Source organism: Nymphaea colorata, chromosome 10, assembly GCF_008831285.2.
Source record: "Nymphaea colorata isolate Beijing-Zhang1983 chromosome 10, ASM883128v2, whole genome shotgun sequence".
NCBI lineage: Eukaryota > Viridiplantae > Streptophyta > Magnoliopsida > Nymphaeales > Nymphaeaceae > Nymphaea > Nymphaea colorata.
In genome coordinates this window covers 11,057,505-11,129,593 of record NC_045147.1, presented here as the reverse complement: position 1 = coordinate 11,129,593, position 72,089 = coordinate 11,057,505, and the positions used below count along the sequence as shown (strand labels likewise).

General features: G+C 39.6%; 4 protein-coding genes and 1 long non-coding RNA gene across 8 annotated transcripts in view; 3 read left to right on the top strand and 2 right to left on the bottom strand.

Annotated features, from left to right (window-relative positions):
* Positions 1-378: 378 nt before the first annotated feature.
* On the top strand, positions 379-9,869 carry LOC116263243 (uncharacterized). Of its 2 annotated transcripts, none has more exons than XR_004174617.1 (4): positions 379-1,389; positions 6,465-6,652; positions 9,427-9,459; positions 9,553-9,869. It is a non-coding gene; the product is annotated as an uncharacterized LOC116263243 (long non-coding RNA). The 2 variants fall into 2 exon arrangements; XR_004174616.1 differs by having other exon boundaries at positions 6,465-6,712.
* Positions 9,870-11,329: 1,460 nt separating this feature from the next.
* Positions 11,330-15,092, top strand: LOC116262534 (uncharacterized). The gene has a single exon (XM_031641986.2). The coding sequence runs from the start codon at positions 12,288-12,290 to the stop codon at positions 14,673-14,675; it is 2,388 nt and encodes a 795-aa protein (XP_031497846.1). The 5' UTR covers positions 11,330-12,287; the 3' UTR covers positions 14,676-15,092.
* Positions 15,093-51,169: 36,077 nt separating this feature from the next.
* On the bottom strand, positions 51,170-62,753 carry LOC116263109 (uncharacterized). 2 transcript variants are annotated; one of them, XM_031642704.2, is made up of 10 exons: positions 62,292-62,748; positions 62,082-62,187; positions 60,077-60,137; positions 59,529-59,824; positions 56,027-56,166; positions 55,302-55,376; positions 53,856-53,946; positions 52,804-53,007; positions 51,959-52,003; positions 51,170-51,556 (listed from the first exon to the last, which is right to left on the bottom strand). In XM_031642704.2, the coding sequence occupies exons 1-10, from the start codon at positions 62,535-62,537 to the stop codon at positions 51,471-51,473; spliced, it is 1,350 nt and encodes a 449-aa protein (XP_031498564.1). In that variant the 5' UTR covers positions 62,538-62,748; the 3' UTR covers positions 51,170-51,470. The 2 variants fall into 2 exon arrangements, 1 of the variants encoding a protein (XP_031498564.1); XR_004174567.2 differs by lacking the exons at positions 51,170-51,556; positions 51,959-52,003 and adding an exon at positions 54,951-55,114 and having other exon boundaries at positions 52,977-53,007; positions 62,292-62,753.
* Positions 62,754-63,320: 567 nt separating this feature from the next.
* LOC116261676 (deoxyribodipyrimidine photo-lyase) lies at positions 63,321-69,481 on the bottom strand. Of its 2 annotated transcripts, none has more exons than XM_031640454.2 (9): positions 68,627-69,477; positions 68,155-68,498; positions 67,829-68,069; positions 67,152-67,309; positions 67,020-67,056; positions 66,688-66,746; positions 65,981-66,062; positions 65,787-65,858; positions 63,321-64,049 (listed from the first exon to the last, which is right to left on the bottom strand). In XM_031640454.2, exons 1-9 carry the CDS (start codon positions 69,221-69,223, stop codon positions 63,873-63,875), a joined length of 1,767 nt encoding a protein of 588 aa, XP_031496314.1. In that variant the 5' UTR covers positions 69,224-69,477; the 3' UTR covers positions 63,321-63,872. The 2 variants fall into 2 exon arrangements, with proteins under 2 accessions (XP_031496314.1, XP_031496315.1); XM_031640455.2 differs by lacking the exon at positions 63,321-64,049 and adding an exon at positions 64,056-65,649 and having other exon boundaries at positions 68,627-69,481.
* A 2,427-nt stretch (positions 69,482-71,908) lies between these two features.
* LOC116261675 (SNARE-interacting protein KEULE-like) overlaps positions 71,909-72,089 on the top strand; it is a 21,739-nt gene continuing 21,558 nt past the window's right edge. The window contains exon 1 of the mRNA XM_031640453.2: positions 71,909-72,089. This exon is cut by the window's right edge and continues 486 nt beyond it. The gene's annotated coding sequence lies outside the window, so the exon portion shown is untranslated.

The window sequence follows — 72,089 nt, the reverse complement described above, 5'->3', positions numbered from 1 at the left end:
TTTGACAGTTGAAATAAAGGTGTTCATGAATTTACTCTAATTTTTTAAGCAGATTCGTAAATCATTCGTAATATGTGATTTACCAAACAATTGATCACATATAATACCATATTGTCACTTAAATTTTTTGGCCTGTGAAAGTAGAGCGCTATGGATACTCGGGTTTACCGTTGAACTCAATGGTCGACTCTTTCAAGCCCCACATGGCTCCATGTAAGAAGGCCTTTTTGTCCTTTTACATGGTGGTTTTTGTCATTTTTCCTCATTTTGTTCTTATAAGGGGTACGTTTTATCATCAGGGACATTTTAGTCATTGCAGAATGTGTGCCGAGTATTCAATCTTCGCCGCGGAGGGTCGTCGTGCATCCGACCCTAGCACTCATCTGTGACGCGCCTTTTCTCAGAGAGGCTTGACTTCTGTCAAGAGTCGTTGCGCCCCTTTCTTCTCCGTTTTCTCTTTGCCCCCGTTTTTCTTTCTCCCCGCGCGCCTCTGCTCCCTCTGGAGTAAATCAGTTATGCTCTCCGACGCTACCCATATTCTTAACATATCTCTCGCTCTCCTAACGGTGGAGGCCCAGCGTCGCCCGTGGTCAACTCCGACCCTTATTTCCTATATTAAAATCTCTCTCAATCGTTATCTCCTGCACCTCTCCTCTCATGGAGCTCTTTCATTGTTCAGAAGAACAACATTTTGAAGCTTTTAGGCGGAGCCTGTTATCCGATTGTCGTGGTTGGCACCGATTGTCGTGGTTGGCAACAGCTGCTATCATTTGCTCTCGCCAATGGAGGAGTATTATTAGTTCAACATGTCAATATTCTTCCCATTCGGGAAGATTTGCGTCTTCTTATTTTTTGGGATTTTTGTTTAGACGAAGCCTCCTGATTGGCAAGATTTTATGGGCAGTAGAACCCTTCTTCTCATCAGTTCAACCATAAGCTTTATCGAGGAAAACCATGCCGCCGCTGCGACTTATGGCCCCGCCTTGCTCCAAAATCGAAGCTAATATCTTCTTTTAGACAAGCTCTTGTACTGTATGTCGGACTCATCATACGGCGTTTCTCCTTGTCAACTGGTTGAAATTAATGCTGCTACTTTATGATGGTGGAAAAATGTTAGGTCCTAGGGGAGGGCGATGGAGCGAGGAAAAAGCCTCCATTATGGTTCTAGGAGACATAATCAGTGCTAAACTAGGTGATATGATTCCTGCTGATGCCCGTCATAGGAGGCCAAATGTTGATGGAACTGGAGAGGGAATGTGTACAAGTGTATAGGAGGAATGTGGCCGAGGTAAACCATGTTAAGGCAAGATTGCACCGGTCCCTAGCAGCTAAAGAGACTGAACTTGCGACACTTGTGGCAGTGGTTGGAGATCTCAATCTTTGTTTCCGGTGAGGACCTTCATTCCTGTATATGTTCATTTTCTGCATTGTTTATAGTGGCATCTCTTATAATTTTCGGCTACTAAAACACAGTTCATTTTCAACAAACTTAGATATGTTTTCTGTTTCTGAAAATCGAGAAATTAGATATTTGCCTGTTTCTCTTTTCATGATGTTAACGGCGGGATGTGAATTTCATGACCAAAAACCTGAGAACTAGCTGCTACATTGTAGTCCTAATTTGTAGAAAGGATTTATACAATATTAATCAACAATCTAAAATTTTGTGCATTATTACAATTCCTATCTAGCTTCTCAGAAGATACATGATGCAAGAGTAGATTCTTCTGTGTGGACTTTGGAGACATAGTCAGTGAAAGTGTACCTACCCAAGCCTACATGAGATGGGAAATACACATGGCATGAACATCAGAAATGACACATTGGTTGGTCTTGCTTAATCTATTGAGAAGCTGAAAATGGAAAAGAAATCACATATTGCAGTTCTGGTAGTCAAATATGGTTTCACGATGACATATGTTTTATTCAAGTGTAATTGGTTTGATGTTCTTATGTCACACAATGGGGCATAAAAAAAGATGAGGGGAACTTCACATTTGTAAATATGTTTCACTTGTATGGATGAACAATCTTTTAATTAGCATCACAAGCACAACAAGCATTCTATGTAATTTCATTGATTCAAATTCGATAGTGGTCATCAAGATAGTCCTTAGGGCCTTTCCATATGTGCAATGACTTACCTGTGGAAGAAGACCAAGTGAGTGTTGTTGATACCAATATGTATTTGATATTAATTTATGCAATGTCCTTTTGAATGATGACATAATTGAGGATGATGAAGATGCCTGGGTTTGAACAGACATTTCTGCAACTACAGTTGAAAATTTTCTTTGCAATGAATAATTTAAAGAAGTCGAAAATATTGAATGATTCCATCAATACCTTGTTAAATAGATACTTAATATATTGTCAATATGATAACTGTTCTTATCACGTAGCTAAGTTTTTGTTTGCATATTTGTCTTATTTATATATTTTTCTTTTCGATGTCCCTTATATGATTAATTTTTATCAAGTTGCTTGCTTGGATGCCTGGTAAATGGAAGCCACAATTATGTTTATTGCAGAAACGAACCATGGATGTTCTTCTTTTATTAGTCTGTACAATTATAATTGAGGCTAGTAAATTATCAATAGATGTTATTGTGTGTTATATATATAATTATATATAGAGCACAGCACAAGCAAGAAAAACATGGACCAAATCGTGTCTTAAAAGTGATGAAGTTTTTTGATGATCAGAGATTACAACTGGCCAACCTATTGGTGAGAATGGTAAACACATTGTCCAAGCATATGGAGTTCCTTATATGAGATGGTCACTTAGCACCTTTTATGTATAAAAATTGAAAGCATATGCCAAGAAGCTACAAACGAGGCATACAACATTGTGTAAAAGTACATCTTTATGATTTGGTGGATATAACCAATGAATTTTCGTTTTATAAAAACTGTTTCTGAATATTTAATATGTATAAAAAAGTTCAAGGTTTATAAGTATACTAAGAGGTGGATGTTCAAAATTGTTGGAAAGCATTTTTTTCAGTATACCTGGTTCTGTCTCAAGTGCTATTACTAAGTAGACCCATCAAACTGGACTTTTTTTCTGTATACCTGATTCTGTCAAAAATATTACTGCTTTTCAAAAAGTGAACTTTTTTACTTGTGAAGAAAACAGATTTTGTTACTAACATGGTTTTCAACCTATTCTTCAAAATTTGATGCATTCTCTTGAAATCCTTCTGTAATTTTGTTTATTTTCTTTTATTTTATTAACTTAGGTTTGACATCTACTTCTACCTTGGACTTGATGAAGTGAAAGCAATCACATATGTTAGACAGAAGTAGAGAGATGGAAGAATTTTAGAACAGCATAATGTTAGTGATTTAGATGTCATAACTAAGTTTGAAGTTCCTGCAATGAGATATATCCTGATTCTTTGGTTGATTACGACTTTATATTAAGGTTTTATGACCCAGTGACTCCAGAGTTGGAGTGAATTGAGTTGTGATTGCTAGGTCAACTCGATGATTCAGATTTGTATTGAAAACTTTATTTTTCACATAAAGTGCATTCACTTTTGTAAAGCAAGTATTTCTTTTTAATCCATTTTAACATTGACATGATATACAAATTACAAAGTATGTATAAGGATATACATAAATCATTGTTATATGTTTGATACAATTTCATCTTTAGGATATGTATGTGCATCTTCGTATAATATAGTGACATTCTTAGTGTGTGTGTGTGTGTCCCGGTGTATATACAAATTTTAATATCTTTACATAGTTCATCTGTGTAACATGCGCACTCACATGATACATGGTATGATACCATTTACATGGTTCACTTGTGTAACATATACAAGGTATACATGAATGGCTTGATTAAACCAGCCTGTGACTCAGCTGACTTGGTCGAAACTCAGATGACTCGGCCTGGTCATTTCATGAGTTGGTTGGTTCTTGCTGATTTTTGGGTTTTCCATTCTTTCATCAGGTTGAGACCAAGTCAACGAGTCATCTTAGTCAATTTCAATAACTCTATTTTTGATGGTTGGTGGCGGTTGGATGTGTCCCAGTGACTATTACATTAAAATTTTATATTTGTGAATCCACAGTAAGCAACTATCAAGTGTTTAGCAAGTGAAGAAATGAAAAAGAAAATGTCTTGCATAGAAGTCGACACATTAAAATATAAGCACAGTAACGAGAAGGATAAGGTCAACAGTGGATGTGTTAGAGGAGATCACAGGAATGTCATGAATCAGGGAGAACACTGAAAGATCTCTTGAGATGGTTTAAATAATTTGCAGCTGAGCTTGTTTAAGACCAAATTAGAAGGTTGTCCTGTGCAAATAGAAATAAAGAATGAAGAAGCATAATGAGGACCTAGACAAGCACTAAATTGGTGAGATGAAAATTCACAAGGATTATAACTGGACATGAGACAACGTATAAATGATGCTTTCAGATAAGAAACAGTGTTATCAGAATGTGGGTTCATGCTAATGATTCAAATAAAAAACGAGTTAGGGAAGGAGGTGGAGAATCGGAGCTGCCTATTTTTATGTGGATCATAAATTAAAAAGCTTAACCAAGAGAATAGAGAAGTGAAGAAATGAGAAAGAAAATGTCTCGCATAGAAGTCGACACATTAAAATATTTGCACAGTAACGAGAAGGATAAGGTCAACAGTGGATGTGTTAGAGGAGATCTCAATTCTCAGGGATGTCATGAATCAGGGGAAACACTGAAAGATCTCTTGAGATGGTTTAAATAATTTACAGCTGAACTTGTTTAAGACCAAATTAGAAGGTTGTCCTATGCAAATAGAAAAAAAAGAATGAAGAAGCATAATGAGGACCTAGACAAACATAAAATGGTGAGATGAAAATTCACAAGAATTATAGCTGGACATGAGACGACACATTAATGATGCTTTCAGATAAGAAATAGCGCTGTCAGAATGTGGGTTCATGCTAATGTTTCAAATAAAAAATGAGGTAGGGAAGGAGGTGGAGATTCGGAGCTGCCTATTTTTATGTGGATCATGAATTGAAAAGAGAATAGAGATGGATTATGTACTTATGAATTATGATTAAGCCATTGGTTTATAGAGAATCTCGTTGAGAAACATGCCGTTTGAAATTCAACCCTGACTGCATGCTATGTTACATAGGTACGGGTACCGGTGCCGGTGCGGGTACGGGTACTGACCATTTTCAAAAAACTTGAGTGCGGGGGTACAGCCGTATATATATATATAAACAATAAGAAATACTTAGAAAATATGTATCAAAATAAAAAATATACATCAACATAAACAAATAAATAACATAGAAAATATATATAAACGGCTCTTGGAGCAGTGTGTTTAAGAAACCTATGAAAAACTTTAAACATATGGACAACCAAGCAGGCCCCTAGTCAAATATGAACATCAATCGAATTTTCACATCTAAAGAATAGAATAAAAAGTAAGGTGGAAAAAATTAAATCAAAGTAAAATTAAGCAGTTTGGATCTATAGGTACTCAAGTGTCAAAGTATCCATTTTGGGTACAAGTACGGCGACACGGGTACGTAGACCTTACTGAAGTACCCATGTGACTTAGACTGCATGCCAGTTGGTAATAGTTCTGTGAAAGTGGAATCTAATAGTTAAAAAAGCTATTTATGCTGGAACTGCACAAAGAGGTGCCTTTTCTATAACATCATGGTGAGCTGCTAAGCATTATCGCAAATACCGTTTTTGGGAAAATATCGGCAAGTTTTTTCTTGGGTATATTTTTGAGAACTTGTTTTTTCTCGGGAATTTTTTTTGGAAAAATCTTGGTAATTTTTTTAAATAAAAAATCCTAAAACTTAGAAAAAATGAAATAAATGGGAAATTAATGAAGAATTAAAAAATCATAAAAAATCGCGAGTTATTCATTTTCGTTGAGATTTTCAAAATCTCGCAAAATTGTCCCCATATTTTCGTTTCACTTGTTTTTCCCATAGATATTGTGAAATTTACAAAAAGCTTGCAATATCTGTGACAATGCTGCTAAGTGCTAATGACATGCGTCGACATGCCAACACATGGATGCTGGTGTGACGACTCACTTGGACACATTTTGTAATAAATGATGTTAGTTTTTACTTTTTGCATATTAATTTCAAATTTTTGCATGTTGTTTTTATGTGTTAATTCTCCAAGTCATACTTTTCACCTGTTTGTTAGCATTTTTGTTAGCTGTTTTATATTAATTTTGCATACTTCTTGTGGAATTTTGCACACACACACACACACACATTTATATATGTTATATGTGTATATATACCTCATCATATCTCCCTATTCACAATTGTTAAAATATCTGTGTCTGTACCCACTCCATGTGACTTAGGTGTGCACTGTGCAAAGCATTTGGGACATGTGATATTGATTTTTCAGAAGCCATTTATTGTTCTTACAACTTGCCCTTTCTTTTTATTGCTGTTTCATTCAAGCCAAGTTCGTTTTAGAGGCTGCAGATGTAATTTTCCTACCAGCTTCATAAGTGCAAACAAAGAAGAAAGAAATGTGAAGAAGTATCAGACTTTGACGGGAGCATGATATATACAATCAGGCACATTTCACATGAAGGGTCTTGGTCAGAATATTTGGTAGAACCTTTAGCAATAAGGATTCTCAATATGTAAGCAACGGCCTGATTTTTTTTCTTTAATCGATGCAAATCTGCATCTTAAATTTGAAGGTATTTGCTACTCTTACTAATTCAGATGCATGCAGAAAATATGTGTTAGGTTCAGATCGTGTTAATACCATGAACAATAACTACTCTTAAAAGCATGATCTGTTTGTTTCAAGGTAGTTGAATACATAAAGCTTGTTGGCTATCCAGCTAGTGGGAACGATTTTATATATATATATGTATATATATCTTGTTCACCGTTCTCCTCTGCAGCCATTGGCTGAATGTAGCATAATTCTCCTTTGCTTTGGACAACAAATTTGCATGAGAACAATTTGTGTCTATCAAAGGGAACTAGAGAGATTTCATTTGTAGTAATTGATAAAAGATAGATGATTATGGTGCTATCTTACGAAAAGGTCAAATATGGGCAGCCAATATTGGTTACAGGGATGAAGCACAAGTTCAGCGCCTATGGCTATGGTTTGAAATGCTAGCTGGTTAGATAGAACTGAAGCTGACTCACTGAGCCACTCCATCAGGCTGAGGCATCAATATGTTATGAACCATTGGGATCTCAATTAGGGCAACATTCAAACCCTTATACATCCCTGCATTATAAGGATTAAATAATTTATGGTCAGCATAGTCTTGATCCAGATCACGTTTATAGATCCAACAAAAAATCTTGGATCCTCATTTTCTGCATAGACTTGGCTGGATTCTGAGGAGGGGGGCGGTACCACCTAGATCATTAGCATGCAGCATCTTTTGAAGGCTTGGGTGGTGTGGGTATTCTTGAGACATTTTAAATGGACATAGACACACATTGTATGTTTTTCTCAAATTGATTGAGTGATATATTTTTTATTTGGTGCCTTGAACTTTCTCTACTTTACTTCAAGATTTTGGTTTCATAATTCCTGATAATGCTGGATGTTCACTTCTCTAGGGTTGTCCTCTGTAAAAACTAAAACCAACTAAGGTTTGGGATATGAAGACGATTATCAAAATTTTGAAAAAGGCAAACGTGGGCTGCTGGCACCATAATTTTGGCCTTATTTGACTGATGAGGGTATCAACATTTATGTGGTGACAGTGCCTTGCATAGGTTTTGTTAGTCTGAGCAGACAGTATAAGGTGGATAATTGTGAATGCATATTAATAATGATATTGAATTTGGTGAAAGAATTTATTAACTTGGTTTATTGAAAAAAGATTAAAGATAAAGTACTTGGAGCTATAAATTGCAGAAAAAACATGAGAAGAATTATGAGGACATTTAGAGAAAGGAGATAAGCAAGCCAACTTTTTCCGCTGGTTACTGGACACAGTGAAACAGTAGATCGATACAAAGTTACAAACCTTGAAAAGGATGCATGCTTCTTTTTGGCTCAAGTTTATCAACAGACAAATTAGCAAGGAACCAACAGTTTTTCAAACATCTGCACTCAGAGCAAGGATTTGATGTTGAAATTCAAGTTTATAATTCCCTCATGTTGTTGGTACCATTCAGATCATGCCCTATTTTGTCATTATAATGCCACTGCAATTTTAAGAGTTTGTGCATCATCTGAAATTTGATCGTTAATTTATTGAAGCTGCTAGTGGAAGTATTGCACCAATGTGTGCAAGTGCACATGGTAGTTATGAATTTGTTCAAAATATTCAGTATTCATTTTCTGAAATATAGATATGATTAAATTGGCAAGAGAATAGCTGATTTCTTTTGTACACAGAAGAGCCACCAGCTTGATGTTTCAGTAAGGATTACCTTCTGGCCTATAACTAGGGCTGCTTGGCAATTTGTTTGGGGCTGGTTGCCTGCTTTATTGAAGGAAAATCTCTGTTTCATTTGGACTCTCTTGTAACTCTTCAAGTGAGGGTTTGGGCTTGTATCTTCCTCTCAAGTCACCGAGCATGAAATGCGAGTTCCTGTAATTTAAATGTTATGCTGCTTTGGAGTGGCTTAATGCTAAGGTTCTGGTTAGGAGAAAGAGTTTTGTTGGAGAAATGAGTGGGGAGATGGGAATGGATTTGTAATAGCGCCCTCTCCCTGAAGTAGCTGAAAATGATCCATCTCCCAAATGTATGCTTTTAAGCAGAGCTGGGAAACTAAGTGTGATTGGTCGAAGGCATTAAATGCTCAATAAAACATATAAATGCTCAATAAAACATATAAATGCTCAATAAAACATCTTCAAATCCTCAGCTTCTCTTTCATTTGCAGCTACTAAACCAAGCCTGGATGTTATCCTGGTTCCTTTGTCATTACGTTGAATCATAATGGCATGGGGTAAATCAGTGAACTAAGAAAACCTGAGAGCTATTCTTTAGGGCAAGAATTTGCAGTATTTTGTCTGTTTAATATTTCTACCTTATATTCTTTAAAAGGCATTTCAGTCTTGTAATTTACAATTGCTGCAGTTTTTTGCCTTTTCAACTGTTAACATCTGTCCATGTTTTATCCTGGTATGATTTCCCCTGGAGTCTCATTAAATCTATTCCAACCTATGGAGGTGTAGAATACCATGGTTACCATCACTATGTTGGAAAGAGCCAAAGCAATTTTGCCTCTGTTTTTGCATACTGTAATTACATTCATGGACTTGACAAGGTTATCCAATCTCCTGTCCAACAAAACTCTCACCTACTGCGTCTTTTTTCTGATTCTCTAGTATCATTATGATTTTTTGTAATTGAAATTTCTAGCTTTCTTATTTTTTTGTTCTTAAAGATGCTTGACAAATCATATCTTTTGTATTCATCTTCTTCAGGGTTCTCAGTACCAAAAAGCATGCTTAGTAAATGTGAGTTTAGACACTGCTTATGAAATTGTTTCTACTGCCTCTATTCTTTCCTTTGTGTTTGATTATTCCTTAGACTACAAACTATTTTTGCAGATGAAAAAGGGCCATGCAACGCAAGGAAATTAAAACATATTTCTGGAGTCATCCCAGGACTTGAAATCTCAATAAAGAGCAATTGTGGAAATATGCCAATGCTGCTTCGGCATAGGCCCCTTGTCTTGTTCAATGAATGAAGGAGTATTTTTTCCATTAGCATACTTTTTGTGAGCTGAACTATATATGTAGCTCACCTACTTGTGGACTTAATGCTGGAACTGTTCCCCTATTACATTGTTCTCTCAAGAAGTCTAGCTATTCAGTCGACCTAGTGCTGTGTGACATTACAAATTTGCTGGCTCTTTCTTGTGTAATTAGTCTTTTCGTGCCATGATAACTTTAGTGCTCATTTTCTACGTTAACGCTGAACCATCTTCTCCAGCCAACTCGACAGCTTGTGCTTGTTGGTGTCATTTGTTTATGGTCTAGAATGAGCAATATGGATATCTCTAATCTTGGTTTGAACTTCTGAAACCTGTGAAAGGCCCTTTTGCTGTGAAGTGCCAGAGAAGAAATATCAAGGAGCTCCTTGCCATCTTTCTTTGCCAAAATTACCTAACGTTGAGATCAAAAAAAAAAAAACATGAGAGTGAATTTGAATGAAAAGGTTTAGAATAATGCAACCGATATGAGGTTCTCTGCCTATTAACTTGCCAGACGACCTGCCTGCTCGAAGTTCAGAAGAGTTGCAACTTTGATATACCATGAACTAAGTTATAACCATGTTCACAGGAGCCTCCTTTGCCATTGCTGCAGAAGGATTTAGTTATATATCTGATAGTATTTTTCTTTAGTTTTTTAGACTTCTTCTCCCCGTGGAATCAGTGTTTCTGATTGCAGGGGGGGAAGGAAGAAGATGGGGGTCAAGATTGCATAGCCATACAACTTTTTTGTGAGCTGAACTATATATGTAGCTCACCTACTTGTGGACTTAATGCTGGACTGTTCCCTTATTACATTGTTATCTCAATAAGTCTAGCTATTTAGTCGACCTGGGTACTGTGTGACATTACAAATTTGCTGGCTCTTTCTTGTGTAATTAGTCTTTTCATGCCATGATAACTTTAGTGCTCATTTTCTAGGTTAACGCTGAACCATCTTCTCCAGCCAACGCGACAGCTTGTGCTTGTTGGTGTCATTTGTTTATGGTCTAGAGTGAGCAATATGGATATCTCTAATCTTGGTTTGAGCTTCTCAAACCTGTGAAAGGCCCTTTTGCTGTGAAGTGCCAGAGAAGAAATATCAGGAAGCTCCTTGCCATCTTTCTTTGCCAAAATTACCTAACATTGAGATGGGGAAAAAAAAAATATTACAGTGAATTTGAATGAGAAGGTTTAGAATAATGCAACTGATATGAGGTTCTCCGCCTATTAACTTCCCAGACGACCTGCCTGCTTGAAGTTCAGAAGAGTTGCAACTTTGATATACCTCCCTCGAACTAAGTTATATACCTGATAGTATTTTTCTTTAGTTTCTTAGACTTCTTCTTCCCGTGGAATCAGTGGGGGAGAGCATCTAAATATCCAAGTCATTCCACTAAAAGGTGCTTGGAAATTTATGGGTTTGATTAGCTGTTTGAGATACTCGTGATATTTAAGGACCGGTTATCGACAATCGAGCGGATGCAGCGGCAATGGCCTGCTGTCGGACCCTCCATCTGAAATTGATCCCTTGATATTTCTAGACACAACTAGGAAGGATGCTAATTGCAGCCTTTAAAATTCGGGCTGTCTTCTTTCCCTTGCAATCCATATTGGCAATCAAAATGTCAGTATCTTAAAATTCAAGGAGAAAAACTCGAGTTTTATTGAGATGTGACGATCACTATGAAGACTTATGTAACTCGAAGACGGGTGGCATGCAACGGCCGCCCTCAAACAGAGGACATCATCGTACATGTTTGCTGTCTATCGAGACAGGCGTTTGCTAACTGCGATATTTGGTCGCAGCATGATGACTTTCTCTCAGTATCTCTCTGTTTGGCAATGGAGACGTGGGAAATATTAGATGGTGGGGGAGAAGGGAGGAAAAGAAGGAAACTTGCTCCAAGAGAGGCCCTTTTTAAGCCCCTGTTGAAGACTGGAGCTCCCTCTCGGAACAACCCGACTGCAATCACAGGGAGATGCATAAATGAGAGACCTAAAGGCATATGCATAACGGGTACGAAACCAGATGGGAAGCGGGCAACCTTTTTCTGTTGTCTTACGGCTTTTGGGGGTCATGAGAAGCAACAGAGGAAGCCAAGGAACTAGGAAAAAAAAGTGCAGCGCGTATTGAGAGAGGAAATGAGCAGCGCTGCACTGTTATGATGACCATGATGATGATGGTCTCGGTCTGAGAGGGTTACTGAAAGAGCACAGGCGGGAGGGAGAACGGGTAGCAAAACCGATCATCAAATAGAAAAAAAAGCGGAATTTTTCAGGGGGAATCAGAAAGGCGAGATACTGATCTCTCTCTCTCTCTCCCCCTCTCCCCCTAACACACACACACACACACTCTCTCTCTCTCCCTCTCTCTTTCTCTCTCTGTCTGCTCCTTGCTTTGTGGCTGTGGTCCTTGAGGTTGGAGACGATCACCCCTGGCCGTCTCGTCTACATGGGCAGGCACCATTCTTCCATTTTCTACCTCCGGCCACCGGAAGACTGCTTCAATTCCATCCCTTAACCGACAGAGGAGGAACAGGAAAAGGCAAAAGCGAGGAGAAAAACATAGTAGGCTTGAGGGTCTTGTCTATGGCGAACGCTCCTAGTGCTGAAGACGATTTGACAGTGAAAGCGGTGCACAAGAGATTCGAAGGTCTGATGACGGTTCGAAGCAAGGCTATCAAAGGTAAAGGAGCCTGGTATTGGGCTCATCTGGAGCCCATCTTGATACATAACCAGGAGACAGGCCTGCCCAAAGCCGTGAAGCTCCGGTGCGGCCTCTGCGAGGCCGTCTTCTCCGCTTCCAACCCCTCTCGCACTGCCTCTGAGCATCTCAAACGAGGAACATGCCCCAATTTCACGGGTACCCTTCCCAAACCCATTTCCTCTTTCTCCATCTCCCCTTCTCCACTCGCCGCCACGGGCGCCACTACTGTGGCAGCCCCACACTCCCGGAAGAGGGGTGGCGGTGCCAGCGGCATCGGCTGCGCCACCTCGTCCCTCCACCACCACCACCAGAGTCAGGGCCAGCCCCAAGTTCAGAACCAACCGATGCCGCTAGCCATGATCGACTGTTCTCCTCGCTTCTGCTCCGACATGGTATACCCACCACCATCCCTGCAGGCGGGGGTCTCGTCTGCTCCATTGGTGCTGTCGGGTGGCAAGGAAGATTTGGGTGCTCTGGCGATGCTTGAGGACAGCGTGAAGAAGCTCAAGTCCCCTAAGGCTTCACCCGGGCCTGCTCTTAGCAAGGCCCAGGTCGAAGCTGCCGTCGGCCTTCTTGCCGATTGGCTCTACGAGTCGTGCGGCAGCGTCTCCTTCTCCTGCGTTGACCACCCCAAGTTTAAGTCTTTCCTGCAGCAGGTGGGTCTCCCACCCATCAGCCGCAGGGAGATCGCCGGCCGTAAGCTCGACGCGCGCTACGAGGAGGTGAGGGCCGAGTCGGAGGCCAAGCTGCAGGACGCCATGTTCTTCCAGCTAGCCTCCAATGGCTGGAGCAAGAGGAGCTGGAGCCTCAATTGGGCATCCGCACAACAACAGCTCCCTTCCGCGGAGAACCTCGTGAGCATCACTCTGAATCTGCCCAATGGGACCAGTCTCTTCAGAAAGGCCGTCTTCACCAGCTCTGCTGCTCCCTCCAAGTACGCGGAGGACGTGCTGTGGGATGCGGTCACTAGCGCCTGCGAGGGTGGGCCGGTGCAGCGGTGTGCCGGTATCGTGGCCGACAGATTTAAGGCCAAAGCGCTAAGGAGTTTGGAATCTCAGAACCACTGGATGGTGAACCTGTGCTGCCAGTTGCAGGGGCTAGGCAGCCTGATCAAGGACTTCAGCAGGCAGTTGCCTCTTTTCAGGTCCGTGGCCGGGAGCTGCCTGAAGCTCGCGAATTTCTTCAACACCAACTCCGGGGCGAGGAACATTTTCCATAGGTATCAGTTGCAGGCCCTTGATCACCATCATCCTAATGCTGCCCTGCTCAGAGTGCCGCCACCCGACAGCGAATGTCCATTTTCCGCGACGACGGCGGGAGCGGGCGACGATGGGAGCTTTCTTTTCGCAACTTCGATGCTGGACGATATCATGAATTCGGCGAGGGTCTTGCAGTTAGTTGTCCTAGACGAGTCGTATAAGTTGGTGTGCCAGGAGGACCCCGTCGCCCAGGAGGTGGCCGACATGACGAGGGACATGGATTTCTGGAACGAGCTGGAGTCCGTGCTGGCATTGGTCAAGCTCATCAAGGCCATGGCTCAGGAAATCGAAGCTGACAGGCCGCTGGTTGGCCGGTGCCTCCCATTGTGGGAAGAGCTTCGTTCCAAGGTCAAGGACTGGTGTGCCAAGTACAACATCCAGGAGGGTCCGGTGGAGAAGGTGATCGAGAGGCGGTTCAAGAAGAACTACCATCCGGCGTGGTCAGCCGCCTACATTCTGGATCCTCTCTACCTGTACAGGGACGCCAGCGGGAAGTACCTGCCGCCCTTCAAGTGCCTGACGCCGGAGCAGGAGAAGGACGTGGACAAGCTTATCACCAGATTGGTGTCGAGGGAGGAAGCCCACATTGCCCTTATGGAGCTCATGAAATGGAGATCTGAAGGGCTGGATCCCCTGTACGCGCAGGCTGTTCAGGTGAAGCAACGGGATCCCCTGACGGGGAAGATGAAGGTTGCTAACCCTCAGAGCAGTAGGCTGGTCTGGGAAACATGCCTAAGCGAGTTAAAGTCATTGGGGAGGGTGGCGGTGAGGCTTATCTTCCTCCACGCCACTTCCTGCAGTTTCAAATGCAACTGGTCCTTCTTGAGATGGGTGTCTGCTCATGGGCACTCCCGGACAGGGATGGACAGGGCTCAGAAAATGATGTTTATAGCAGCTCACTCCAAGCTGGAGAGGAGGGACTTCTCCAGCGAAGAAGAGAAGGATGCGGAGCTTTTTGCCAATGGTGAGGATGATGTACTCAACGAAGTTTTGTTGGACTCCTCTGTGTAGTGTTTCTACGTTGTAGGATTAGTCTAATTCTTTCCATACACGGGTAGCTTCTCTCCACCGTAGCCATTTGTTTTGTTAGCTTCAGGGTATATTCCAGTCTGATAACCGTGTGTGGTGAAGAGCAGTGGGTTGAACTGCTCCCCCGCGGTAAGTGCCCTTGACCGTGGGAGCTCGAGGTGCTCTGTGTGTAAGCTTAATGTATTGTTTTTTTGGGAGCGAAACTAAGGGAAAAACCGGATACAGCCACACTTTTTTCTTTCTGTCTACTGATTCAAATGGAATTCATTCGCCTCCCCTCTTCTGATTTTGGCTAGTGAGTTTGTAACTCTTGTTCATGGAATAGGATGTTGAACGAACAGAATGATGTAGCTTCTGATTACCAGAGAAACTGGATAATAATATACAGTGATACAGTCATTTGTTTTGTATCAGTTCCTCCCTCTTATCTCTCTCCGTCTCTCTCTCGCTTTCTCTCCTCTCTCTCAACAGAGTTACTACACTTCGATCTTACAATTTAATTAGCTTGCTCCCACTTGCAGAGGCGTTTGCTGTCACTCTTATGTTTAGCTATCTAGTACTGTTAGGCAGCTAGAAGCAGGTACATGGGAGCTGGCATTCAGTATGATGTTACTGAGGCAACTAATCATTGTTCTCGCATTGTTGTTGCTCGTGAGCTTTGGCCCTTCACACTATGAATTCAGGATTTCAAGACTACTGAGCTTTTCTTCGATTGGTGAGTCATTTTATTATCAGGAGAAGAGTCATTTAGCAGACTTTGCAATTGGCAGCAACTCAGAAATTGCCGGAGAAATTAGTGGTTTAGTAGTGCCTGACGTGGCTAACTTTGTCGCCAATGGGATGGAAGATGTGTGAAACATGAGATTTCCAAGCTTCCCTTTCTGTGTATGGCCTTCTGTTGGTACTATCAGGTCGGATCTAACCCCCGGTTCACACTGAATTTGGGAAATTTTAAAATCGGTTTATCAATTACCTCATCTTGGGTCCATGTGATAAGTGATTCTGTTCTCATGGTTGCGGCCAAATTTTGTCAATCCAGATTACGGTTGGTTTCAGTTTTTACATGGCCCGCTCAGTGATTCTTCTCTCATGGTTGTGGCTGTGGCCTGATTTTGTCTAGGCCTCCAGACTACTGTTTGCTTCATTTTCACATGGCCCGCCAATCTGCATCAATCACATTACTCGAGGATCTGCTTGCTTTCTATTTGTTACAAACTACTTTGATTTTTCGGGTACGTGCTTTCTGACAGATTTTTCTTGTTTAATAAATGATCTATCTTCTTAAAGTTCACGGGCTCTGTTTTTATCAGATCAAAAGGAGAAGAAAATCAGAGGTGCCATGCATAGGCATTATGATAAACGGGTAAACACCTTTGTGCAACAAAAAGTGGAAAGACACTTTAATTTCCCCCTGATGTAGCCTTCCATGTCGAAATGCTTTTGATATTCGCAATGTAACAAGAGGAAATGACAAGAACTATGGCTGTATAAGCAAGCCATTAGGGAGGCAATAAAGCATATCAGGAATCATTGATTTACATGGAAACATCAGTTGTTACTGTCATAAGAACCGCATTGACTTGTCCACCTAATAAGGAAGAGTTTGTGAGCCATGATGCAGATTCTTTCTTTTCTTTTCTCTTTTGCAGATATATCATGATACAGATTCAGAAACAAGTCTTCCTTTTTTCTCTTCCCTTCCCTCTGTCTAGCGGAACCTCTATATTCTGTGTTACGAACAAAATGCCAAGAGTGTGGCACATCTAATGATGTCTTTGCTTTCGGATCTTGATCTTCACATGGGTACCCACCTTCATCAAGACTGCGATATGCTCTCTGTTCGGGCATTCAAACGTCATGTATGGATAATAAAAAATACCAATTTTGAAAAATTCAAACATCTCTAAGAAGAGGTAAGAGGTAGATATAGAGGTAGGAATTTGTCGAAGGAACCGCCGTCCCTTGATGAACAGGGGCTGATGAATCAATTGTTTGACGGTGTTTCCCCCCCTTCCTCTCTAATGGCAAAGATCCAAAAGCCTTCTCCCAATGTACAATCTTTCGCATCTTTTTGGAGTGTTTGTTGCAAGAGCAGGCACCTAATTACACTTCGATTCGAGGACAAGTTTTCCGGGCGCAGAATCATTTCCCCGCTGTATGTTTGTCAATGATCAGTCCCAGTCGCCTAGGAAGGCTCATTTAATTTCACATGGGCTTTCGCAATTCTCATTGAGCGCTCCATAATTTCTCATTATTGCCCGATGGGATGAATTGATGAAGTGCTCTGCGAATTAAGAGAGGTGGGATCGAACCTTACTGTTCCTGTTGCTTCGAGGTGTCAACTTCAATCCTCATTCTCGCAGATGCTGCTGTTTCCTACATCTTTGGCAACATTTTGTCCGTTTCTTCTTAGAGTGCCCTGATCAATTTCTGGGACCATATGACAAGTATACCTCTTCCATGGCGAAACTTTACCCAATATCATATGATCTGCTCCCACTGTCTTCCAATCTTGGGTAGTCCACAGGCGCAAACCAGTTCCACTGCCGCCCCTAACGGATTGAACAGAGAAACTGGGGGCCTGCCTCCTCCTTTTTTCAACATTGAATGGTTGTAACACTCATTTGCTTCAAGTCAAGGGTGGAATTTATTAACCCTGTTGGTGCAAGATAGAAATGACAGCAGCAGCTGTCCAGCAGATGACAACTCATCCACTTAACCTGTTTATCTCAGCAGTGAAAACCTTTCCTTTTACCCGTTGTTTTCCTAGAAAACAAAACTAAATGCCACCTCCCCACCAATAACCAGTGAAAGCACGACCTCATGGCGACACGAATGTGAAACCCCTGTAGCCATCCCCTTCTCCAATTGCCCCCTTTTCATTACCTGCAACAACTGTTCCTTCATCAAAAACTCCGTGGTTTTCTTTGGTTTCCCTTTTTCTTCCTTTTGTTTTCAGCCTTTGACTTCTTCCGGCCCTTGGTCGTCTCTCTGTTGCCCAGAAGCGACTGCTCCTGAAAGGCCCTACCACTTCTCCTCCATGTCCCATGGATAATCTTTTCTTCCCTTTATTCAAATGAACCATGATCACTCAACTGTTGCGGCATGTAAGCCTTTTTAGATCCCACACCTCGACACGCATTTGATCGGCCCCGTGGGTACATGCGTACCTCGTGCATATCAATGCACATGAGGGAGAGAGAAAGGAAGAAGGAGAAGAAGAGGGTTTTTGTTCCTCTCCTTTGTTTTTCTCGGGCAAAAGTGACCCATGTCCACACATGTCATGTGATTTCCTCCATCATCTTAGGTTTGTGAATGTGAGGTGCCAATCCACTCTGACTTCCCCCAACCTTTTTTTTCTTTTTTTTTCTTTCCTTTAGAGCATGTTTGATCCTAAATGGTGAATTAAAGTTCAAAATTTTGAAATAGGTGACGGTTCCATCAAACAGTGGATGGAATTTGTACCCTTTGAACCCAATTCTGAAAATAAGTTTTCAGATTTTTTTATCCTACCCAAGTGAGGTTGGAATGAAAATTTTGCATTGATTTTCTGTCAAAGGTGATTTTCTGTCAAAGGTAAGGGGCCTAACCCCATGCAAGCTTTGAGAGGTTGAGCTCGATGTTGCAAACAAGAGAAAAACGTACCTGCAAAGAAATTTTCATTCCACCACACAGTGACTCAGGGCCATGGCCCCTCCTTGGATTTTAAAAAGTCAAAAATTTTATTCGTATTATTTTTTAAAAAATATTTTAATCTAAATAAAAATTTTGAAAATTTATACCTTGGTTCGTGTTAAAATTTTAAAAGTATAGCTCGGCTCTGGTGCACCAAATCGCTCTGAGTTCAGCGTTCAGTTTTTAGTGGTCTTTTGTTCTTGAGCCTGCTTACTTTTTAGAGCTGTTCAAAGCAGTGTCGTAAAAATGAGTTTGAGAACTGAATCGGTGATGCTACCGATAAGATGAATCTACCCATTAACCGAATCAGAGAGATCGGCTAAAAAAAAATATTTTTTCTAAAAAATAAATGTATAAAATAAAAAAATATATAATTTCAAGAAGTGGCATAATTTTGGATCGATGGATTCAGGTAACACTGGTTCAAAGACAATAAAATATCATAGTGGAAGACAGAAGGGAAGGCAGAAACTTTTCATTAGAAGGTTCAAACTATAGTTTTAAAATGTTAACAGAAGGCCTGCTCCTCCCTGAGGGAAGAGACTTGAGAAATTATAAAGTTAGACATCATCCTATGTTCATCAAATTATTGGAATACCTTACTTTTAATTTTAAGTTTGTGAATTAAAGTGAAGAAGCGACAGAGAGGCCAGTTATATCCCCAACATCAGGCTGTCACCTTCAAAATGGGATCCGAGGGGTCCGCCCGACTTGAGACTTCAAACAGAAACGTCCGAGGAAGCGCATCCTAGTCGCTCCCCTTTTCTTCATTAATTAATTTCCTCCTCCTTTTTTATATTCTTTTCTTTTTTTCCTTTTAAGTTATGTTGACCCACATGGGCTGATGCTCTCCGTCGTACCCAGCTTTAAAATGTCTTTCTGTTGTTTTTCTTATGTGGTTTTCCGGTTTCTGTTGCTTTTCTTATGTGGTTTTCCGGCATCACTAGTTACAAATTGGTCAGGTTTGGCAACAAGAATTTTTTTTTCTGATAAGGATAGATTCATGAAATACTCACGTACAGTTTTTATTGTCAAATAATCCTTTCATGCTCATTGTCACCTCTTTTTTAAAGTTTTCATGCTCATTGTCACCTCTTTTTTAAAGTTTTATAAAAGGATTGATTTAATGGCGATTCAAACTTTGTGGTTCAAATATAAAACCTGCTTTCATCTTTCTCCCCTTTTACCATGTGAGGTAGTTTTAAGTAGCAGCATAACATCTCGACTCACTCTCTTATGATGGGCTTAAGCTCGAGAATTGATGGATCACAACCCACCTTTTAACAGTTTCAGTTTTAATCTAAAAGCCTTGATACTTTAAGTAGCAGCATAACATCTCGACTCACTCTCTTATGATGGGCTTAAGCTCGAGAATTGATGGATCACAACCCACCTTTTAACAGTTTCAGTTTTAATCTAAAAGCCTTGATACTTTAAGTAGCAGCATAACATCTCGACTCACTCTCTTATGATGGGCTTAAGCTCGAGAATTGGTGGATCACAACCCACCTTTTAACAGTTTCAGTTTTAATCTAAAAGCCTTGATACCTTTTAACAGTTTCAGTTTTAATCTAAAAACCTATGAATCAAGACTATCAATCACTTAATTAATCTCATTCATAGCCTTGAGTGCTTCTCATAATCTTTAATATGCGACTAAAGTTTTGAGAATCGGGTGTTACAATATACTTTTCTTGAGACACAAATGTTTGCACACCTAAGACATCAGGTCTACGTGTTAAACTGGCTCTAATACCATTATAATAACTCAGTTTAATAGATCCCAACCCACCCCTTATAAGTTTCAATTCAAGTTTTAAAAGACTAGGAAATATGACTATCAATCATTTAGTCAACCTATAAGACTAAACTCTTCAAGTTTTACAAGGTGAGCCAGATTTTTTTATCTGATGGCTTGAGACTCATATTTCACTGGGGGGAGCCAATCTGGTTGGGGTCTGGATTCCCTCGTAGATCAACATTAGAAGCTTGTAACTCCTCTCTAAGTATGCTTCTTCAGATTAATAAAATGCATATCCAGAGCCTATATACGAAATTTCAGATGTTTTAGATCATCTAATTTTTCAATCGTCATAAAATCTTGCTTATGAATTCAAATGGACCCATCTAGTAGTCAATTCGCGTGTTTAATTAAAGCCGCAATAGTTTGGTCGCATCTACAAAATTAGAATTCTGGAAGCAACCTTCACCATTCAACCCCCAAGATCAAATTGCACACTTTTATGGAAATTACATTGCATAAAAATTCATGCTAGTGAAGATCAATAACTGGTTGTAACATAAAAATATTATTTTTTTTAATGAAGTTGTTGGTGCTAAAACCAAGTTTGTGACATGATTTTTGCGCTACCCAAATGGCTAATAAACGCCTACCAGTACCGCTTCATGGTTAGCCATCCATGAAGCAGCCTATGCATCAATGGCGTGAATGCAGCTCTAGCCTTTGTTCAACTAGGGGCGGAAGCAGGTGGGGTCTCCGTGGTACCCACTCTTCGAAACCTTGATTAGTTTTGAAACTTGGAAGAACTTGAGTTCAGTTATATGGGGCAAACCCATGAGGTTCAGTCTCTGCTACATGGTCCATTGAAAATTTGTTAACTATATATTTAACTAAAAAGCAACACACTAATAGGTAGGCTATCTATCTGTGTACTGATGGCCGAACTGAGTGCTAACGGCTTCCCTTTCTTGAACCGCTTGCTTGAAAGAGAGAGAGTACCTAGGTACTCGACCCAAACATGGAGCGCCTCCCGCCCCCAGTCAGGATTCTCCCCACTAGCCGTCACGATTCAAGATTAAAAAGAACTTTATTTATGTGCCACTCTCCTCCTTTGACCTTATTTATAGCAATCTAAGTGCAAATCAAAGTTTTGAAAGGTTGGGAATCTTTTTCCATTTGTAACTTCTTCATAAGTTTGTCAAGATTGACGTCATAGACACTTGTAAAGTGTTTTGTGAATCTACACCAATATTTTGTACATACACATGGAACATTTCTAAATTGTTAAATCAAATGAACCCGTTGATATTTTTTGAGGAAATACATTTCTCTTCCTAGGCTTTTCATTTTTTTTTTCTTTTTTTATTTTTTTTGCTGATTGAGTGAATCAACCGATTTGGTAGAGGTTGTTGATGGAACAAGCATGAACTTTACATATACTCAATAGTGAGTGTATAATGATTCAACATCTAGAGTCACTCAGCCATCTAACCAACCTTGAGAGAAAAACCAATGAGAAAATTATGTAAACTAATAGTAGATGACAAAATTCATCATGATAAATCTAACGGCTTTGGTTAGATTGTTGTGTGACTTTGAAAAGTCAGTCACCATTTAATTTTCTTACACACACATATGTATATATATTCTCAAAATCTATCAATTTTTGAGTGAACAAAAAAAAATATTTTATCATACAACCTGACTGGGAGCTGAAACCCCCACTTGATGCTAGCTAGCAAAATAGCTCCACTTTGTTCCTTTTCTCCTAAATGTAGTGAAAAGCAATGAGTCATGAATTATAGACTAAGCAGTCAGCTGTTTGACGTTGCCATCACTTTTCATTTTTGTTGATGGACTCTGCGGAGCACGACCACCTTAATCCAATTTCCCTTTCCTGTGCAGTTCAGAACAGAATAGTAGAAAGCCATGAAAGCTGCTTAAAAGAAGAGAAATTCAGTCTTTTCACCGAACGCAGGATGCCATTTTCTTCCGAGCATTTCCATGATCCAATCAAGAAGTGGCATCAATGGGATCCAGATGTCCTTTTCCAGCGGGACGATTGTGAACTAAAGGACACAGCTGCTTCAATGATCAAAAGCCTCTCCGTTTCGCATTCTCGCTTCCACACGAGATATTTAGCGATAATGGTCCAATCTGAATCCAACGTAATGTCTTAATCGTTTTTCTTTGAACTTCTCATGAGAAAATGACAGGTTAGCGACTCATCCCGTTCTCGCTTAGTGGTACGATTAATCCTCCTGCTCACCCGAACACATCGGCGACAATAATAGCCATGACAAGCTAACACATGGATCAACTTCACCATCTATTGTCACGCACAGTGCAATCAGATCCGCCATTAAGACCATCGTAGTGTGTTCGCCTGAGCCACGAGGTCAAGATGCTCTAGCCTTTACTGAGGCTCAGCGAGCGGTAGGAGTCCGGAGCAGCTTGATTTGCGATAGCATTTATGCCTTAAAGTTAGGTTTACGTAGAAACAAAAGTAGGTTCATTAAAATCGTATTAATTGTTGCATTTGTTTTGAACAGTAGGCAGAAAAGGGAGAATAAATGGGATTGAAGAGGCGCTCCTAAATATGGCATTTTCATTCCGTGATGGCAAGATATGATTTGGAACGACTTCAGCATTTAAGTTGAACTTTATTGCGAAGCAAATGATTATGTGAAGTCAACTGGCAAACCATCTTTCTTGTTCGAGTGTGGATCCTGAATAGACTTCCCTAATTTATAAGAGAATTTACATAATTTTACATCTTGTAGGGTTGCTTAATCCCCATGTTTACGAGTGAGACCGGTTCTTGTATTCTTTGATTCTTCTGTGGTAGTGAAAATTATGTGTGGCCGTCGATACAGGAAAACCTTGTCTCTAAACTATGTAAAATCCTTGTGTGTGCGTTTGTGTGTTTTTTCCTTCTTTTCTTCAACTTTCTTCTCTTGGTGTCATAAGAGAGTGTGAGAGAGACCTGTTCCTAACATTTTAGGCCGAGTACGAGCAAGTTTGACACAAGATCATATATCTACCAGTTATTCCAGCTTTGAAAAAGGTAGAAGGTGACACTTGTGGGGTAGCATTACATAATAAGTCAAATAATAAGGGTCATTGTGGGCAACTGCCCACACAAGCCGACATGTGGTCGTGCCATAAAAAAAATATTATGCTGTAAACAAAATGTAAACGAATGGCCAAATTTGAAGGCTTTTTATTCATGCTAAACAAAAAGAAAATGCAAACGAAGGGTTAATTTTCAGGCTCTTAATCCTTTCGTGCTTAATTAGTATATTTACATTTACATACAAGCTCCAGGTTGGATCAAAACGACATCACATTGAGAACTGTTCACAAAGAAGCGACAATGTTGTTAACAAGCAAAGTACCACCTACCAAAATGAGTATCATTTTGAATTTCATGAAAGCAGGAGAAGAGGTCCGCATCAGTCTTACAAGTATCGTTGCCAGCCATACCACTTTTTTCTATACGATTGGACCTTATCAGCCTGTGCATCTCGACACATGTCGGTAATTCTAGAATGTTCTTCTTATTGAAAGCTTTCTGAAATGAAATAAACTAGTTTTATTTTTTTATTGCTGACGTTAATACAGCTCATATCGGACCTCTTTTACAGGCAATATAAATACACTAGTTTGGTTACTTTATATTTATATATCTGCTAATAAGAAGCATAATAAACCAATTTGGGGCTCATATTGACATATACCGTAAACAGTATATTACATATTGAAGAGTTGGCAGTATGCTAATGAAAGACTCTCGTGCTTGGGCAATGGATGGCAACCTATTTCTATTTTAAAAACCAAAAAAAAAAGACTCACTTTGTTCGTAAGCCACGATTCCAAGCTTTAACCAGAAAAAGTAACAATCGTAGCTACAGTGCTTTAAGTGCTACGACTTTTTCTATGGCTTTTTCAGATGGTTGAAGTGATGCCATACAACTTCTAAAGCCCCAACCTTAAAGGACCTACAACTAACGTTCTTCTACCCTAAAAGTGCTATTTAATGTATTGAAACAACGTCTGGTTACTTGCTATTACCACCGTAATCGTAAGCATCTTTTAGAGAGTTGGCACTCTTGAGTCGGAAATTTTTTTTGGTTGGGACATTCGTTCAATACCTTTAATTTTTTTGAAGTACTTGTATATATAACAATCAAATATATCAAAACATTAACATATATATTAAACTAATTTTGTGAGGCTGGTGTAGACAACTGCCCACACCAGCCACTATGTCAAAAATAGAGCATTGATGAAGTAAAGGTGTTTTATATGAAACACCAACAAAACAAACATATAACCTTATAAGGGGATAAGAAAAAAGGTGGGGTTTTCGACTCTTTTTTTATATGGTAGAATATGAATTACTTCTTCCTATGCACTCAGATACTTATTGGATTAAGCATGATAATAACCAAACAATGAATGTCCAACCAAGTCATTTCCCGTTCAAGCTAGTCAATTGAAAACCCCAAAAAAAAAAAAAGTCACAAAGCCGTCATTATTAAGCAAAGAAAAGAAAAGGGGCCGGTGGAGAAGACGACTTGAACGATATCATAATGCATGTGTATCCGTATGCGCAACTTTTCTACTGCACATGAATTTTATCATGACAAACGACAGCTCACAATCATGAACTCACGTTTTCTATTAAGCTTTTCATTCATAATTTGGAACAAATCTTTAGGGATATGATTTCGTTTCTGTGGTAATTAACGGGCATCTGAAGCACGCATTCCTACGTATCTGGAGATTTTCTTCTCAGCCATGACTAGAAAAATGGATTCTGCATGCAGTTCTCACGATCTGGGAATTTATACTTATTTATTGGTCAGGTTGTACTCGAGAAGGGCCACCAGATTTGTTAGGCTGGTTTTTCAAATTCGTTCATTCGTTATCCGTTGCTTAAATCGTCCTGGTAAATTGCTGGTAAATTGCTTCAAACAGCAGAGCATAGTTGGTGGTCAGGTTCACATGGTGGTAGGATTTTTTGGTTGAGAAGTACTCAAATCACTAGGTCAGGTTTGATGTGGGCACCTTGATGTGGGCACCTTCTGTAATCTTTTAATTCATTGTACATTTTGGATTTTTAAAATGAAACCCTGTGTGGGCAGTGAAGTCCATCACCAGCCGGTTTGATTTCCTTGGGCGATGTGACAATAGACGCAATAGGGGTGGAGCCAAGGTAGGGCCTCCATGGGCCCTAACTCCACCTCGAAATTTAAAAAAAAAAATTACATACAAATTTAAAAAAAATTACTTGTTTTATATAAAAATTTTGAAAAATGATATTTTGAACCTAGTCAAAATTTAGAAACTTTAATTCAACCAACCACATGAAAAATTTCTGACTCCACCCTTGGTGCAATGGGAAGAAAGGGAGAGGAGATGGTACTTTGGCTCTTGTTCTCCGTTGTGGAATAAAATACTCCTCTCACCTCTTGAAAATTAATTCATCTTTCTCCATAACAATTAACCTATTCTTTGCTGGCGTCTAAAGCCTTTTGGCGGTGAGCTCTTGCCTCCCCAAGTGTTTCAAATGTAAAACAATTATCATACGAAATTGCTTTTTTACAAACAAAGTAGCATAGGCACTCTTTGAAAAGAAAGAAAAGGATGAGTTGGTAGAAGAATGGAATACAAAGTACTTTTTAGGTGGACTTCCCCAACAAGCTGGCTATGGATCTTCTTGGTCATAGTTGATAGGGTATCCATCGATAAAAGTGACAATCTTTGAGTTGAAATGGTGGCAACATGACCCTCACTTATTATTTTTGTAGCTCTATGAAGGTGATAACATTTTTCTTAATGAAACATGATATAGCAGATCATCAACTATGGTTAAAGTAACAAAAGATTTCTCTTCCAAATAAAAAAAAATGCCAAGGATAGATTTGTACTCAAACAAGGCAGAGATGAAATTCTCTGAGACAATTTTGAAAAGAGAAGGGGAAAAAAGCTAGTTATTAACAAATTTGAACGTACGACCGTAGTTTTTGGATTCGTTTTAGTTCAAGAGATGCATCAATATAACTGAGCGGTCGATGCATCAAGATGCTGTACATATGAAGCATTATTAACCCCCCTGATACGGCCCTCTGGGTACTCTGTCCAATTCCATGTGGTTGCCCAGCTTCAATCTCTGTCTGCCGGTCGAACTGAAAGAGGGGAGAGGATTATGTCAGCCTGCAGGGGCGGAGGCAGGTGTGAGCACCATGTAGGCCAGCTTATAGAGGCAGAGGCAAGTGTGAGTATCGTGTGGGCAATTGCCCACATGGACCCACAAAATATTTGTCTTCTTATATTGACACCTCAAAGAAATTTTACTCATTTACATGTTGATGCCATTTAAAAATTTATTACTAGTACTCCTTAACTAGAAATTTTTGGTTTCTTTGATAATGCCAAGAGGTTCTGTCTCAGTTTCTTGAGCTTGTCCTTTAACTCGCCTACAGTCAACTTTGTGGGGACATTTTCATGGCCTGCCAACGTCTCATCTCCGCCTGCATGTTGCTGCAGAACGACGATCTGCTTAAGCTTGCTTTTGCAGCTGCCCCCACCGCGCCATGCACTTCCTCTACCTCTTCTGGAATTTGCCACCATTAAAGTGATGGCTCTCTAGCGCTTTATATAGTTAGTAGTCCTATGACCCTTGATGGAACTTCTTTTCTCTCTCTCTCTCTCTCTCTCTCTCCCTCTCTCTCTCTCTCACACACACACACACACAAACAAGTTAAGGAAAAAAAATTTCTTTCAAAAGTGGAAAAATTATGGTGCCTTGACTAGGGATGGCGATTGGATCATATATATTAGAATGATGCACTCTTAACCGTATCTGATTTGTTAGGTTTCGGATTCAAGTGCGAAAGCTATACCATAACCTGATCCAACTTTAAAATTTGAAATCCAAATCTGAGTTTTGAATTTACAACTGAATTGGAATGTGGCTTTAATTCAATTTACAACCACATCCGAACTGCGTTATGAAATGTTAGAAACTGACCTTCAAAATTAATGTATGGGTATTAGATATAGGGAAATTTAACTGGAAAGACTTGATGCTTATTATTTGACTGAATGCTTATTTAAAACTGAATCTAAATCTAAATTATAAAAGAATGTCATTTCTTAATCAATTCGAATCCGATTTGATCCCTTCATCGGCTGTTGTATATGAATTAGGATACTTATTTAATACTTAATCTAAATCTACATATACATTCCGTTGCAACCCTTTCCGGGGGTTACCCCAAATTTATCCTAGCTACATATAGATTCGTTCTTGAACTTTCTAGCTGGCTCACGGAATTCAACACGGCATGCACAATTCTTTTCCCATACCTTAAAAGTGACAGATGTCACTCTCTTCGTAACCATGTCTCTGCTCTTTCAAAATTTTTCTCCAAACTTTCAGCCAAGTGTCTCAATGTGCGATGATGCCATCACTCACCCATCAACTCGATCCAGATTGCCTTCACTTTTACCACGTAAATTCCAAACAGTGCATTGCCCGCGTTCAACTTCAACCATTGTCACATATATCGTGTACGGGTATTACATAATAAGAAATTTTTTAAATATTAAGACGCGTCTAATTGCCATTTGATACGGCTGACTTGTTTCTTGGATGTTATGACAATGATTTCAACTCACCCTTCTTTGGTGGTCGAGATTGATATAGAAAAGGATTTGGATTCCATAAGTTGAACCTTCATATTTTTGCATGATATTTCGTCTTTGACATTTTGACTATCCACTCACCACAGGAGCCAAGATGTCTAGCTATGGCGAACTTGGAAAATTTGTCCAGCAGCCTTCATCAAGGCCGTTTGCTTTCTTCATTACTCTTCTGGTGCCAAGGTGGAGCTTTTGAATAGGTCTCTGTTCTTCACTTTGATGAAGCAAGTAAAGTCGCTCAATGACGTTGAACACTCTCTTTGCAAATGCTCAAGGCAAAAAGGCACTTTGGTTGCACCACTCAAAGGCATCCAAATCTTATTTGGGTCTATAGATCGTTCAACAAGCCCTATGCAACCTTTCAGATGCCCCAAGAGGCGTAATGTAGTTGGTTAGATTGGCAGGCTGGTGAAAGCCCAGACATTAGTTTGTTTTATTTTCATAGGTGCTAGTGCTTTAAACTGTTAATGGGTGATTGCATGACACTTTAGTTGATAGGTTCTTACATGTTACTTACCTAAGTTTCAAACAGCCCTGAACCCTAGATGCAGTCGGAAAGGCACAAGCATTTAGGCCTCTTTGAAGTATTCCCATTCTACTACTTCCTTTCAGGACTATATCCATGTCAAAGTCAAGGCAGGCATAAATTCGGGTCATATGGCATCACTCCCTTCATTGGTAGGGTTGCCTTTGTTTGAGTCACTAGTCTCTCATCCTTGTTTTCACATGCCATCACTTCGGTTGCATCTCTTTCACTTTCCAAGTTCAACATATGGACCTCCCTGCACTGTACCTACTCATGCAATGGAAAATTAGAGCACTATCACTAGCCTGCTATGCACCTTTACATCCCCAATTAAGCCATACTCGTTTAACGAGTTGTATGCTCGTCCAATTAGTCTTCTTAACCGATACTAGCTGCAAGGTTTTTCCCTACGACTTGCTGACTACCCAGGGGCGGAGCTAGAAATTCTTCATGAGATAGGATGAATTGAAGTTTCTAAATTTTGACTAGGGCCGAAATATCATTTTTCAAAATTTTTATATAAAACAAGTGATTTTTTTTTAAAATTTACATGTAAATTTTAAAAAAAAAATTGAAGTGGGGCCAGGGCCCATGTGGCCCTACCTTGGCTCCGCCCCTACGACTACCTCTGCATGATGTAATTTGCTTTGGATCCCCTGTTCAATGTCTCCACTATCATCTACATGCATGATAGCTCCACCAACTTTGTCTCTTTCCCATGAGAGAATGTACATTGTTAGTTTTGTGTAGCAGAGCTTCTTTCCACTCATACTGGCTTTGCTCCCTCCTCGAGCAATCTAGTAACAATGAATCAATGATCATCTCCCAAAAGTTAAATTCTCAGTTTGGATGCTTGCCCACTACATGTGATGTCAATAACCAGGATCACATTAGAAAGCAAACTTGACTCACTTAATAAATAAGCCAAGTTCAAGTTAAGAAATAGACTCACTTAAATAAACAAGCCGAGCTTGAGCTAGGCAAGCTAAGGTCAGTTATGCTCGTTTAATTCCGTGAAAAATGAATATGTAGAGGGCATATCAGAATATTGTCACAAAAAAAGCAATAGGTACAATGGAGCTCCTTGTGGCAAGTAAGAATCAGCTCAAGAATGTGAGCCCCCAATCGTTTCCATTTGTGTTAAAAGATAAATTTTTTAATAAATAGCTCAGATAATGGATATTGGGACACCACATCTGTCCGATATGTGATGTAGTTGAACCTTTGATACTACTTTTGTTAGAGCATTGGTAAGTTGATTTCCACTGATGACATATGTACATGTTTTTTGCTTTATATTTCTCTCTTTTATAATGACTACTTAGTTCTCTCATGAAATGTCAGATTGGCAGCTTAATTATTGCAATTCGTCTTAATAAGTGTTACTCTGAATTCCGCACTTGCGAGGAGGTACTAGTTCACTAGATTTCACAACACATGGATGACGTTGCCCTCTACTAGATCTTCTTATATACTAAACCTCCATAGTGGAATAATTTGTTTTTTAGCTCTTCCTTATAGTTAGATTGCCTCCGAAGAATATGTAATATCCAGTTTTAGACTTTCTATGTATAGAGTCTCTGACCTAGTAAGCACTTGAATATCTGACAATATCTAAGTTTTTATACTTTGTCGTCCACAACCCTTGTCCAGAATTCTATTGGTGCAACCCTTATCCAGGAGTATGTTTAATAATGTAGTGAAATGTCCGTTCCATTGCTTGCATGATAGTCTTTGTCAGTTTATGCATGTTTCGATTTACTCTTCCTATTAAATATGCAATGTCAAGCCTTGTTATTGTCATGTTTATAAGCTTGCCCACCATATTTCGCCCCTCCAATGTCAATTAGAGGCTTCGGTTCTTCAAATTAACTTGTGATAATGGTTCGATCCAAGTGTCTATGTATAGCGTTGGTTCCCAACTTGCCCATCTCTTTTACGAGATCTAATGTTTATTTGGATTGGGAAAGGTATAACTTTTTATAGGAGCATTCAATTTCAATTCCAAGAAAGCATTTGAGTCTTCGGAGATTTTTTATGTTGAATACTTGTGGTACTTAGTTATTGATTATGTTCTTAATGTTGCATTTACATTTGCCAATGAAGATGATATCATCTACATACACAAAACATTGTTTTGAAAGTCATTCTATTCCTGCATTGTTAATAAGAATTATGAACAACCGTTTTATTGAATTCTCTTCTTTATGATATCGTGCTTAGTTTTGAGTACCAAACTTGAGGCGACTACTTTAGGCCAAAGATGGCCTTCTTGAATTTGCAAGCCTTGTGAATTGGCCTTATTCTAAGTAACAGAGGGATAGATGCTTATATACTTCATCTCCCAAGTTTCCTTGAAAATAAATGTGTTCCTAACATCTAGCTGGTGCAGACTAGAGGAAGATGTGTAGCATGCAGGGGTGGAGGCAGCGGGCGGCAGGAGCCATTGCGCACCTCCTCCCCAACCCCCAGCCCCCCACCCCCACGCCCGGAGTTTTAAAAAAATAAAAAAAATTATGTATAAATTGTAAAAATGTTAATTTAACCAATATAAAAATTTTGAAAAAGAAATTATATTACGGCCCCTGCTAAAATTTTAAAGTACAGTTCAGCCCTTGCAAAGAAAAATTCCTACCTCCACCCTTAGTAGCATATCCATCTTAGGGCAAAGGACTCAGCATAGTTTGCACCATGGCACATGGGTTTGAGTAAACCACTTTGGTAGCGTGTTTGGCTTTATGTCTCTCAATCCTCCTATCACTTCATATTTCACTTTGTATGCCCAATGAGACCCAACAACCTTTCCCCTAGAAGACAGATGTCTAATTATAATAAGGGTCTCTACCTTCTTGCATAGCTTTATTCCATGGTGGTCGTTTCTAGCTTTTTGAAAGGATTACGGTTTAGCTTATATGTTGAGAGATGGCTACAAGGAAAGCAACCTGTCCCTTATGAAATAGGTCATAATTGATGGATTTGTCAATTGGGTACTAGATGGTTGGGTAGGTGATGTAATACTGTCTATGAACATGTTGAGTGCAGTTCCCGATGGGCTTGACGCAACAGCTTGGGGTGGCAGCTGATAGGTGGCCAATTTCAATTTCGAGTACCAAGAGCATCAACTTCATGTGTTGCAAAAGAAAGTCACTAATGCATACGTTGAAGCACAACAGTGACGGTATCCGAAAACATTGAAAGCATCTTTGCACCTTAAAGGAACAAGGGATTGGGCAGAAATTTTGACTCTGTGTCGAGCAGTGCGTTTCCTGCTCACCCGGAATAGGTTTACCGATTCGTTTGGATGATGTTATATTTTACGTGCTTTAGGAGGTAAAGTTGGGCTCTAGGTTTAATCGTTTAGTTGACATTTCAAGATCATTCTCATTGGACCTTTTCTAGTTGAGGAATTAGAATTGTGAAAATATGGTCATACCCTTTAGCCTTGTGTATATTGTTACTTCTCAACTCTCCTTGTCCCTAGTGTGTGTCCTATTTCTGGAAGTAACTTAATTTTTCATCAAAGCTAACATAATGAAAAACATATAGTTTCCCCTTTTTGAGGCTATAACACGTGTATAATAAATAGCAGCATAACCTAAGAATTTGCACTTGATCGCCCAAGTGTTAACTTTGTCTCTAAGCTTTGAGGGCATATAAGGATATATAAAGTACATCTAAATTTCAAAATGTCCTACTTAAATCCTCCTCCCTTTTGGAATCTCCAAGGATGATTTCTCCTGTGAGCTTTTTTGCTTGGAGTCTTATTGATGAGGTAACAAGCAGCATGACATCAATATAAACATTTATTTGAAACGTAATGGTCCCAATAACCTATAACATATGGCGATTTGTGTGTTTGGTAACCCCCGCTCTATTCAGGGGTTTCAATGCAAGTACCCAGGTGATATATTCCATATTCTTGTTCATATTCTTCCAAAGATTTATATATGTATATCCAACATCATGTTTATTTTGGTTTTGCAGTATGCAAATTATGTTCCAATCATTTTGTAAAATGCTTATAAATTATTTTGAAGCAAAAAATGACCTTGTCCTTAGTTTCCTTAAGAAATAAAGCAAGCGCATTTCTAAAATTCATTCCTAAAGGCGAGGTAGCATCTAAATCCAAAATAAGATGTTGCTTCAAGGGTAAGGCATAGGTATGAATCAATGAGTTCAAAAGGTGTTCTTGAAATGTTATTGGGAATAGAAAAGAGTATTCTAATGAGTTTTGTGAGTCTATAGACATCACACAAATTGGTATCAAAATGCATAACTAATTTAGGGGTCATTGATGCTCAAGTGAAGGAGATACTTGGAAAAGGCCCAGGTCTCTGGTCCCTTTTTTTCATGATTTTTAAGGTCCAATGCTGTTTCAAGACATAGGTGGAGTAGGACACCGTCAACTAAGCGTCATCCACCCATAGTTTGTAGTTTAAGTGAGTAACACTTACAAGAGTCAAACTGATGACTGGTCTTTTACTGCTCCACCAATTCAACCAGCTATACTATGCTTCTCGAAGCCCTAATAGAAGCATTCAAGTCTCCACTTATTTACTTTGTTGTATTTGATAATTCATTCCATGTGCTCATCAGCTAGCTCGGTTAAAATGAAAATAACCTCATCCCTAAGAGGGGGTTGGTGTAATGGCAGGAATAGAGGTGTAGGTAGGTAGTTTTCATTTCGAATCTTTGATATGTCAACTCTCTATGCTGACATGTAAATATGCAAGTTGAAGCATGGCAAGAACAACATATTGATGCACTACAACGAAGTTTTATACCCTATAAAATGAGGAGTTGAATGAAAGCTTCAAATCTCTTTTAAGCCATAAATAAAATATTTCAAAAAAGAACGTCTGTTGAAAATAACCTCGCCTGCCTCCGATCGGTCGAGGCCAAGTATGTCGCCCATGGGTCATGGGCGTTAGCGTTAGGTGAAAAACTGATGGGGACTTGGAACTGTATTCGGTAAAGTGTCGAATACTTAACATACATCCATCAATACTCTAACATGCTAACATGCCTGTCGGCTAGGATGTACCGTATATGGCGCTGGCGCTTGTCCTGCTCAGACACGCAGCACCTGACTCCAGGCCAATTTTTCGGTCCTCTGGGGCCCAACGTAGTAGTAAGTCTGAGTCATGCCGAGGCCGAGAGCATCTGCCAGTTTCAGTAGAGAGAGAAAGAGAGGGAGAGGCGGTAGGGTCGTACCTACGCTACGCACACTCCCCTATAAGCGTTAAAGCAGGGAGGCCCCTGTGATTACGGAATTTGGCGACGACCTTCCACCACCACCAGATCTGCCGAGCATGTGCACTGATACGGACGCCTCAGGCCCGCACCTCCGCCTTGACGCTGCCTGAGATGAAAACGAAGAAAATTTAATGGTGGGGAGGACGGAAAAGCATAGACGGGAAGCGGTGGAGAAACATTATTTTAGAAAGATTGCTCTTTAATCATGGCGTACGATTACGAAGGTGGTGGAGCCATGGAGGAGGACAACTACAAAGACGACCACAGCAGCTTACGATCCTCTCCCTCCCTTTTTCTGCCATAATATTTAGACTCGAGGGCCGTACTCCCCCACTGATCCCGGCCGATGAGTCAAGGGAACCCCTAGCTAGGCCGCTGTGCTGCGATGGCAACTAAGTTTCAAAGCTTAATTGAACTCTGTCAAATCAAAGATCAGAATCTAAGACGGAGTTTTAAAGATCAAATCGCGGTTTGAGGACCTAAAATGGAGCATCTGAGTCAAATTTCAGTCAAAAAGAACTGTAAGCTAAAAAGAAAGCTGTGCTCGTATCAAGCAGAGAGCGAAATGATGTGAGAGCAAACCAAACTGTCGAAAACCGGCAATGATGTCAACTTTTGAACAGAGTCAGGGAATCTTGTAAGCTGTCCTTCAACAAAGAAAGCGCCATTAGGAATTGATAGAGGAAATGGGTGGCCGGATCTAATGGATGTTTGAGATCGCGTCAGCTCCTGTTGTTTCTTGCAGCATCTATCAAAGACCAGACGCAGACCAATGTTGTCAGCACCTAACAACATATAACCCTGAAAAAAGATGCGTGCAGGAAGGCATGCATCGAGCAGTATGGACAACTAAAAAGATGACATTTAAATTTAAATTTTTTAAAAACAATTTTTATGCTATTCTATTCAAACATAAGCCTACACAAGCTCATGACGCATCTTGTGGATCGCTTGTTGTTGATCATAGGATGCCAATGGGTCCACGTGGGGGCCGGACTGTCATGCTCACCAACATTGATGACGCTGTATATGAACATTATGTAAGCTTATACAAGGGCATCAAGTCAGGTACCCCCTTGGGGTCGGCCTGATAACCTATGTTTAATTTTTTATTTTATATATATACACACACAGCCGGATTGGGTGGTGTAATGTGTATTCTTTGTCCTTTTAATTTTATTTCAATCAGATCGTGCTAAGCCCGACCCGATCTCCCCTGAGATTTTGAAGAAAAAAAAAAGAAAAAACCTGTTTTGATTTTTAAAATTTTTAAGTTAACCCCTGTAAAATGATTTTGAAAAATATTATTCTACCTATGTTGAAATTTTGAAAACTAGAGTTCGGCTCTACTCTTTATTTTAAAGATGCAAAGAAGGATTTGGCCCAAAGTTAGGCCCACATTTCTCTGGCAGTGGCGGTGCTAGGTGCAGGTGCCTACCCACAAAGACCACTTATTTTCATCCATAAACAGGATGCCAATTATATGGGCTATTTGCTCAGTTCAAAATCTTATAACATCCATGAATCTTTATGGTGTATCCTCACTCTCTGCATTTTCCTTGTTTATTGGCAAAATCGTACTTGCTTTCAATAAAATATTCCAAATCAATTCAGGTGGTTAATTTGTTCCCATCAAACCGTACTGAGAGGCACTCGGGCAATTTATTGCTCAAAATGGTTAAAAATTGTTTAAGTCAGGTCATTTTGATTCAACCAAATGAAACAAATAGCCTTAAGAAAAAAAAATAAAGAAAATTAACTAGCAGACTAACATATACAAAGTTGTTTTCAAAAGAGACAACACATTTTGATCAATTACATACGTTGGTAATGCATTGTCAGAAGGCTAATGATCATAAACATAAAATGATCATAAACATAAAGAAATCTTAGCAGCGTTATCTCTCCATGGTTGTCCTAGCTCTAGTGGCTAAGGCACCACAGGCCTAGTTGTAATAGTACATCAACCAATGACTAAGGTGTGTCCTCAAAAAATGTTGGAGACCTTCTTTCTTTTATTTTAGAGAACTGCACAATTGTAATTCTCAAATACCTCACAACGGTATGGACAGCATGGGTGGGTATAGGGCCGGGCCGGCCCGGCCCGGCCTCTAAAACCCGGCCCGGGTCGGCCCGTCGGGCCTGAAACCCGGGCCCGTGCCCGGCCCGATATATTGTCGGGCCGGGTACCGGGTCTGGTCCACAGAAATCAAGCCCGGCCCGGCCTGTTTGGCGGACCCGACCCGCACTCGACGGCCCGAGCGGTCGAGTGTCTCGTCCAGGCCACCCAACTTCGTGGGTGGCCGGCGGCGGATGCCGCCAAGACGGCCGGCCATCACGGCGGAGAGGGAGGGGAGCTGCGGGGCTGCGGTGGACGGAGGCGGAGAGTGAAACGGGAAAGGGAGAGGGAGACGGAGGCGGAGAGGGAGGGGAGCGAGCGGAGCTGCGGTGGACGGAGGCAGAGAGGGAGAGGGAAACGGGAGAGGGAGCAGAGGGAGAGGGAGACAGAAGGGAGAGGGAGAGGGAGGGAGAGGGAAACGGGAGAGGGAGACGGAAGGGAGAAGGAGCAGAGGGAGAGGGAGACGGAAGGGAGAGGGAGCAGAGGGAGAAGGAGACGGAAGGGAGCAGAGGGAGAGGGAGACGGAAGGGAGAAGGAGCAGAGGGAGACGGAAGGGAGAAGGAGCAGAGGGAGAGGGAGACGGGAGGGAGAAGGAGAGGGAGCAAAGAGGGAGGAGAGGCAGACGGGAAGAGAGAGGGAGGGTCACGGGAGCGACCGAGCGAGCCGAGGGCTCAGGGCGGAGGCCGCCTGAGGGCGGGAGTCGGGCCGGCCGGGCCGCCGCTGGGCCGCCTTTCCCGCCCGGGCCTAGCCCGATTTGGTTATCGGGCCTGGCTGTCGGGCCCGGGCCGGGATTTTCCTGGCTCGGCCCGACGCCCAGCCTTAATGGACAGGGGCGAAGCCAAAAAATTTTCATGATGAGGGTCGAATTAAAGTTTTCAAACTTTGACCTGGGCCAAACTTGCCAAGTGCTAGCTCGCAAGTTTGGCCAAGAAAAGTAAGCTTACATTAGCCCAAGTTACAGGTCTTATCCACCCATTGAATTCCATAGTCTCTCTGTTAAACTAGCAAGGTATCACTATATTTGCTCCTAAAATTCAATGTCCCACCCAGGGGCGGAGGGAGGGGAGCCCGCCTAGGCTGTGGCCCCACCCTAGCTAATGAAAAAAAAAAATACATTACAAAAAATGAAAATTTTTAGTTGTGTAATGTATTTTTTATATTTGGGTTTAGTTTGGCCCTACCTGAATCAGTTCGTTGGACCATTTAGCTGGCCCTTAAAAAAATCATCGCTCCGCCTCTGGTCCCACCCCAACTATTTTTCACTATCCGAAAGTCCTTTGCACTTAACTAACACCTCATGTAATAGTTTGGGTTGTTATGTCTCTTTATTCAGTCATCTAGTATTCTCTCAATTTCACGTTTCAACTGTGTCCATACACTTAGAGAAGTCTAAACAACCATTAGCCTATCACCATCCTCTTCATCATTGTGAACGGCCTTGAGGAAACTATGTGAGACTTATTCCAAGTTCTCAACTTTAGCTGGTATAGATAGTTGCAAGCATGTGCATGATTTGTAAGGGTCCATCACACTGAGGCACCAAGCCAAGGTGTACCACCTTTCAACTAATCTTCTTCCATAATTGGTTGTGTCACCTCATCAGCAGCATCTAATTCTAAGGACCTCCAATGCCAATCGGCCATCTTCTTTATGCAATGAATGAGTTTATTTATGTATGCTTTGGCATTTTCCATGCATTTCATAGCATCTTTGTGTTGCTGCTAGGCACTTATCTCTCTCAGCCATTGTTTAATCCATTGAAAGTTAAAGGCTGCTTGCCAATAACTAAAACTGGAATGAACTACTCCCTATTGCACTAGTCTACTCCAAGTTGTAAAAAATTGTGCCACGTCCAAAAGGGTTGTCCAGTTCTCCTAATTTGTCATCACAAAGTGCTAAAAGTAATCATCAAGCACAACATTGGCCTACTTAGTATGTCCATCACTTTGCATATGATTGCAAGTGCTACAGTTGAGTTCTGTGCCAAACAACTCGAACATGCTGGTCCAAAACCGAATGATCAATTGGGTATCTCAATCGTAGGTGATGTCTAGAGACACTTCCCAAAGCTTGACGTCTTATAAGAACAACGTTGCTACCTCTTATGTCAAGTCATGGTGAGGCTTATCAATGAAGACCCATAACTGGAGAAGCAGTTGACCACCACTAGGATTAAGGTTATACTTATACCAACTACATTTAGCTAGATGATTATCAAGGCCATGGAAACTTTTCTGTGGGCTTCATGCATGGATAATGGGCTCAAGAGTTGTTGCTTTAATCCACTTATCCTACAATGAGATAAATGCAAACAAAGTGTCATACATCACTCATCATCTTCAACTAGAAATAAGTGCAACCAACAATTACAATGAGTTTTATCTTGGCATGTATGTCTGGCCCACTTGACGTTGTACATCTCCTATGCATGCTTGCATGCACCCCAAGCTGCTGACATGAAGCACATAAGCTGGTGTTTGCATCCCCAACTTTCTTTGGTTTTTTGGGTGCTCCAAAAAAATGATGTTTTGTTTGAAATGAGAGAGAAATGAACTGGCCCGTCAGTAAGAGGGTTGACTGTTTCCGGTGCTTTTATCGGGAGTAATCAATCCAAGAGCTATGTTTATCTTTAATGCATTTCATTTTTTGCTTGAACATCTTTTTTATTTTATATGTCGTATAGTGTTTAAGAAAATATTGAAAATTTGATATTTTAAATCTTTGAGAAAGTTTTGAAGAATCGATTGAGAGTGGAAAATATTTTGATTTGGAAAACCTTAGATGGGAAATATCATTTGGAAACCTTTAAAGATCATCTTTTGCAAGTCACTTTAGTGGCCAATCCCACTTAGTCAATGCTTATTTTTTTAAAAAAAATAAAATTTTTCAAAAATACTTGAAATTCGCATGAAAAACTTGCCAAATTCAAAAAAATTTAAATTTTGGGTTTTGGCTCCAAAACTCTCCATAAATACCCTCACAATCCTTCCTCTTGAGTATGAGCTAACTCTTGGAGAATTTCTAATGTTTGTTCACTTGAACATTTAGAATTTTCCTCTCCATTTCTCTCTTCTTTTTTCCTTCTTCCTCTCTAAGTTCCAACTCTTCAAGGTAGCATGAAAAGATACTAGAAGTATATAGTTCTTATTTTGTTTGTTGTCTCCCATTTTCATCTCCCCATGGCCATGTAAGCTAGCTTTTCAATCTCTCTTTCGGTGTCAAGAGCTATTCTTGAGTGCACCAGAAGCATGAGAATATGAAATATGATTTCATTGTAGGAGAAAAATATATTTCTCTCTTCTCTTAAATGTTGTTTTGTTCAGAGATATTGTTAATGGATAGTTGGTTAATTTTTCTTATTTATAGATTAATGCACGGTGAGAATGAAGGTATGGCTGGGGGATCTCTTTATTCTTATGTTAATTTTTAAGGTTGGGATTTGTCCAACTCGGGAAAGCCTTACGTATATGTACATGTTAATATGCATTTTCATATCATTACGCTTAGTTTCTTTCTTAATCACTCGATTAGAAACTCCAATGAGTTTGTTGCTTCTCATTTTATGTGTGATTGATTTTCTTTCATACCCAACGGTGGAAGAAACATATTCACTTGTAACAAATGAAATAATTATATTTTATATTTATATACAAAAAATATTTGAAATCATGTTTTTCAAAATATTTTTGAAAGCAAGAACCTTCTAATGCAGCTTTGGAGACTTAGTTTAGGTTCTTACATGATCTCAAGCTCCCCTCCAGCCTACATAAAACTTGAAGTCAAATATTTTAAGCTATTTCTTGATTTTTAATCTTATGAAGACACATATGTATATACATGTTTTATATATATATATGTGTGTGTGTGTGTGTTTGTGTGTGTGTGTGTGTGTGTGATGTTTTTCTTCATCATTCTCTTTCTACGTTTTCACATTTTATTTTACAAATTTTTATATATACAAGAATGTGTGTATATATATATATATATATATATATATATACATATATATCACATTCTCTCTCTCTCTCTAAAATCTCCTTTTCTCTTCAAATCAATATCCTTTCCTTTTAAACTTTCGTATATGTATATATATGATAGTATGAACACATATATGTGCATGTTTCTCTATCTTTCTTTCTTTCTCTCTTTCTTTTAAGAGTTTGTTTTTCCTTTTTATTTATCAAAAGCTTATACATATATACATACATATAAAGATATGTATATCTTTTTTTTTTAAATCTTTCATTTGGTGATCTTCAAAATCTCTTTCTCTTTCTCTTTCTCCATATTTCTCTTGTGATTAAGTCTTTATCTTTTTTAATCTTTTGAATATATTTTCCTTCCAAGATCTTTTTATTTACCGACTTCACCAAGATCAAAACTCAAGTAATGACCCAATATTGGATTCATGTTTGATGGTCTACAACCTCATTCCATTTTTAAACATTTTTCTTTACAACCTCATTCCATTTTTAAAAGTTTTTCTTTCTTTACAAAAGTATTTATGACAATTATAAAACAAAAATCTTATGTATATGTTATGGTAAGAATGAATTATTTTCTTCTAATCATATAAAATCAATGTATTCATGCATTCTCACTCACTTAATATCATTTATGATCACAAGCACCTCTCTACAAAACTTAATGACAATTGTAAAACAAAAAACTTATATGTATGTTATGGTAAGAATGAATTATTCTCTTTTAATCATATAGGATCAATGCATTCATGCATTCTCACTCACTTAATATCACTTATGATCACAAGCACCTCTCTACAAAACTTAAGCAAGATGAGATGGAGCTCTAATTAGGTAGTAACCGAATTAGAGCAAAACCTCAAACACACTTAAAGTTTTAAGAAAACACTAAAGTGATTTCCAAAAGATGAACTTCAAAGGTTTCCAAATGTTATTTTCTCATCCAAGATTTTTCAAATCAAAATATTTTCTACTCTCAAATGATTCTTCAAAACTTTCTAAATTATTTAAAACATCAAGTTTTCAATATTTTCTCAAATACTACACCGCATATAAAATAAAATAAAATATTCAAGCCAAAATGAAATGCATCAAGGATAAGCATAGCTCTTAGGTTGACTACCTCAGTCAAGGCACCGGGAACAATCAATCCTCGTACTGACAAGCGAGTCCATTTTTCTATCATTTCAAAACAAAACATCATTTTTCTGGAGCACTCTAAAAACCAAAGGAATTTGAGGATGCGAACAGCTAGTATGCCTTTCTGATGCAATCACCTGGGGATTAAGAGACCCCAAACCCTTTTATTCACTAGAAATAGAAAGTACAGAGCCAAGAAAGAGATATACAAAGGAGAAACAAAAACATCATTGGCTCCCCATTTGCTACTCAGCTGGTTCAGAGCAATACCATATTTGATCATACCCTTCTGGCTACATCAGATGGAGAAGACATTGTCTGAGGGGCATTGGATTCTAGGCTGATAAATTGGATCATCAGGTCTGTGTGCTCATAAGACAGCCAAGGATATGGCTAATACCAAAAGTGAGCCAACCCATTATCTCCTTATTGAATCTCTCAAGATTACTATTGTCATAGGTCATCTGTTTTAAGTCATTCCAAAGAGCATAGATGATCTCAGTATTAGGAAGAAATTTGGAAGAATGCATTAGGGTGATCCATTTTTGCCTGTATTTTCATTTCCATCACTGCCTAATTGCATCCCTAATAGATTCCCAATGAGGAATGTAAATTTTAAACCTACTTCCAATGAAGGCCCAGCCGGCAATCTTACATTGTAGGAAGCGGTGGAACGACGTTTCACAACGAATTTTACATAAGGAATAGCGACCAGCCAACTGAAATTCAAATTTTGTCATTCTTTTCTTGAGTGAGGAGACGGTCTTCATATGCTACCTTTCCAGCTCACAAGTTTACTTTTCACTTCAGTTACAAGTGGCTCACAAAGTGCACTGTGCAAATTTCCAGTGAACAGCGATAGACTCAAATAAGTAATGGGAAGATGACCTCAATTCCAATCTTGAAGGGATTGGAGCTCGATATAGAGATCCGCTTGAACGTAAAAAGCAATTATGGAAGATTTTTTCTTGTTAATAATCAGCTCAGCTTTCGCCTCAAAACTGTGCAAAATGTTTTTGATGTTGCATATTGTTGGTCAATTAGCTTTGCATACAAACATAACATTATCGGCATAATATAGACCAGGGAAGATATGAGGAACCCCTCTGAATTTGCGAATCTGAATCTACCTTGAGCTGGCCTCATGCTCAACATGTCGTGATAGAACATCCACAACAACCATAAAGAAGTATAGTGAGAATGGGTCCTCTTGCCTTAAACCACGTCTGGCTTCAAAAAAAACTATATTATGAGGGCATAAGAGACTGATTCAACACATTTCATTATTTTGTTCACCCACAGTTTTTCAAATCCCAAAGTTATAAGGGAGTATCTAAGGAACTTCCAACTGACTCTATCGTAGGCCTTGGATAAGTCCATATTGAGGAGGAGAGAGCTACACGAATGATTTTGTAAGTTGTTAACTAGCTCATGAGTATAAATTATGTGATCTTGGATTGTTTGGTTCAGGATGAAGGACCCTTGTTCCTTAATAATAATCTTTCCCAAGATAGGCTTCATTCAGTGCACCTCAATGTGAGAGATCACTTCATATAGGCTGTTACACAAAGCAATAGGCCTAAACTCAGTTACGTCAAAATTGTTTTTTTCTTTTTTGAAATAAGGGCAATGGGAGACCTATTTATCGATTTAATCAGGTAACCTGTTTTGAAAACGATTTTCATAACCAAGCAAATCATTACCTACAACATGCGAGAAGTGAATAAAAAATTTGGCACCAAATTCATTTGGGCCAGGGGCCTTGCCTTTCCCCAAATTGACCACAGCTTTGCCAATCTCTTCATTGGAAACTGGCCTGCAGAGGATATCACTCTCCAAAGCTGTGTCCATAAGACCATTTAAAATTGGCTGATAAGTAGACTTTGCCTCAAGGTAATGCCCATAAAATTCTGCAAAGGAGTCCCTATAAAGATTGTGGATGAGCTCAGGGTTGTCCACCGTGATACCATTGACTCAAATGACCTTAATGTTCTTCTTCTAGTTTTGCCAATTCACATGGGTATGGACGTAGGTGGTGTTGCGATCACCAAGGTTTAGCCATTTAGTTCTAGCTTTTTGCCTCCAAAAGATATCTTCCTCTTTAAGGGTTAGGTCCAGCCGTTGTCGGAGAACCCAATCATATTCAGCCTCTACTCGATTTCAAATCTGTTGTCTATCTTGTAGAGCCTCCAGCTCCATTTTTAACCCATTTACCTTAGCAATGATATTACCAGAGCATCTTTTGTTTCATCCTACAAGTTTGGATATGGTGCGTTCAATCTTGTTAATGACCTAAATCATAGGACAGCCCTGTGTAGGGTGGTTCCAAGCCTCAAGCACAATTTGTTCACAATCAGAGCATAGCAACCAGCAGCTGAAAAATTGAAGTAGGCAACTAGCCTTCAGCCAATACTCATCAATAACCGTGGAGATAATTGTACTTGCGGCGAGATTCCATCCCATAATGACCCTGACTCAAGCACTAAAGGCTGAACTGTTAATCAAAAACTTAAAAGTAGAGAACTTATTGATCAGAATATATAGACAATCCAAGGTAAGCATAGAGTCAGCTGAACTGTTAATCAAAAACTTAAAAGTAGAGAACTTATTGATCAGAATATATAGACAATCCAAGGTAAGCATAGAGTCTATGATAAACATAATATCAGAATTTATATCATGAACAATAATAAATGGATCTCTTTAATCTGATTGGCGAAACAACCCTCTTATATTCATGTTGTAGAATCTTCATAACAAAGTATGTGGGCAATGCTAAACACCTATCAAAGACTGTCTTCTTGTATGGGAACAATCTCAGCACAAACATCCATCTTTCTCGGTTTCCCTTCCACATTTGTATCGAAATAAAGAACATTCAAGGGATGGTTGGTAGAATTATCTTCGATTTGAGTTTGGGTTAGTAGGGGCCCCTCACTACCCTGCAACTCCACCTCTGCACCATTGTTCTATGATATAAGTCTGTCATCAAATGAGCCTTCTGTCGGGTCCTTAGAATGTTGCTTATTACACTTCCTATGATTTTTCAGGTAGTGGCCTAAAGCCTCAGCTACCTTGGCTCTCATTGAAAACTTGGGATTCCATTGTCAGGTAGACCTCAACTTCTTCAAACGGTAGACAGGGCATGATTACAATTGCCCCTTCTTGATGGAAGTAGTCCATAATGGAAGATGACACTCAAGAAACTCCTATAGCCAAGACGCATCCGGTTCACATTGCTAGCAATAATGGGGTCCGAGGGCTTACCTAAAATATTTTGTTTGTCTGCCGTGATGGTTATAGTCATTTTGTCGCCAGTAGGATTGGTTGTCCGAGCATCGCCATTTGAAGCAACTTTCCATTGGGTATGTTCCACTGTCGGCAAAAAAGGGACGAGTAGCGAAACGCTACCGCTTGTCATCGATCACTCACAAGGCATTTATCCTTTCACTGATGCTCCCTCTTTCAACTATTTCAAACTGGTATTCCTTTTGCATACATGACCTTATCATGGAGTCGGATGTCCTTGTACATTCTCGTCTGCACGTATTTCATTATATACTTTACCATCATTTTAGCAGCCATGGCTTGCCTCAGGCGCTCCAAAGGACCGCCCATAACCATGATTATGGTAGTCATATAGTTCGCTTGACCTTGTGCATTTACAGTAATGTTGGACTTTTCAGCTTAATGCATAACAGTGCAATTGAAATCAGCCAAGAAATCATGCCATTGGATTTGTTGTATTGATAGCCTCTTCTAGGACGCAAAGTAACTTGTTACCATGTCGTTTGTCCTGACAACGAACGGCTTTCCTCAACAAGTAATGTTGCCAAAGAAATAAGCAATGTTCTACAAGGTCACTTTCTTTTCGTGTATGGAGTAATATTACTCAATGTCATTTAGGTCTTAGCCTCTATAAGATATATGATACCCAGTCTATAGCAATTCTGTCGAGGGTTATGCTTTGAAACACATCTGTTTTGACCTCAAATGGTTTGGCGAAATCTAGAAGTAGAAGCATTTGATCCTTCCAAAGGGCATCATTCAGCTTGTTGAAGGAATTGTCACATCGGGTTATCTATTTCTATGTATAGTCCATCCACACACTACCATCTGTTAATATCATTCAATGAATTGTACATAGTTGTTTGTCAAATCTGAGAATGACTGAAGCTCTGTCATTATGTTGGCACCAACCTACTACCATGGCCTTGAATCTTCTAAAGATCCATCTCCACATTGTCTCTGTCAACAAAATAACCTAATGGCGGCTGTTTTGATGCAAACATGTGCTTCTCCATTTCTCATTGCAGTTTATGTTCCCTTAACTTTTCAAAGACACACCGGATGTACTCACAGTAGCCATCTAAAGACTCATAGTAAACTACTATGTCGTCGAGGTACACGATTACAAAGTCAAATATAGGTAAAACACATTGTTTATCAAGGCACAAGAAGTTGTTGAAGTATTGGTAGCATTCCATTTCTCAACAAAGTGCCCCAAAAATGGCATTTGTTTGTACGAAAATATGCACTTCTCCTATATCATGTATAACTTGTGTTCTTTAACTTTTCTAATACAAACTGAAAATTATCACAATAGTCTTCCAAAGACTCATTATAAACTACTAGCCAATGATGTACACTGACTACAAAGTTGATAGCAAAACGCATTGTTCATGGTCTCGTTATGACTTAACTTTGTTTGCTGCTATCTTAAGTGTACAAACTCAAAATTCCACGTAGTACTTGTCCGCTGAGTCTGATATATTTTCGACCGAAGGGCTGATCTTGTCTCTGCCAACCACACTCTTGCAGCTGGTTATGCAAGTGTGCGTGGCTAGCCTAGCCATACTGATCTGCAACCTTCTGTGTCACCCGTGGAATCTCAGACATCATAATGTCTTAGTCCCTAGAATGTTGTCCAAATTTCCAGTGCTTCTGTAAGAAAGCTGCCCCCTTCAACCCAATGCATGGGCTCGACCTTTGGTCCTTGTCACCTTTCTTGTATCATGTGCGTGAATATGCCCTTGGTAATGCCATTGGATCGAAGTTGTGTCCATGAAGTCTTGCGCAAATGCTCTGTCAATCTTAGCCCATGCTTACCTGCTTCAGACTTTGCCATCCTCTAAACACAGGACCGAGGGAAAGGGGGTCGGTGGCTCCTCTTTATATTTTAAAAACTTTAAAAATGTGTATGTAAATTAAGAAAAAAGTAGTTTAATATATATATATATATAAATTTGAAAATTTTTATTTTGACCCTTATTAAAATTTTAAAATTATAGTTTAGCTCTTGCAACAAAAATTTTTTAACTCTGTGCCTGTTCGGCCATCTCACCAGAGGCCAGTGCCGTAGTTTGAACTGCATCACCTAAGCAAAGTGCCCCTTTCTACCACTTGCATGTATGGCTAAAGTGAGTGAATCCTAAGTTTGGCCAAGGCGAGTAAGCTCGTGCCAACCCTGTTACACTAACCATGGTTAAAAAAGGCAAAAAAAAAAAAAAGAAAGTGAAAGTAACTAATATGTGGCTAGTGGCCTGCAGTTGCGTTCGAATAGTTCACGTTATTTGGCAGGTTTCGTACTAACCATGGTTAAAAAAGGCAATTGAAAAGAAATTCTCAGCGCGGTTCATTGTTGTTTTCACTCTCCGAAAAAGTTACTTGGCCTTTGATCAACGTTGATAGTCAAAAGCACGTCAGTGGGCAAGCTGTGAGGTGCCAAGCGTCGACTTGGGTGGTCTGAACCCCATAAACATTTGATTTGACAACCAAAATGATGTCGTTTTTTATATTTTTTTATAGATACGTAACATATTTAACATATTTCATCTGCTGCAAATGAGTAATCATCCAATGATGTGTTGGTGGTCAACTTTATTGGCAAGTTTTACTTTGTGTAATTTTCTAATTTGTCTCATTCATTCTCTCAGAAAAGAAAAGAGACTTAAAAATTTTGGTGGCTCCACATCAATATTAAATCTACTAAAGAACGAAAAGTGATAAGACTAAACACGGCTTCTGAGACGTTACATAGAAGATTAGTGGTTTTACATCAATATATCAAATCTACTGAAGATCGAGAAGTGATAGACTAACCACGCCTTCTGGGACGTTCCTTTGCAGATAAAAAGACTGTTTCACTGGATAAGCTTGTAGGGCTGGGCCGAACACACCCCAACTGCGTGTTCGGCCCCTCATGCCCACTCATGTGAGGGGTATATCGATCTTTTAAAAATCACCATTTCGATTTTGGGCTTTAGGAGTCCTTTGGTTAGTGACAACACAGCTAATTTATCTTAAAAATTGGTCAGGTTCATAGAACATTAGAACATGTTTAGTTTTCGTACATTTTGTATAATCATTTTGTCTAAACTATTTTGTGACCCAAAGCACGGTTTTCATAAATAACTGGTTGGGGACGCAAGAGGAGACGGGATCAATCCCTTTCTAAGATTAGGTTTTATTAAAAACCCCAGTTTTTATATCACCCAAACAATCCAAAAAAAGGTTGTTTTTGAAGTCGAACACGTTGTTAAAGTGTTCTTGGAACATTGGAGTCATCATTCAGTTATATATATATATATATATATATATATATAGGCAAATACACAAAAAACAATAAATAGTTTGCAAGGTATTGCATATAACAATTAATACTTTGATATGGAAAATTAGGTTGTACAAGTTGAATCTAGTTAATTGTTGATTAAAGCTATGCTTGGATGGAGGGAAAGAGAAGGAAAGCAAAGTAAAGGAAAGGGAAGATAATAAGGAGGGAAAGGAGAAGAAAGAAAATGGAAGGAAAGTCCATTCCTTTCCCTCTCAATCTCTCCATTTTTGGAGGGATTGCAATTATATTAAAAAATCTTTTTTTTTTCTTTCATTGCACCCAAACACAGTTGTCATCTCTCATTTCATTTCCTTCCTTATTAATTAATCATCCAAACACAGGAATGACCTTTCTTTCCAGTCCTTTCTCTCCCTCTCCCTCCATCCAAACAGGCTGTAAGTTATTGGTGGGTTCATGAACATATTAATGTACTTAACGTTTGGACTTCCAGGAAATAATTTTTCACTTGGCACGTTGTAAACTATTTATCAGATTAGTCAAACCATTCGTAATTAGTTTATATAGTTGTTATGTACACTAAAAATGATGTATAGAGGAGCACGCTGAATAATGATGGTAGCAAACTAATAGACTGAAGAGCATAGGCCGGTGCTGTTAACTCAATCCAAGCGCGTGCTGAATAAGATTTATTCACACTATGTTAATCTTTGAATTTTCTTTTCATGGCACGAGAAAACGTGGTTCTGTATGCTTCTTCATGTTTTCAAACACCTTCCCTAAATTCTGTCTACAAGCTAAAATCATATGAAAGTAAATCACATAGATCACATCAGAGAGGTATCTATAATCTGCAAAACTTGAAAAAAGAAATGGAAAGAAAACATGCTTCAACTCATTTCTTTCGTGCCTTAATTTGGGACCAAATGTCATCCCAATATTTGGTCTGATCACTTTAGAAGCTATGAACAAGCAGAACTCTCCTTCAATCCATCTGCAAAGCATGATGACTCTTGACGTGAAATGTAGCAGGCAGTGACACGGCTAATTAGTAGTCCATACAACACTTGATCCTGATTTGAATTCAACCCTTCTCCATGAATCCCCAACTTTCCTTTGGATGAAATCAATCGGAGTCGTTCGTGGTGTCCCACATCTGTTCCTGTTAAGAAGCTGAGGCAAAGGCGAGAAGAGACTTTTTCTTGGCAGAGGAAAAGCCCTTAGTGTTTGGATTTGAGTTTGAATCTAGTGGTTCAAATTTCTGAACAAGGGATATGATTCTACCGACCCAAGGGTGCAAGTTCCCAAGCATGAACAAAGTTGGTAGCAACCCATATCCCCATAGATGCCAGTTAGAATGTAAGTATTTTCCTGCTACGCCTATCATGCAATTTGCTGCTGTTCCTGCATATCATATTGTCCCAGTGCCGTCCGGAAAACATCTTTTATTCTTTGTTATGTTTCTTAAATATGCATGTTCATTTTTTTTTAAATGCCGGTGCCCTCTGTCGTTCCAGTTTTGATGGTATTTGTTTTCTTGTGGTATAAAGAGAGAAGGAGAATGTGACGGGGAGAGAGAGATAGAAAATGTCTTTCTTAGTTACTTGCAAAACCAGAGATGTCGACCATCTCCTGTCTTTTTAAGACGTTCCTCTCATTATCACAATAGCCTTTTCTTTCCTCCGATCGGCATCACAGCTACAGCTGTTCTTGCCATCATCATATTGTATTTGTTTATTATTTAATGGAATAGATTGTGAAACGAGAAAGGTGATGTCAGCTACAGCCATAGGTTAGTTTTTTTGTTTCTTCCTGAGAAAGGAGGAGAGTGAGGTTCCATCTATTTTAGATTTTAAACCAATAATTAAGGAAGCAATCACAGCCCTTTGTGAGAAACTTTTCCCACACTTTTGCCTTGTTGGTGGAGATGACAATAACATTGTGGAGAGTCTGCAATCCATTGCAATTCTGCTTTTTCCTCATCGAGGAAGATGAAGAGGAGGCCTCCCTCTCCTCTTGCTGCTGATCTTGTAGAGGGTTTATTGTACTGGTCTCTATGCTCAGGCCTCCAAGATAAGCAGCGCCTTCATTTCAGTTAACCCACAGTTCCTCACTTTATGCTCTTTCCTCATGTCGTTTGCACCAACCAAATATCTGATCCTACTGACTAGACTTTTGATTCTGCTGATGCTGGAGCCTTCATAAAACGTCCTTTTACCATCTGCCATAATTTCCTTTCCAAATACTATCAGAGAATCAAAAGGAGAACACCTGCCCCCAAAGTCAAAAGTAAACTTGTTTGGACAGCATCATGATTATAATTAAGTTCCAGAAAAGATTCCAAAATTTTCAACTTTCATCTCTCTCTCTCTCTCTCTCTCTCTCTCACACACACACACACACACACACAAGCACACCACTCAGAGAAGCAAAAGTGGAATCCGGATGAATCAAGGCTGGTGCATACCAATTTGAGACTTTAAGCTAAAGAGATCAGGCTTCTACCAGCAGGTAAATTTGGCCAGAGAAATCATCAGCACCGAAAGTGCACCAGAATCAAGGGCTGCACCATGAGTCCCAGCTTATCATTCAGGTTGTCATGGTTCAACCTGCATGAACACTACCTTTCATGCATGACAAATATATAGGTGTACGACTTATTGTCAAAAAGGTATACATATAGATGTCATCGTGCTCCTTTGAAGGGTATCTGGGGTTCTTTCGGAACTTGGCTGTGCACCCCACAAACGTTGCACGTGTGTGTGTGTGTGTGTGTGTGAGAGTGTGTGTGCCTTCCATACCCACTGGCACACCCTCAGCACATGGATAGTCGAATGGTAATGAAAAACAATAGGACAGACCGGCTTTTTCCAATTTCCATGCGTAACAAACATCAAAGCCACCACGTGAACAATGGTCCTCCACCTACATCGACCCTATGGCCTTAAATGATCCTGTTCCCGCTAATAGCATCAGTTGGGGGCTAGGTACGACGCATAGGAATAGGGTGTAAGGACTTCCAGAGCGGCAATCGAGCACTAATTGGCAATTGCTTAATGTCGACGACCGTGAATGGCGTGGAACCTGCAAACGAGATTCAACACTTCTGCGCAGGATCAATGCCTGCCGTGGCCAAAATTTCTTGATAAGATGATTTCATGGCAGCACGAGGCCCACCCATCTTGGGCATCAACACTATAGCAGAAAGTAGTTTCTCAGACCAATGGGTGAATAGGCCGCCCTTACTCGAATGCGCCAACATTAGCAGGACATGGCAACATGGAACGGCCAAACCGTGACTTATGAATGACAAGCATGAAACTACAAGACAGTTCGAAAGCGTACAAGCAGGATCTTCCCACATGGACTACACCTCGCCTGTGCCTCCCCACTACATGTGAATTCAAGAAAAAGCAGCATTCCGTCGTGCAAAGTTGATCTTCGGCCATCGGGTAACTATGACAAATCAATAAACAACTCACTCATTTTTATATCATGGATGTGTGAATACAAAGGCAAATAGCACCTTACTGGTATACAGACAATAAATGCAGTTTCAATTGTAAATGACATGAATTTCTTGTCTACTTGTCCAGAGTCGAAGTTTTAACATGCTACAAGTAACCCAAATTGCATGTACTTTTTGAATGAGTGATCGATGCAGTAAGATATCTGGAGTGACACAAACATGAGTTTCAACCCTTCAGTCCATCATGCCTGCTAGTGTACCTAAAATTACAAGCTGCCTATGCAAATCAAACAAGCCAAAGGAATGAATCTATATAAATATCAAAATTTTCATGTACAAATATTCTTTTGATTTCCCAAGAACGGGAAGACTCAACAGAGCCTTACAGAGTCCAAACTATATTCCATATTAAGATCCAGCTACCAAATGTGCAAATTAGTGAAGAAAATTTCTTCTATTCATGATTATACTGCTAACTACAAAATGCAAGAGAGGCGTAACTGTTAAGATTCAGGGTGTAGCTAACAAATCATGTTAGTCTGCAGCTAGTTTCCCTGGAGTAACTTTTCAAATCTAGACCTTCAAGAGGGAACGAGGGCTGGAGTCGCCCACAGCTTTACTTTCTTGTCATCACCAGCAGTAGCTAAAACTGAGACAGAACCTTCTCCTGCACAGAAGGAAATAATGTCAAAAGATATATGAATATACAACAACCAAAATTTACAAAATCAAAATGCCAGGGTAAGACTCCAGTCAAAGTAGGGATATGCTAGAATAAAGTACACACAGTAGCTCTCTGGTCATCAGAAGGCAAAGCCCGCTATGGAAGAAAAGATACAATCACAAACTAAAGAATGTATTCTTCAACTAATCAAGTTTTACGTCTTAAAGTGATATTGGAACTTTTAAGTTGTAACTGCAACAATCCAAACTTGACTCCTATAAAACCTTTGATCGAAATTCAGATGCTCCTATCTTGGGTATAAAACCATATGTCAACAGGAATATATTTGATTAAAAATATTTCGATATTAGCAAATAATAGCAGAAAAAATATTTAGTTAATTACCAGCTGGAATTGGATGAGGTGCCCAAGCAATTGAAGTGATTGTACCTGAATGTCAAAGAAGGTGTGGTTAAGCAAAAGATGGTATAAGCAAAACCCAAGGAAAACCAAACCATTCAAAAGTGGAGCATTCCACATAAAACGGGATGAAGTCTTCCTATCTTCCATGTCAAAATATCAGCTAAATAGAACCAATAAAAAATCATAAACTACAAAGGCTCATTCATACAACGTAAAGCAACTAGCAAAAGCAACCCAAGGAAGTAATTGGTTCCTAAGTTCCTACCTTCACAGGAAGAATCTAAGCATGACTGACTACAAGGAATTCCTCCTCCAAATTTTGACCGTAATACTGTGTGCATAAATTTTCCATAAACATGGAAGATGTTTTATATTTCCCGTTTTATTAGCGACCGTATCTTCCCATGTTGACATGAAAAAGCATACTTGGCTGCCACTTGCAACAAGCATTTGAAGAAGAAAATCACCTTCCATGCAATCAAAACAACATGGAACAATCTTATTGAAAGATATGTGCTGTTGTTATTGGAGCTCAATATGAAAATGCTGCATTATTCTCACAAAAAAAAAGGAAGAAAAAGGTTTGCCTAGTTGTGGCTTCATAATTGTTTACAGGCCATACTCTTCTAGTTGATCGGTCATTTAAGAAGAAATTTTGCTCTTATACACAAAACGAAGTTAGCATGCTAAGAGAATATGGAATCTATGAAGACATCATTTTCCAGCATTATTAGCATAGTAAGAGCATGAGGAATTTATAGCTTCAGAAAAGATGCCTACATTATCCAAAGTATAAAAGATACAACAAAATAAAGTACATGTGTCACCTTCATGGGCCTTCTCTGCTGTATCTAACACTTTTCCAGATTCAATGCACAGCCACTGTAATGTAGAACCATGAGTTGCAGCCAGAATCTTTCCATCAGGGGAAACACTGAGGCGATCATAATGCAACACAGCACCACTTGCATCAAGCAGTGGAATGGGAAACACCTTCAATGTCTTTGGGTCCTCATTGAGATGATACCGAACTAAACGAAAAGGAATTTTGGTAAGCCAAAGAGAGATCCATACAAGAAGAGTTTATAAAGGAAGCTGCACAAAACTACTAATATGGCACTGAGAATCCCTAATTATATTCCAGCCCTAATTGACCCTTCAAAGTTTGAACTTCAAACCATTAACTACTCTGCTAATATCAAGTTCATTGACAATTCTCTGGATGTCTCCAACCACACCGTAGAAGTAGACCATGCATGGTAGTACAAAGTACATTCTTCCATACTTACATGTATACTTAATCCTACTTTCTCCATATTCAAGACAGGAACTCTCCTTCTTGGTCTCCCTTCATGACAATGTTCAACTTCTTTTTATGACTCGGATAATCTCTAGTGCAGTAACGTCCCAAGAAAAAGAGTCTTTCACTTTCCCTTGTTCCCAACTTCCCATTGATGAGTAGGAATAATGGTAGGTTCAGACATTACTATTTTTTCCTTGGGGTTGGCATTAAGAAAATCTAGCCACGTTTTCAAAATACCAAGTACATCTAACCACCAAGCTACCAAATGCCACAACTCTCCCAGAGAACCAAGCACACTCATGGTAAAATACTATTTTCTCAAGTTAAACAGTCGTGGCCAAGCACTTGGACATTCAGCTAGCCTCTATTTGGCTCAATAACCAATTCAAAACAAAATATTAATTTTTAAACTAAACAGTTATGGGCCAGCACTTGTATTTTTAATTAGCCTCTAGTCAGTCCTATATGGGTTATTTAATGTCCACATGTAAACAGATTTTGCCACCACTCTCAAATATCAATGCCATAGTATCAATCAGATAGAAACCAACATGACTTGAAAGGTTGCAAGCATACCATTGATATTCCATATTCTGATGGAACCATCCTTTGATGCGGTAATTATCTGCTCTGAGTTGGGGAAGAAGCCCAACCAAGTTACTGCACTCTGTCCAAAAAAGCAACATGGTTATTTCTTGTAAAACATGAACCTTTTCAATGAACACAGAATATGATAAAAGCTTATTGGAACGATTAGAAAAGAGATAAAAATCTAGAGCGGCCAGCTAAACTGCACTGTGAAGAATGACATGACATTTCTCAGTAAAGCACTTCACTCCTAGGCCTACAACAGCGAAACCTCAGAGACAACATGCACGGTGGCTGGTGTGCCTGGGTGTGTGCTCTTGTTGTAATGAACAGGTGTGTGCACATGAGTAAGGAACACAAATATCAGCATGCTCTGTGCATTACACAACCTTTTATGTCTGCCAATAAATTGACCAACTCCTTTTTTCTTTCACATACTTAAGAAATTGTTGTAATCATTTCATAGTCAGAAGCCACCCAGTTATTGTCATAAACTTATAAGCATATGAATGTCCAGGTTTGTGTGTGCCTGCATCAGTCTCAAGTAGTCCTCAACCATACTTCCTCCATAGGAGTTTCACGTAAGAAGATCCCTGACTTCTTAATTTCTAAGCATTTAGCTCCACTTCAAGGAGCATTCCTTTATTAGGAAGGTGCCTTAGTAGGATCGTCACATTTGTGTGCGTCTGTATTTTATTTTGTGCATGAGATAGAAAAACCTACAAAATACAAACTTCCATAGACACTATGAATACAAATAAATTTTATTGCTCTTTGCAATTCTTAGATTGTTACAATGATTTGTGCATAACCTGCTATTTCTACAGTAATTGACATATTTTACATGATACATTTGAGGGAGGCAAAGTAACATAGAACGTTCAATGTGCCCATTTAATAGACTCATTGAGATGCCCTTGCGTTGATCACAATACATAAAGTCAGCATCTACAACCGATTAAAAAGATATCAGTAGCTTTGTCATAATACATGAATCACCATTTCCAAATTAAAAGGGAAAAAAAACTTGGGTTTCTTTAAATAAGATGATGAGGAGGTCGGGTAGTTAACATTGGCACATACCTGTACTTGCAGCTGCATGCACATACATGCTCTGCAACACACACTGCCCACATGCACCACATGGGAACCATCAAGGATAACATGCATGTACACATACATGATACATGTGCATGTGTACATCCACACAGACAGAAGCATGCACACACATCCCACCGTGCCTTCAGCTGGTGTATCACCATTTTTGCAGTTGGCATTATAACGAAATTTTTAGAACAGTAGAAGTTCAGGAAAGGAAACCATTAATGGTTCAATAGGGGAATCAAAGGACTTGAACGGATAACCCAAAGTCCAAGTAAAATATGTTGTTCAATGTCACACTTTTAACATGATACACAAAATTTAACAGCTTACTTTGTGCCCTTTCAGCTGCATGACGTTTGAAACCTCCTTTACTGATCCATCCTTCCCGTAAACTATTTCCCATATCTACCAAGGAAAACAAGAGAGATCAACATAAATCTAAAAATAGCATTTTGATATCTTGTGGAATAACTTGCAGAAAGTTTACAAATTGACAACTTTAAATGTTTGATCCAATATGCACTACCTACCCAATGTAGGCTTGATGACTCAAATAGAGGAATAACTTTAGCAAATGTTTGAGAATTTAGATGCAAGAATATGCTAAAACTTGCATTTATATGCATCAGTTGTGTTGTCCATTAGAACTATTAAGCAGATCAAAATAACAGTGCCGGCCAACAAGTTTACAGCAGAGCAAGAATGTCATGAAACGTAATTCCCCAAACTTCAAACTACAAAGAAGCAGTAGTATTACGTTGACACATGCTCCATATTGAAGCTATTTAGCTATGAAAAATATGATCAAACCTTTCTTTCATTGCCGAATTGCTTCCAAAAGCCTGGTTGACCTAAGAAAAAAGAGATGCAAAACAACATTTGGATAGCAAAGCAAATGTGATTTCTCAAGTACAAATTCATGCCAACAAATTATGTGAACTTTTTGCATAAAGAGCACTACATGGAAAAGTTCAAAGTCCGCTAGCATGTGAAAATATACATACATACATGTGTGTGTGTGTGTAACCAGAACCAGATAGAAGATAGAAAGTAACCTTCACATCAGCTGTAAAAGCAGCTGCTGCTAAAAAACGTCCATTTGGAGAAATTGTTGCCATGTTGTTCTTAAGCTGGTTTGTGTCAACAGCTTTCAAGAGGTTCCCCTTTTTCCCATTCCAAATTTTAATATCAGTACCTGAGTAAGAGTGTGTTCAACCTTCTTTAGGCAGTGAATTTTTGATAAATCCATACCTTAAGGCCCATAAACATAGAGGTGGCATACACAAACAGACATGCATGATTTGCAAAATAAGGACATGAGGATTAGGAACATGGACATTTTCAACATATGTGTACATGTGAGAACATGTGTGCACACTTATGTGTATCTATAAATCTCAGTCTGTTATCAGATCTGACTCTGTTGGACCCTTCTTCTTATGTTTCTGTTTTCTGGATATTTCTACTTTGCTTACTGTTATTACATAAAAAAGTGTACAGCCGGGACAGGTGGATTAGTCTTGAGTCATTGTAATAAATAAACCCTACCTGTTCAGCATTGTACATATGTATATGTATATCATCAGGGATTCAACCCTAATCAAGTAATGAAATATACAAGTCTTTCTGGAGCTGGGCTGACGTAGCTGCACAGAGAGAGAGAGAGAGAGAGAGAGAGAGAGTACTCTTTTTCCATCCAGTGGCAAATACGGTCTTAAAGAAATTAAACATGAACATCATCTCAAGTACAAACTCTTGTACACAATTCCAAGATTTTACAACTAAATATGTTAGATAATAATGTGAGTCATAGACTTGGAACTATGACAACCTTCAAACAGAGAGCCCAAGTCAGCAAATGAGCAATCGACATCATAAAGTGGATAAATAAAATTAAATCCAACATTCCCAAGACTGATCGCCTATGACAGTATCTGCATGCAAAGTCATGGTGTGTATAAACACTAATTGTGTCCAGAAAGGATGTGCATACTAGGATAGGATTCAGCTAACCTGATCAATCCATGTACATTTGGAGCGTAAACAGACTGGTTCTGGTTTAGGTGTTTCGTCCTTCTTGATATACCAGATACAATTTCCTGTTTACTTAAATGATCTGAACCTAACCCATTGATGTGCAGCTGCAAAAAATGCTATGACATATGTAGCAAAATTTGACTTCAGGCCTCTCCAGGTGCAACTAACTGAATCCTCTTCACAAAGCCTGACAATTTTCAAGATTGTGGCTTTCACAAATCTTCATGCACAAACTAGTTCATATTTCTAATCCAAGGTTGTCCAAAAGATATTAGACAACTCGCACAGCAAAGAGCCATTCATAAATACCCAAGATGAATTCTGCATATTTGATTTTTTCGTATAGCTTCTGATATCCTGCACATTTTCCTGAAAGACATAACTTGGTTTAACAGTGACAGCTTCCCTAGCACCAAATGTATTCATAGATATTGTTTTGGCAGAATGATATGCATCATCTCTTACTGTCATGAAGACATATCATGTAACTTAGGAACCCCTACACTCATTTGTGGTTCCATCTGAGCCACATGCTTACATAAGCAGACACAGTGCCTGCAAAGACACATTTCTGCTGCTCTTTTATGTTTCTATGGTTGATGGTAGAAACTTTTTTCATCCAACTCCTCCTAAAATGATAAACGATATAGACAGCACATTAAAATTGTGAAGATATCATCGTTGCTAAAAAGATGGTAGCGCCTTTTGTCATCCATTTTATTCTGTAGACCACACAGTGAGAGCACTGTTAGCCGCCGCTAATGACATGCACAAAAGCACTATATTCAAGGTAAGATGAATTTTTGTGCCACAAATACTTTAGATGAATTGGAATGAGACCCTAAATCTCTTGCTGCATATTGATGCCTGACAAAGAAACGAATAGTGACAGACTCATAGAATGGATAAAAAAATAAGTTTTGACTCCATTAATCTTTTGTTATGCTATAGTATAGACAACTAAACTGACCATTGTTAACCTTTTCCATTGTTTTCAGATTAAGCCCTTCAAATATGACTTAGACAGTCTGTTTGTATGTAGGACATTGTGGATCACATGAACAGTCTCTTTATAAGAAAACATATTGTGGATCCTTAGTTGTCAAGGTGTCTAGGCGCACCAAACCTAAAAAGGCGTCCAATATCTAACAGACTTATATTCTGTTACCAACACTTCAGTTCTTTGAGAGCACTTCTGAAATTAAGACATATCTAGTTAAAATTAGTTGCCATAATCAAGAATTGCACTTAGTCTGTAAATGATGATGAAGAAATTTACCCATATTTAACAAACTTTTACTTTTTTACTTGTGTACTAAATATTTGATGACCATGAATAGATAAGTGCATGCATCAAAGAGGATTTTTTTAACATAGTTATTTAGGAAATGTTTTATGCTTCATGTGTGGACTATCATCTGCATCATTCGTACGGTTTCTTTGCAGCTCTAACATCAAACTATCTTGAAGTGAGGTCTGCACGTATTTCTCTGATTACTAGACATGCACTAAACATGAGAAATTGTTGATATTTTTACCATAAACCTAGGTTTTAACATGGGTAAGAAGGCTGGCATAGGTTCCACAAAATATGCTTTAGAGCACATAAGATCTATACAGAAATTCATGGTTTTATTACTTTATAGAATATGTGCTTAACATATGGCTGAACTTCCACTTGATGAGTTGATATAGAATATGTAATTAACGTATAGCAAACTGTACTTAAAGAACAGAAGTTATATAATATACCTGCAAATAATATAAGTATATACAGTATAACAGTGTATAATATAATTACAGGATTTTAATTTGAAGGGAAGATGACTTTTCACCTTCCCATGGACTAAGCGTGCTGCCTAGGTGCACGTAGGCACAAGTCTAACACCCGTTGCCTAAGTGATGGACTTAGGCGACGAGTGTCGACTCACGCCTAGGCATGGACTAGGCAACGCCTTAACAATTAAGTGTGGATCATGTGATTGCAATGTGTAAATAGGCCAACATCAGTCAAAAGAAAATAAGTGCTCACAATGCAAATAAATTGTGTAAGAACCAAATAAGGTTTTTGCCTCTTAATCATAAGTGTAACAATGCTGCAAACATACAAGGTCTGGATGAGAATCTTAAATTAAACAATATGACACAAAACCAGGTTGACTGCATAACAAACCACCAACCACCGAAAGAGAGAGAAAGAGAGAGAGAGAAGAGAAAAGAAGTTCACAATTGTAGAAATGCTCAAAGTACCCACCGGTGTTTTCCATGGTACCAAAACAAATGTAAGCATACTGCCACAAGAATAACCACATTGACACTGTCTCAGAAAGAAAGGGAGAAAGAGAGCATTTGCAAAGGGGGCAATCATGGGCTACGTGCCATGCAACCACATTATAAGGGCACCGATGAACCACAACCAAGAGATGATATTGAGATGGTACTAGTTAAGACATAAACAAAAACTAAGTTTGTCAAGTACCAGCACAAAAATGTAATTATGTTTACAAGATCAAAGAGCACCTTCTGAACATGATGCAACGATTGTGCTCCCATCAGCCGTACCATAACTTGCTTTGGAACCAGATAGAGTTAAAATAGCCTTCCCTTCATGCGCTTTTACATGTTCCCATTTTATTTCAGGAAGTGGAAGCTTGGCTGGTTGTTTTGATTCATCGCCAGCTTTAGCAACTGCTTCTTCGTACATATGTAGAGAAGAACCAGACAGTGTCTGCGCAGCTACAATGAATGATGAGGTTCCCTCACAAAATGTAACTGCTGTAGGATGAGTTCCAGTAGGCAAATTAACACGGAGGAACCTGTTCCAACATAAGAGAGGCATGGAAGAAAGAATTAACATCCTCAGTTGTAACCAGTTTTTCTAAAAATCATCTATTCCAAATTTCCAACATAAAAATGTTCATGTATATATATATATATATTCTGTGATACCCTGCTGCAATGAGATCCACAAGACATGCCCTTTCAACTACAAAAGGCCACTTTACCAATCCAACTACCAAACCAAACAATGAAGCGATCAGTACGAGCATGTATTCATATATACATACTTAAAACTTTTGCCCATCACATCATCCAGCTTAAATACCCTTGCAACTCCATCAGCACAAACTGAAAAACAGAAAAACTTATAAGATTTCACAAAGAAATCCAAAATAACGTGAGAAAATAAGCTGTCTAGAAATATGATTCTACGTATAGAAACTACACAACATATATTAATTATTAAGACAAAGTATCTGAAATACTAAACAAAAATAAACAAGAGCAAATTTAACGTGGTTTAGCAAAGCAACACCTACATCGACGAAAAAGAGCCTCTCTCTATTCTGTTCTTCTTGACTCAATAGTCAAAGAAGAGAGAGGACCAAAATTTATATATCAAGGAGGCTGACAAATTAGATCCTTAAATTCAAGATCTTGATTATTATACAATAATGGCTTTCCATCATCATTGCCTATCACTTCCTTTAACAAATAGTTTGTTTTGGTAGCCACTGCCTTGTATTTATCGTCATCCACATTGTCACCAATGCTACATAGGTTACCATACCTCCTCAAGCCAAGACTTGAATCGACAAGGTTGAGCTACATTGCTGCTCCAAATATCTCACTTTCCATATATGATGGTGAAAGGCTACATGATGACTCTACATATCACAGTATCAATTGAGCCCCTCCTCAGACCAAATATTGCTCACTTTCAGTGGCGGAGCCAGAAATTTCTGGCTAAGGGGCACTCTAAGTTTAAATTTCAAACTTTAAGGGGCACTTATATGTAAAAAATTAAAACTAATGAAGTTTTTACGTGTAAATAATATAAATTTTGTAGGCTGGTATGGGCAATTGGCCACACCAGCCACAACGTGGCTTGGCCACTGCTCATTTATCAACAAGGCTTATCAATTTGTGCATGAGCCAACCAGTATTCATTGGATGCATGTCAAACGAATACTTAGACATCTTAAATATACTTTCCTTTATGGCCTTAAAAACTCAAAAAATCACAAGTTGGACTTTCAAAGCTTATTCAGATGCAGATTGGACGGGTTGCCCAGACAACATACAGTCTATATCAATGTTTGGAGGAAATAGTACTTCTTGGAGATCTAATAAACAGCGTACTGTTGCTCAGTCAAGCAACTGAAGCTGAACACAAAGTCATGGCTAGAGGCTAGAGCTATCCCTGAAACGGTTTGGTTACCATCTCTCACTAGAGAACTAAAGACACCACCACAAGGCATACCTACATTAAGATTAACAACTTGGGAGAAACATATTTGGCCGCCAATCCGGTGTCGAACTAAACACATTGAAATTGGTTTGTGTTAGAGAAAAAGTTGCCAAGAAAGACATACAAGTCGAGTTCGTGAAGTCTGACGAGCAGCTTGTAGACATTCTAACTGAAGCTCTCCTTGGATCTTAATTCAATCGCCTCAGAAGCCGATGTTACGTAGGTTAACAGTATCCACAGTTTAGTTGCAGTAGACAATTACAGCCTGGTTTACAATCATACGAATGTACTGCAAGATTTCCTTTTCCACCATTTGCTCCATAATGAAGTCTGACTCTCATCCTCACCAATGAAAGCGTGAAGTTACATACAACAGCACTACAGCAGTAGTACGAGGACAGGTATACATATTCATCATAGACGACAAACTAGACGTACATCGGTAGTTCCTCGTGACATTGACAGTCAAATGGGCCAGATAATTTTTTTCAAATGCTAAACAAGATCCTGAAGACAATTGCACTACTATGTGACGCAAATTTTTTATTAGGGAACCTAGGCCATCAGCGGAACGATGCCATAGGAAACATAAAGTACGCGCGGGGATACAACATACCAACGACAACAACGAAACCATTCAAACACTAACTTCTTTTTCTCACGAGCCTGGAGGAGGCATCATGATTATGGTCGCCTCCTTTTTTTTCTGTAGAAACGCCATGACGGTGGATGGTGCAGAAAGAGTGTTGAGCAACAGAAAATAAAGAAGAATTGTGGTGTAACAAGAGTAAATGGACAACAATTAAGCATGCCGATTCCACCTGTGGCCAAGCACTGGGCGTCGGAAGAGAAAGCGACAGAAGTGACGGAGTCCCCATGGCCCTTCAAAGTGTTCAGATCCAACGGGTGATGGCGCTTGGCGCTCTCCTGCAAATGGAGGATCATCAGCTTATCATTAATCCCAAAAAACAAAATTTACGACAGCGGACGCAGAAGCGGCATTTGCTAAGTCACGGCGGGCGTGACCGTACCTTGTCCACCGCGGAGGCAGGGCGATGCGGTCTAACATTGGGTTTCCGAGAGTGGAGGGGCTTCGAAGACGAGGATGCCTTCTGATTCTGCTTGGCTGTGCTTGTCGCCACGGTGGCGGCAGAAGCCATCACTTGGACGTCTCTCCTTCTTCGGCGGAAGTAATCGGCGAAGAGCAACAGGATGATGACACCACCGACGACGGCAGAGAAGATGGAGATGGGGATGGCCGACCAAGAAAAGCCCATTGCCGCCGAAGCAACACCGCTAGATGCTCGATGCTGCTGCCGCCGATGATCTCTCTCCTCTCTCTCTCTCTCTCTCTCCCTCTGGAGTTATCGGTGGACTCGACCGCGAGATGTGGACCGACTTGCTTCGCTCTAAACACAGCTTAGACGTGGGTACGTGCGCCTTTCACAGTGAGGGTGGCGCCGCGACGGAGGCGTGCTAAGGGGCTGTCCTGCGTCGGACTCACGAAGTTAACCCCGAATCCACTCGCTTCTACGTACAAAAATAACCGGAACAGAATGTCTCGTGACACTATTCCCTGTGTCATTCATTCTGCTTCCATCAAACATGAGACAAAATGTTTTAAGCATACCGTTTTAAACGTATGTCTCTGACACAACCTCCAACTCAAATCCAGTTCAATTCAAATGACCTCAAGAACGTGAGCTTGGGTATCTCACCTGCCCCTTTTCCTGTTGCACCCCCTAAGGCTGAAAGTGCCAGAAATTTAAGTTCGTTTTTAAGATAAATGAGACTGTCAATCTCGTGTTTGAAACACTCCACAAGTAGCCATCAGCTCCCACATGATATAACCTCTAAATCACATCATTCTAAAGTGGTTCTGTTCATGCAGTTAGATTTAATGTAGCTGTCATTCTTATTTCCTTCCAATTGAACAAACCAGTAGAGTTTGCTTAACCCCATCTTGCCATTAAAAAAAAAAAAAACAGAAGAAGTGCATTGTGCGATCGCATCAAAAATGGCCTGATAACGGACAGCAGAAACAGTACTCAAGACAAGGCTTCTATATGAAAAATTGCATTGATAAAGTGGTATGTCATACAGTTAAAGATGCCCATTTCCAACCTGGCAAGGAGACCACGAGAAAAAAGTGATCTCCTGATGAAGTTCGAGAAGCTTAAACGTTGGGAAAGTGAGATGGTTATAAGAACTTGATCCAGACGACATTTACAACGACCGCTTCGTCAGACATCACATGGGGCAGTGAATAATGATTAACAATGAGTCTCTGAATGGGGTTCTCAGAACTGCAAAAACCACCTGAATCGGAAATGATGAGGTGGTATGAGTCTCCCAGTGCGTTTGTTGAACTCTTTGCACTTTTCCACTTCAACTTGAAAGGGCTTAATCCCCTTCCGGAGACATGCACTAGAATGGCCTCGAAAAAGGTTCCTTAATGTTGCATTTGGCAAGATTCAGATGAAAGGAATAGATTCTTAAGCGTCAAGAAAAAGCCCGAGAATAGCCAACTGACGCCATGGCAGGGTACATCAACTGTGTGGCTGAAGACCGAGCTACGAGAAGAAGAGAAATGCAACCTGAATGCATGCTTTTCAATTTGTTGCAACTTCTTCTATGGTAGGCACATCTTGGACACCCGACTTCTTTTTCCTCATTTCTCCAACAAGCCTCTTCACGTAAGAGATGTATCCATCCACGTCAAACTTTCTCTTGCAGCCGGCATAGTTCATATACCGTATTTTTCCAAAAACTGGCCTCTCTTGCCATCCCTGTTCACAGTATGTAGAGAACTTGAGCATGAAATTGAAGCCAAGGTCGCAAACAGTAGAACGATTAAAGAGAATAAAAGGAGGTGGAAGAAAAGGGAAAATGTCATGACAATGTTGACCACTATAGCATTTTCAACATAAATGTGTAGATGCAGGAGCTCGGATAAGAGAGTCAGACTGGATAAAACGGCAATCAGACCTCAAGTTCAAAACTGACCAGATCTGTCATGGATGCACCTAAAAGGACCCAAGATTGGTTCCTTTTTTTCTACTCTTCCATTTCAAGTAGCATATAGAAAGACATTCACAAATAAATTGAAGTGCCCCTGCAATGCAGGTTCTTCCTTCCTCCAAGTTAACAAAAATTAGAAAAGGGGAAAAGAAATGGATTATTAACAACTCATCACAGGTCAAAAATACAGTGCAGTCTCACGCCAAAGGTAGGATGTAACAAGCATATATATTTAAAGATCACGCAAGGATCTGCCCACAGCGTTGAATTCCATACTAACAGCTTTCTATCTCTGGTCAGTTTGAGCAAAATTCTTCCTCATTTGGATCCCTAGTTGATTGACTTTGATTACAGCTCATAGGATCTCATAGAGTTATTCTTGATGTAACCAGGAGTTATTCTTGCTGTAACCAGGATATGATTTATAGAGTATACAATTGGAGCAGCAGAATCACAGAAAACAAGTGTCCAAGGGTACCGCGAAACAGGAAAGGGACTATGGTTCCTAGAATGACTATGGAAGTAAGAGAAAAGAAAAGGCAAAAAAATAAGAGTGAAAAATGTAGGCAAGTTAGGAGAAAAATATAATCAGCAAGGAAGCAAATATACTATTTATGAAAAACATAATTAAACTATAAAAAAGCACAATACAAGCAAGAACCAAATGATGCTTCGCATGGAGGAATGAACCGCAAGGTGAGCTTCTTGATGATAGGAAGTGGCTTGCCGCCTTCTAGAAGCCTTCTGATAAGTATGATTTTTCTGTGCCCAGTTAATAATCCGGTTACACCGATTCTGTGAATTACTACAAATAGTGAGCTGTTCTTCTATTTGACAGCTGCACCTATGCAAACCACGTATCTTTTATCGTGTCTTGTTCTATAAGGTTGTTCAATCTTTCAAGTTTCAAGGGTGTAAAACAGACATTGCAACCTGAATGCTTGGGTTTGCTCATGGTGGTAGCGTATCTAGAACACCTGATCAAGATCAAACTCACGCCTGTTTGGAGCACGTTCAAGCACAGGTGCTTCAGTTACTGTGAAGCTTGAAAATGCGTATTGAAAAATTTTAGCATCAACACAGCAATCTGTACAATAAGCGTGCGTGTGTGTGAGTGTTTTATCGGTAATAATTTAATAAACAGTAGTTGTGTATCTATGTATCGTTAAATTTCTTAACCAAAAGCTTGAGCCTTGAAGTCACTTCATTTTCTCAGAATGCTTCCAGCTCACATGAGCTGGCAAGTAGCATAGTTGTTGGCAGCTTGCCATTTCGACCATCCCTTGATTTTTTTGTTGATGATATAGCTGCTCACACTTGGTGGGTTTTTTTCTGTCTCTGTCTTTTTTTCGTTTTTCTGGAGATATTCTGCACAGCAGAAAACTCTTGTCTATAAAACCTACTCAAGAATGAGCACCAGCTGTGATCTTGGTATACAATCAGAACAGTAAATTGATCAGTGTAACAATGCCAGTAAAGCAACAATTTGTGCTGGAGAAAAGTACCTGATCATGAACACCACAAATTGACCACATACAGCCAACATAGCCATTCGGATCCCTTCCATCAATTTCATACTGCAATTAACTATCAGATTATTTTTGGGATATATATCCATGAAGCAACAAGTGTATAATACCATCTATCAGCATCAGCAGAATAAAAAAACCGTTGCACTATCATTGTTATCGCTATTTACCTTGTCATTTAGATGTATTGCAATTGAAAGTGCTTCATCTGGTCCAGCAGTCCATTCAAGAATTTTCTTTGCCCAGTACATTCTGCATATTGTTTAAGTGAGTTGATTAGACATGCAATTGAACATGTCCATAAGACATATAAAATAAAGGCCTCTCATTACCGGCAGCACACCATAAGAATTAAAAAAGAAAAGTTAGATTGAACACCAAAAAAAGCTCAGTTTAGAAAATTTATGATAAATCATAAACTTAGCGTCTCCCTTGCTCCCATTTTTTTCATGATGACTGCATTTTACCATGGCTAAAAGAAAATGCAAATTAAGGATTGTGACCACACGATACTTGGAAACATTGGTCAGGCATTTCTTTTTGCACATAGAATTTATATTTCAATTGCTGCCTGTTCCTTCGAGCAACTCCTAATTCACGAGCTTTCATCCTGGCAATTATTTCCTTATTTTGCATAACATGAATGATTTGCAAGTATAGATTATTTGATATTTAGGCATTTATTTTTGCTTAAAAGATCAATTCTGAATTTCTGAGTTTCTCAAAATATAATGCTAAGATTGTTGAAGTTTTTTGTACTTTGGATTGTTTGAGGCATGCCCAAGCAAATAGTATAAGCTTGATAGCCACATACTCAAATGCACATGCCACAGGAAAACCATGCACATCTAGTAGAGGAGCATAGTAATCTTATTACCGCATGAAACCATGCATCTTTCCATGGTACACCATCTCCAACTGGGCTGCATTCCACAGCTGCAGAATATGGAAATTAAAAATAAGTGGAAGATAAACGAAGACTGGAGAGGGAAGGGTGCATCCAAAGGAAAAACTGATGGAGTTGTTCCACAAAACAAAAATGGCACTCAGTTGAACAAGTTGCACAGTGCTCTTCAGGCCCAAGGAAAATTCCCTGCTGAAGAAAAGCAATGTATATATCTGAAAGTGAAAGAACTCGAGAGTTGAGTGCACCATCCATATTTAGCATGTCTTCTTACTCTGTGAACATCTAAAGATTGATTAGCTTACCGGGTCTGCTGTCTCTGCTTTTTCGAGTTGCTCCAACCTGCAAATTCCATCACAGTTTAGCAATTAAATGTGGTGAGAGAGAAACTGTACAGAATTACAGCCCAACAGCACCTAATGGAGGACATGACTCACCTGTAAACATGCTCTCTTTTGTCTCCAGCATGATCTTTTAAAGTTTTTTGGGCCCAGTCCCATGCACCCTTTAACGAATCATAGTTAGGCTGATAGAAGCAGAAATTATCAGCCAGTTCCCTCCGGACAATCATCTCTTCCATGAATGCATCGATTGACTGCAGTGGAAAAAACAAAAAGTTGGAGCACAATATAAAACAGAACCGTAGATTAATATCGAGTTAACTATTGAAAATTCACAAGCAAACCAAGGCCACAACAGAAACAAGAAGTACAAACGCTCTCATAAGGTACATGCAGGGAGAAACAAAGCCACACTACTTCGAAAGCAATAGACAATTTACAGTGTACCGATTATTCTAAATTTTCCCCGTTTTTGTCCAGTCGGTACCCCCGTTCTACTAATAGCTGTCGATGGGGCTATGGCGTGCAATTCATAAGAGTTGCCAGTGCATGCATGAAGCGGAACTGGCGAAGCGAAAGTTATCTACTGCATTAGTACACGCGACGAGATTAACAAAGCAGCGGGAAGCGAGAAACAGGAAGCTGGATTCCTGGTAACTGTACCATGATTGCCACCCCAAAGACAACCAAACAGGCCGGAAGAGACAACCTTAGAAGGAAGTAGGTAACAAGTCCACAAAGACATCCACGAATCAGAAAGAACGTCTTCAAACCTGTGGATGCATCTTCCGAAACTTGCCCGCCTCCAAAGCACATCGTTGCGCAGAGACTTGCCCAAAATGCAGGTACGGTGAGAGCCCCGAAAGCCCTTTGGGTTTGATGGGATTATTCCGGTCGGTCGAGTAGTTCTTCAGTCTACTAGTCAAGAACCCGTTCTTGCTACCCATCAGCATTTCCAATGCCGCTTGTTCCCCTGGTTCGCACCACTGAATTTCAGGAACCTCTGCACCTCTCCTGAGCGAAAAGTGCATTAGCAGCATATACAAGAGACGAGATAAGCAGGCCACCAGAAGAGAATGTTGAACTCCTAGCGTCCTACCTGAGAACGTCCGCCATTAAGCGGTCCCAGTTTATATCAGCAGGAGGTTCCATCTCCCATTTACAGGTGGGCGGATTCAACGAAGCGAACTCGACGAGATACTCGGGTAGCAGCTTGTGTATCTTGCTTCTGAGAGTTTTGGCACTGTACTCTAGCTTCTGCGACGCCACCCAAACGGGAACCACGTTATGGGCGTCCACCTCATGCACGGCGGTGCCGTCGGCCAGTCTTTGGCAGATGGCATCCTTCCATTTCCGAACATCACGCAAGGGCGAGAAGTCCGTGACCAGGAGGGAAGCATCACACCTGCTCATGAAATCCGGAATGGTCTCCACTGCTTCACCCTGAAACCAAAGTACCATGAACAATCAAATCTTCACATCCTTTGGTTGGTACCTGCGCTCGGTTCCAAACGTGAAATGCATTTTCTTTCGCGGCAGCCGATTGACGTACGAGAGATTGAAAGGATCACCTGAAAGAGGAAGAAGGGGACGTCTAGGGCCTTGAGATTCTGTTCAAGTTCGCGCAGGCCTCTGAGCATGAATCCGAGGTGCCGAGCCTTCGCTCCCAGGAAATTGTTGAACAAATTGAACGCCACGGCCACGGAGGTCTTCCTTTTGTTGGCTTGCTCAATCGCATAGATCAAAGCCCAGTTGTCCCTCGACCTTTGATCTCTAAACATCCAGTAGACAACAGGACCGTTGCTGTTGCAGTTGTCGTCCGCCCCGTTCTGTCCTTCCTTCAGTACTCGAATCCTCCCCGGCTGAACGCTCCTCCCCATTCCCGACTCTGCACTTGAATGTGGCACTCTTGAAGCTCCTCCTCCGTTCTTTGGCCTCTTGACGGTTTCCCCACTAATGGGTTCCGACTCATTAGCCCGCTTTCCTTTCCCTCCGCGTCTGCCGATTCTTCCGGCGGAACCAGAGGCCATCCCGGTAGGCAGCAATCGCCTGATGTGGTCGGTATTCAGAAAAGCAAGTGCTCGGACGCCGGAAACACAGCAGCCTCGTTGTATCTCTCCGTGAGGTGTTCGGGAAAAGCATTTACTAAACTCTGGAGAGAAAAGCATCAACGTAGTGAAGCCCACTGATTGTAATCAGCAGTTTAAACGCTTCCTACCATGTAACGTGGAAATCGCGCGATGGGCGGAAAAAGGCGGAGTCGCATCCATTGAGAGAGGCTAATGGCCGATACATGGTGGCTTTGGAGTGGACACGTCGCGCTCATCAGAACCAGCAACAAAGAAGCCCGCAGACGTGGGAGGAGATAGAACCGTGAGTCGCCATTAATTGGCCAAACCGCGCCCGTGTTTTCCTGTTAGACCGTCCACCGATGAGAAAGAGAAGCCAATAGACTTACCAAAGGCTGTTCGGTACGCTGTTTCTAAAAGAGGCGGAACAACACGTTCTGTTCTGCTGTCCTCAAAACAGGTAAAAAGGGCCATCCTCCTTTTAAGTAGCGTGACTCGACATATGACATTATCCAAGTTACTTCACATGTCCATTCTCCGACTTTTCATCTGTGACCATATAAAGTTAGAAAATAATGAATTTAGTACACACGAACAGTATGTTCCAGATGCTTGGCGTCCATTATTTGCATCCAACTTTTGGCAAATTATATATATTAAAGGCCTGTTTCGCAATAGGAATAGTTTGTCTTTGCTTTAATATTGAACAAATTCATAAAGCACTACTTTACAATATTTCACGAATATATCATAATTTTTACGCAAATACACAGAATAGTATGTTATTATTCTCATTGTTGAATGATTCCAAGCATCATAATTTGAGGCGGATTCATAAAATTTGTTTGTTTCATGAATATGCCCCAAAGATTGGACAAATTCATGTGACACCTACAAAGTATCTGGTGTCAAACGACTTCACCCATAACAAAACAAATTGTTAGTGCCTCATAATATAGAGTAAATTCATGGAATACTAAGTTATAGGATTCCATCAAATTTTGATGCAGCTTCACTCGATAGTAACAAATTTGTTACGTGTGCCAAACTACAATGCAAAGAAACTCCATTTTATTTCCTACAAATGAATGCTTGAATTGCAATAGATATACCCAAAATCAACTCTTGAAGGCAGCACGAAGGGCGCTATTTTGTACAATATTGTTTCTTATACCAAATTATCTTATACCAAATTAGCTTAATGAAAGTTCAAATTTGATCTAAAGTCTTCAACTGGACACTGTTTACATTCTCATCTTATCACTTGCTCTTACTTTCCTATAAAATTTTATATTAGGGAACTGAATTCGCTTTGACATCATTGACAACTTAATTTAAAAGAGGAGTTTTAGGGTGAACAAGAGGAGCATCTCATTCCCCCTCTCTTCATATGGTTTCGGTCTGCTCTTGGTGCTTTGAGGTGTCGCTTTAATGCGCTTCAACTTAAACATTAGTAACCTCTTTTTAAAACACAAGGAGTTGATGACTTTTCATTAAATATTTGCTTGAAAGATTCGATTTAATTTGTTAATTAAATGCCTAAAATTTAATTAGGGTTTTAAAGGTTTGTTTGAAAAAGTTATTTCCATGCGCTGAAATTGATTTTGGATTTAAAAAAATTCCTCAAAATTTAGGGTCGTTATATATTAAACTGAATCTGGTCGTGGTGTTTGCTTGTTATTATTTCTAATGAGATGGATATTGTCGGTGCAACTCATTTGTCTAATAAACTTCTTTTGATCATTGAAATCTCTGACAACTTTATATATGATGTTCTTATTGACAATTTATGAAATAATTTCAAAGAACAATTTTACCATCCATAAAAAAAACATACTATTTTGACATCATGTTACTTGATATAAGGTAGGACCTCTTCATTGACTACTGGCTTAGGATTGTTCCAAATTAAAGAATCCCCTTTCCAAAACAATCTCGATGACAGTTTTACATATAAAAAAAACCCTTGTTGGATTATTAATGGGGATTTGTCATTTGTGAGATCACAAAAGACTTAGATTCAACATCATTTCAATTTCAAATGAAACCAAGTAAAGCAATTCTTGTAGGCAGTATGGCAAAAGTATCTTCTTAAATATCGTTAAATGTATTACAAAATCACTCTCAAAATTCTCTATTTTGCCCGTAAACACACGGGGCTAGCATTTTGTTGAAAATCATTATGTACAAACCTTTCTGGTGGTTGATATTTGGCATCATTTTGTTATATTGATGAAAATAAACCTAATTGGAACTTAACACAAAATATTATAGTCAAATATTAACACTCTTAGAAGGCACTTGATTATCAGGATTGGTTATCATTTGTGGGGATATCCTAAAATGTGAAAAGAGGTTCGCCTTCTCCATATTTCATGCCACACACTCTCTCATGGAACAAATTTTGTGTATATTTGTGTCGCTGTAACATATATTATACAAAAAAAAAAAATTGCTCATGAACAATTTTGTCAAAAACAGTGGGAATCCATCTGACTTGGCTGATTCTGATCGGATTATGGCAAACCGCGACCGTCTCTTTTTTTTGTATTCATTTTAATTTTTTATTTCTACCATTTGCATTCGATTACATCGGGATGGATTTAGATTCAGTTATCAACCGTCCATCCAATACATCTAAAGTTACGTGACTATGGTCGGAGGAAAACTACAACTTCAAATGTTTTTAAAATTTTACAAATTCGGATCAAACGATTACTTTTCCAAAGGTCAGACTATGATCTTAGTCAATGCATATTTCTTAGCGAAGGAGGGAGCGGTTGTCGGTTACGTGTTGGAGGCTCAAACCCGAGGGCGGAAGACCCCGCAGTCCTCCCAGGGTCGCAGACGGCTGCTGTTTGACGGAGGGGGTGAGAGGAGGAGGAGGCGGCAGAAATCGATACCCGCTCCCGCGTGGAAGGAATCAAGAAAGCAGTTATTAGGACGATCACGAAAGGCCTTGATC

Coding starts and splice junctions, on each gene's coding strand:
- LOC116262534 (XM_031641986.2), top strand. CDS start 12,288: ATGGCGAACGCTCCTAGTGCTGAAGACGATTTGACAGTGAAAGCGGTG.
- LOC116263109 (XM_031642704.2), bottom strand. CDS start 62,537: ATGGGCTTTTCTTGGTCGGCCATCCCCATCTCCATCTTCTCTGCCGTC. Junction 62,188..62,291: donor CTGCCTCCGCGGTGGACAAG/GTACGGTCACGC, acceptor CTCCATTTGCAG/GAGAGCGCCAAGCGCCATCA. Junction 60,138..62,081: donor CGCCCAGTGCTTGGCCACAG/GTGGAATCGGCA, acceptor TCTGTTTTTCAG/TTTGTGCTGATGGAGTTGCA.
- LOC116261676 (XM_031640454.2), bottom strand. CDS start 69,223: ATGCTTTTCTCTCCAGAGTTTAGTAAATGCTTTTCCCGAACACCTCAC. Junction 67,310..67,828: donor TTCGGAAGATGCATCCACAG/GTTTGAAGACGT, acceptor TTTCCACTGCAG/TCAATCGATGCATTCATGGA. Junction 66,063..66,687: donor AAGATGCATGGTTTCATGCG/GTAATAAGATTA, acceptor AACAATATGCAG/AATGTACTGGGCAAAGAAAA.